General features: G+C 43.3%; 1 long non-coding RNA gene across 1 annotated transcript; it reads left to right on the plus strand.

The window, feature by feature from the left end:
- Window positions 1-5,499: 5,499 nt before the first annotated feature.
- Window positions 5,500-26,147, plus strand: LOC116780006. Its single transcript, XR_004354279.1, has 4 exons — window positions 5,500-5,577; window positions 6,967-6,968; window positions 21,851-21,859; window positions 26,138-26,147. It is a non-coding gene; the product is annotated as an uncharacterized LOC116780006 (long non-coding RNA).
- The last annotated feature ends 45,942 nt before the right edge of the window (window positions 26,148-72,089 follow it).

The raw sequence follows: 72,089 nt of genomic DNA on the forward strand, positions 1-72,089 counted from the left end.
CTGGGATCTTATTGAGTATGGTGACTATAACCTGGAATGGATCATTAGAGTAGCCATGGTCTCAACCCTATATTGGGCATCCCGGTTCTATGGGAAAAGATTTTTCAAGAAATTACAAATTGAACTAATTTGGTGTTTGTAATTTTACTAAAATAATAGGTTGTGATTTTAACTATACAATTTCAATAACTACTGAGCAATTAATTGAAAATGATTATTTGTTGTATCACGATGTACCTAAATTACAAATAGGGATAGATATAAGTCTTTTCCAGAAGATGTTTGAACACCTGGATATAGAAAAGATGGTGCAAGAGGTAAATAAAACCACCCAATGTATGCTTTGGCAAGTGAAACATGATACTGAAAGTATAAAGACCATATTGACAAAGGTAGAGCAAGTAGGAGAACATCATTGGTGGGACATCTTTACAGGGTATTCCCTCATGGCAACACAGGTGTTTCACTATTTGATACATCCAATATTGGTCCTAGTAGTAACTATCATTCTACTATCCCTCTTAAATGTTTGGCTGTGGTACAGATTGAGTACCATAGTAAAAAGGATGCAGATAACGTGGACAGTGATAAAAATCTACCAAAACTCTTTGCCCTTGAAACTTGACGAAAGAATTCGAAAGTCATAAGAAAAGGGGGGAACTGAAACAGGAGCTGAAAAACTCGGTCCGAAGAACTGCTCAGAGACTTGTCCACCCCCGCAGTAAGTCAACAAAGAGAGGAGCCCCTCTGAGTAAAACTCACCCAGGGCCTTCTAGATCTTATTCAAACATCTAGTTTACCTAATTTATTACTATGTGTGTACTACTATTCTTTCTATAATAAGGTCTTTGGTCCAGTGAGCAGAACAGAACATGATATTAACCAGTGCTCCTAAAATGTTCTTCTAGTAAAACAGGTATTGGGGTTTCTTAGCAGACCAAGATATCTCAGTTAACTCTTTTAGGCCTGACTCCTGTTTCAAGCATCTCTCAGTGCTCCCTTTGGATGGAGGTAAATCATTTATCTCCTCCTTGATAGAACTTGGTGCCCTGCAGTAACATGAAAAGAAAACCCTTGTCAATTCTGATAGCAATATGTTTTAGTCCTACATCTTAGGCCAAGTCCTATGCCTTTCCATGCCTCACTTTCTCACTTGCAAAAAAGGATAGATGTAAAACAATGCATTGGTTGTTTATAAATAGTAGTTGATAAAACCGTATATATTTTCAAATTTAAAGTCTCAGAATGAATGGGTTGGTTTTCAGAGGACCTGCACACACACATTTCCCATGAAATCAAAGGAAAGTGTCTTCTAGCAATGGCAAAACCCCAAAGCATTAATATCGTATCTAATATCTTCCTTACAAATCTTAGTGTCGGGGTTGGAGACCTCAGGAACAGAGTACCCTTTCAGCCAAGGGACTTACCCATTGCATTGCAGCAGTAGACATCTCTGTGATGTGGAACCACCACCAGTAGAGTCCTTTTCTGCTCTCTTTTGGAGTTGCTTTAAGGTGTTCAGTTTGTCTAGGAATCAATGAAGAGAGAGGTAATCCTCCAGGAAAGACTTTTTTTCTCCCGAAAGGTTTGATTTGGTTGAGATGCAAAGCACCTCTCTTTCTCCAAACACCAGTAAAGCAGAGTGGTTAGGTTAAGGAGGCTATCCCCTTCTCCACTCCTGGCAGTGGAAGTTGGAAGGGACCTGCAAGTCCACTCAGTCTGGGGCTCTTTCTAAGAACACTCTGAGAAGGAAAAATGGGCAGGTCAACCTGGTCAGAGGGGGATTCATTCAGATCAAAATGTTTGACTCCATTCAAAAGCCAGAAGTGAGGTCACTCATCTGAACTATGCAAAACCCTCAAGCCTGAGGAATAGGTGTCTGAATTGAGAATGCTCTGTCAACTCCCCTCTTCTTGGCTGATATAAAGAAAGTTTCCATCATATTTGGTCTCAGAGCCCCAGGCAGCTGTATGAATAGTGGGACACTTTCTTATGCTCTCTTTGCCCTTTCATAGATGCAGATTATCTACGCCTTTCAAATCCAAAACGGATAGGCTCTTTGCTTTTGATTCAGACCTGACTACTCTTTGAGTCACCAGCTATGGCTCTGCATTTTGTTGTCACTGTGTCAAAGGACCATCATCCATATGTACATTTACCTAACCAGATGTCAGAAAGACACAAGTGTTGACTTCCCCAAATACACAAAACCAAGGGTTCTGCCTACAAGGTTTTACCAGATGTGGTCCCTACCACCTAGACTTTTAGATTCCTCTCACCAACTTTGAGTTAAAATACAAAAGTGAGCTTCTGTCACCTTATGGTGGAAATCTTTGCCACTGGAAATATGTTAGCTGCAATTCTGCAACCACATTCTTCCTGTAGGGCCTGGAGTGGACACATGCAAAGATGATAAGTGAGGTATAAACTAATCCAGCCATCTGTTGTTGTAAGAACTGCAATGCAAAGCTCACCAGAAAGTCCCAGTGAGATAGGCAAGGTCATAGCCCTCCCAGTGAGCCTTCTGCATCTGAAGTTGTTTGTGATTGCACTACACCAACTTAGCTTGCCTGTCCCCAGTGAAGTGTTTGCCTTTGTAAACTGCTGTCTATGTTTGTAGAACCTGGAGCCCTGTGATCCTCTAAAGCATGACTGCCAAAAGAGTTTGACCACCTTTCAAAGGAAAATAGGGTATTACCTAAATCCAGTCTATATTCATTCCACATGGAGTTTGGGGAACAAATGAACCCCATAACTCAAGACAACACTTTGCTCTAAGTTTAAAACCCCCTGATGTCCAACTTGAACATAAGTTATACATTTCTAATTGCACTTGTTCCTGCACACTTTTTCATGTTCTACCTAGCACACACAAGTTTTTTTGTCTCATCTGCTAGTCCAAGACATCATTTGCTCTCAGAACTTACTGGGTTTTCTGTCCTGCAGCAAATGTTTCATATTGTTGCTATGTCCTACTCCAGAAGTATCTGCCTTTTGGTACTGGCTACAAACAGCAGTCTGCCAACTTCTGTAAGGACACTGTGAAGACAAGGTATGCAACGAGGGCAGATGTGGGTCATGAATTATTTTTGAACTCTGATTAGCAGTAAAGTGATTCCTGGGAATAAATGCTAAACTGTGGAATTCAGATGTGGTTGGCTGATTATTTCCCATCTTTTGTTGACCCTAAAATTCAATAAAGCTCCCATACTGCCCTTTCCTCTCTATAAGTGGGATGAAAATACCCTAGTTCAGGTCCAGCCTATTTGGATGTTGCCATGTACCTCTTCCCCATGGATTTCTTTGCTCTGGCTGCTGGTAATCAAGGCTTCAGCAATCTAATCAGCAGCATGATTTAAGGAACCCTCCTTTAGTGGGGAAGGGAACATTCATTTATAAAAACTGGTGTGATATCACATTTAACAGCATGACCTCTACTTTCACAAGATGATGGGAAAATATTGGTTTTGGAAACTGCAGAAGATTGCATCTTGTGATATAGAATCCAGAAAGTGACACAGAGACCACCTTTCCATTCTAGTCCATTTAATTTTCAGGTTTTGGTTTTGATATTGTGTGCAGTTTTGGTCACCACAATATAAGAAAGATATTAAGGTATTAGAGAGCGTCCAGAGGAGGGCAATGAAGATGGTGAAGGGCCTTGAGGGGAAACCATGTGTGGCAGTTTGAGCCACATTAGAAAATCCAAAATCCAATTTCCAGGCTTCCCCCCACCCCTTCCCACAATTTATCCCAACACTGGAGAGAAACTTTCAGGCCAGAGGCTTCTATAGGGGGAAGGGGAAGTATATACATTTATTTACACAAATAAATATACTGTACAAACTAAAAGCATATATATATATATATATATATTACACTTCTATCAGTCCTTTAAGCCCCTCCCTTTAACTTTAGTCCAGGAGAAGCCTTTTCAGGCTGGGAAGTAACCAGTCTCTCCCTCGTGGGAGTGTTCGGGGACCTGAACGCTGCCCCCTCACCAAGCTCCAGCTGTTTGTGGAAGTTTTTCCTCCTCACGAAGTCCAAGAAGATAGCTTTAAGTCCTTTCTCCTCGGTCTGCTGTGTGATCTCTTTTTCTCAGTCTCATACCTCAGTTCGTAGGCTGCTGCAGTGTAGTTCAGCTTATCAAGCATCCTGGAATTTCATTCCTCCTCTGGGTCTTCACCTGTCCTGCGTTTAAATCACGGCAGAGACATCCTCCGGGCCTCTCTCTTCAGTCTGTCTCCAATTTCGCCTGGGATTCTTCTCCCGAGCACCGAGCTGTTTATTATCAGCCCATCCACTTGGCTCTACTTCAAATGTTGAGCCTCTCCTCCACTTTACAGCGGAGGGAAAGAAAAATCCCCCCTCCACAGTTTAACTGCAGAAAGGAGGGGGGAGAGGGTTTGGCTGCAAAGCCTGCCTCTTACCTCAGGTGCTGTGAGTCGCGTCCCTCACAAACACTCACTCTAAATGCTGCCTCTAACTCTGGCCTAGGCAGAGTTGGGGGCCGCAGGGCTCCCCTTCCCCCCTGGAGGGGGAAAGAAGGAGCCCAGCCAACCCCTGACCTTCTCCACCTACACACAGCAGGCACCACCAACAAAAACACTGCCAGCAGCTTCCGGTGGCTGTGTATATATGATTTTTCAGCAGAAGCGAACAACATGAGTGGTGATTGGCTCTCCAGGGAACACTGCCCTGGCACCCAATCACCTCTGAGCCCCCAAACTCTCAGGGGGGGCCAATTTCAAACTATGACACCATGTGAGGATTGACTGAGGTCACTTGATCTGTTCAGCCTGGAGGAGACTGAGAGGAGACCTCACTGCAGTTACAACTTCCCCATGAGGGGAAGAGGAGGGGCAGACACTGTGGTGAACATTCCCAAGGGAATGACCTGAAGTTGTGCCGGGGAGGTTTAGGTTGGATATTGATGCCAATTTTTATGCCCCAAAAGGCACGGATGGAGAAACTGCTCAGAGACAAAGTTTTTAGCCTTTAAGCAGGAGGTATTTATTTTTGGCGCCGGGAAGCAGCCAGATCTCTCTGGACAAACTGCTTCATCCTAGCAACTCACAGCTGAACTTTTATACAATTTTTGCCAAGCAATTCCATCATACAATATGAATATTCATAATATTGCAACATACATTTTTAATATTCATAACAGGTGGAGTTTAGGCGGAATTAAGGGCGTGGTCTTCAATTTGGGGAGAATTTGAGGGGTTGTTCCTGTTCTTTGGCCTCATGAACTCTTGTCCTTTCTTCCATCATTATCATAAACTTTGTGAACTTCTCTAATCTGGCTGATTTCCTAGTGCATCTGGCAGAGGTTCCTGATATCTGGCAAGGGTACCTGGGCCTCGGTTCATCCTCTTTCCCTTATCTCCTTTTGTTTTTCCTCCATATGTCTAATATTATGTGTTTGCATTTTTAGTTCTCTCTGTTTTCCTGTGTACTTATGCTTCTGTTCTTTCCTGTCAGTGTGTTCTGCATACCTTAATGAATTATTGCCTCTGTTGTTTCTAAGACCAAGTTCTCTGTGCTTTTGCTTAGGGCTTGCTTTCTAAATTAACTGTCTAATTTGCGTATTGCCATATGACATTTGCTCTCTAGGCCTTGCCTTGTTTCAATATTAGGAAAAGGTTCTTTACCCAGAGGGTGGTTGGGCATTGGAACAGGCTCCCTGGGGAAGTGATCACAGCACCAAGTCTGACAGAGTTCAAGAAGCATTTGGATGATACTCTCAGGCACATGGTGTGACTCTTGGGGATGGTCCTGTGCAGGGCTAAGGGTTGGACTCAATGATCCTTGTGTGTCCCTTCCAACTCGGCATATTCTCTGATTCTGTTATATAGTTTGGGTCACTAGACCAGGTGCACAAATAATCAACAATGAAAGAAACCCCTCTCCCACTCCACTTCTTTACTCTGGGAAACTCTCACAGCAAATGTACTATGCTCAAAGCTAAATAAAGAAATAGAGCTTGTCCTCCATGCCACTGCAGCAATCTTTAGTGTTATTAATAATATCCTACAATATTGTTCTGCTATTGCTCTTCCCAAAAGGCAGATTTGAAGGGGCAGAATGCAGTTGTTGTCTGTGGTTCAAAGTCCTAGAGATTTTGGTGCCAAAGTAATTTTCAGGGTACTATCATGAATTCTCGAAGAAAATAGCAAAAAATAATTAATGTTTCTAACAAGTAGAGATTAACTTTGAGAGTTATTTAGAGAACTTAAAAAATACTTTCATAAGGTCATGAACATGATGCTCTAGGTTAAATAGAGTCTGACAGGCATATTTGTTCAGGATACATTCATTAGTAAGCTATCCAGGGGCATGCACAATTACTGTCAGGAGTCGTCTGATGATTAAAGAGCAGAAGGAGCAAAATGAAAGATTAAAGACACAGAACAAGGAACAATGATGTCTTTTCACTGAGAGTGCCCAAGTGACAGGAATTTTTGAACCATTCAGGAATTTGTGTGTGTGTGTGTGTGTATGCTGAAACTTGCTGTACATTTCTTAGACAGTGACTGCCTTGCTTCCATAACCTTTTACAGGTGTAACCAACCATCAAATGGCACAGATCTTATGATCTGCACCCTGTGGTGGTTTGGAAAAAAACTTTCCCCCTGGGGCTGGTGATAGTCTGCCCCAGAGGTGGTGTTTTTGATACTGGACCAATTAAAAACTTAGTGTTCCCTGCGGAAATTACATACTCTTAATTGCGTAGCTAGAAGCAGAAGCAGTCATGCCTTGAAACGTCATGTGTTAGAGGGGGGCCGGGGGACCTTTGCCCCCGGCTCCTGGCTGGGGGGGGCCAGTCACTGAGTGAAGCCGCCCCCGAAGCTGATGACCAAGGGGGACCCTGAAAGATCGGGAAGACCCCCTGGGTTGCATCTTCTTGCCCCCCTCGCAGTGGGGGGGAGAGAAAAGCAGTGGTAAAAGCAGCACAGCAGAGAGCTGTGGCCGTGAGTCAAGATGGACTCCTGGTCAAAAGACTGTGCAAAGGAATTCCAGGAGCAAGAGAAAATAGCAGACGAGCAGCAAATATGGCATGGACCAGACTGAGAGACGCAGGGACATCCAACAGAAAGAAAGAGAGAGAGAGTCGGTTGGAATCAGTTCTAGGGTAAGGACTAAACTAAAAGCCCTTTGAACTCTTTGACCCCAGGGAGGAGGGGTAGAAATCCCCAAAGAAGTCTCCCAAGAGCTCGTCCCTGGGGGTTGGAACCTTCACAGAGCAAGAGCAGGGGATAAAGACTTTAAACTTTAACCCCTTGCACTTCATTCTGCAGACATGGCGACATGGGTGTTCCCCCGAAACCCACGGTAATACCCTCAGACAAGGTGGCCGAGGAGTGAGAAGTGGGGGCAGACCCCCCACACCCCTTAGAAGAAAGAAGAATTCTAGCTACGACAAATCAAAACTGCTGCCTTAAAGATAAGAGACACTTCCAAGTGCTGCAGAAATTAATTTGGAAGAGCTGTGGCCTGAAAGTGAAAAGAAGACTTCTTCTTCTTTCTTTCTGGACTTTTTTTGAAGGAAAGGAGAGATGGTCTATGTATATATATTGTTTCACCATAGAAGAGATAGTTAAAATTGTTATATATATGTATTATAGTATTTATTGTGTAAGTAATAAATTGTAATATAATTCCCTTCCCCCATACTGAGTTGTGCCTGTCTGAAAACTTCTCTACACACATTAGAACAAATTGTAGAAAAACTTTTGAAATTAGATTTTTGAAATTTTTTTTCCAAACCACCATAACCCTTAGCTCTGTCATGCAGAATTTGAACACTAATGGGGATGTATCAGTGCTGCTCAAGTGTGTGCTTTTCTGAGGTCCTTATGTGATGCCTTGTAATCCCTAGTACCTACAAAATGCCTTTCATACTCTTTCCACTACCAGTGTTCCTGGCAGAAAACTGGAAGTGGCAGAAGTACCATTAGTCTCTACAACCTGGTCTTTCCCCAGTATTGTCTGGTTTCCAGTTTACCCTGTACAAGGTTAACCCTTTTACTGCTTTACTGGGTGAAAGCTTTTGCAGGTGTATTGCAGTAATACTCACATTACAGTGGAAGTGCAGTGACTGACCCCAGGGGTGGATGGAGAAGGAAGAACTTACGAGACCCCAAGTGAAATTAAGGGCAAAAGGTTTACCTTGTGTACCCTTGTGCCACTTATTCATTCACTCTCCCTGTCAAGTCAGACATGCCTGGACTTACTTCTCCAGGGGAACTCCCTGGAGACAACTAACAATGATAAAAGGTCATCATAATTTAAGATATAATTTGATCTAAATGTGTATAAGGGCCAGCAAGTATGCCAACCCCTATATAATCACTAGAATCCACTCTGAATATCCAAAAAGAGAGAGAAAAATAAGAAGAAATAATGTTCAGTCAGTAAACTGTGGGGGGAAAAGGGTGTCCCAAAAGTTTTACCTCTGGAAATGATGAGATGATAATAGAAGAGGGACATTTTATAGCACAGCCTGCAGCTGAGAGAATTCGGCACAGTTTCATCTATTCCTTCAGAACTTCTCTACATCAATTGAGAGGTCCACATAAATACATCCTAGGAAAAAGTGTGAGGACACTCATGAAATGGCCCATTCAGGACATAGTATATGAAGAGTCAGATTATATAATTGTCTACTAATATCTACCTATAAATTCTTCATTCCTCAGGGATATTTTCCCTTTGTCCTTACCTAGAATGAGTTTGGAGAGCACTCTGCCTGCAAATGGGATTGAAACAAACAGAAGAATAAAGAAAAACAAATATTCTTGTCCACAGAGTATCTTCACCTGCAAACACTTTCTTTGTGTGTGTACATGGCTACTGATGCCAGCTCAGTTGATGCTAAGAAAAAAAACTCAGGAGCAGTTAATTGAGGGTGAGATAAGGAAAGGGTTTAATTTGTGCCAAGGCATAGATGTTACAAGATGCGCGCGCCGGCTGTGCCTGTTACATTTTAAAATACTGCTTGACCAATCCAAGTTTTGTCCTTTACTCTGGTCCGCCCCCTTTCCCACCCTCTGGGAATTGGGTCTGTGGGCTTTTGGGACCACCTCTTCATCACCATCACCATCTTCAGAGCACAAAGGGTACATGATCACCCAGTTCTTGACTCTGTTCTGTTGTTCAGGCCAAGATATGAGTGTTCTCTAAACAGCATAGGTCTTGCCTTGACAAGAGACTAAACATTTCTACTGAATTCAGGGGTAGAATTGATAAAGGGAGCATGGAATGGGGTAGGAGGGTTGAGGAATGTGTAAACTAAAGGATGCTAAAGGGTGAGGAATACAATATAGCTACTTCTAAAATCTACTTCTACTATAATTACATATAAAGCTTATAAAAATTAGTAAAATCAAAAAACTAAAAGGGTCTTAAGGCATCAGATTCCCCCCTTAGAGGCTGGACAAAACCCAAAGGTCTTTTCCAATCTCTACTTACACCTACAACAACTATAACATCAGTGCATGCAGTGAGTTATTATACTAACGCTAAGTATGTACATCACTAAAATAAACAGTTGTCTCATCCAAGTCCAATTCAGTAACTATGAAGTGAGTTTCTGGAGGACATCTCCTAAGCCCAGGGAGACATCATCCAGAGATATTTGGTGCAAGATTTTGGTTTCGTTTCGAATTGCGGCCAAATCATTATTAATTCTACCAGTCTGGTCTATGTAAGAGCAGCAACTGGTGTTGATAACTTTACACACGTCTCCCTGTGAGGCTAGCAAGAAATTGAGGGCCATTCTATTTTGTATTGCTACATGAGACAAGCTCTGGCATTGTTCTTTTAGGGTTTCAATTGCATCTGAAGTGTGATCTTGAATGTTTTCCATGACAGTCGGAATGTTTACAATTGCTTTTTCCAATTCACTTACTCCTAGAGATGGGACCAAGGTTCTGACTATGTTGTGGAAAATTGTAGGGCGCTCAATAAGGGGATTGTTAGTTCTTTTCACTCTTTTTGGATAGGTTTTATCCCATTCTTGTTCGTCAGTTGGGTCAAGAATCATTATATTTGGGATTACTGCCCCTAGGGCACAGGTCTGATCTTTATCAAGGGGCAAAACTTTCCAGGTCTCCTTTTCACAGATCCAGTACCATCCTGAACCCTGGGGAGGAATTAGTCTCAAAGGGAACTGTGCCATCCGTGCAACAATTTCTGGGTTTACCCCTTCTTTTGAATTGTTTTTATCACAGTAGGGGGGAAGAATGATTTTTCCTGTAGCATTTACAATCATGCAGGGAACAACATTCTGATTAGAAATCACATTACTTAGGGTCACCGGATAATAAGCCTCTGTAACTGGCTTCCAGGTTCCTGGGAAATTTATCATAGACTTACCAAAGTTTGTCCCATTTAGTAAAATGCCAATTAGGGGCCAGTCACTATCCTCATCATCAATTGTTGGTACTTGCATACAAATCCAGTATTCAGTTTTCCGAAGAATTTTAGACACATTTTGGACTAGGGCCACATGCAATTTTTGATCCCAAACTCGGTTCATAGTTACCAGTTGCATGAACAGAATACACAGTAAAAACAGTCTATGCCATATGTTCTTCGTCAGTGTCCGGTTCTGATTGGCTGGTTGTTCCGGGAGCTGGTGCTCTTTTGACTCTGGAATAGTGAAACCAGGTTTCTTTGCCAGCAACTTTGATGGCGGTGAGGGAAGTCAGCAGGATTTGGTATGGTCCTCTCCACTTGGCTCGCAAGGGGTCACTGTTCCACCACTTGACGTAGCCCCAGTCTCCTGGTTGGAATGGATGAACAGGGGTGTCCAGTCCTATGGGTCTGGATAACTTGATGACCTTCTGGAGCTTCAGTAAAGTAAAGCCTAAAGCAATCAAATATTTTTGTAAATCAGCTTCTCCCTCTTATGTGTACGTCTCCTGGTATGTGTGGTGCCTGATATGGTCTTCCATACAGTATTTCATATGGACTTATATTATCCCTCTGCCTTGGTTGGATACGAATCCTTAGCAGAGCTAGTGGCAAAGCCTGAACCCACGACATAGATGTTTCTTGACAAATTTTGCCAATTTGTATTTTCAGAGTACCATTCATTCGCTCAACTTTGCCACTAGCTTGAGGTCTATAGGGGGTATGTAGGTCCCAGACAATTCCCAGGATGCAGCATACTTCTTTCACTATTGTTGCAATAAAATGTGTTCCTCTATCTGATGACATTCCTAGGGGAACCCCAAATCTTGGAATTATGTGGTTAAGCAAAGCTTTTACCGTTTCCCTCGCTGTGTTAGTACGACAGGGGTATGCTTCAGGCCATCCACTGAAAGTGTCAACAAACACAAGTATGTATTTATACACCCCCCCCATGGTGGTAACTCAACAAAATTTATTTGCCAGTAATCTCCGGGTTGGTCTCCAGCCTTTGTTACCCCTAGTACCAGTCTCTTTGTTGTATCTGGGTTGTTTCGCTTACAGAATTCACACTTACCTACTATGGACTGCACAGCTTCAGTCATACCTGTCCCTATTACTGTTTTCTTTAGATGTTTTAGAAGGTTTTCTGTTCCCCAGTGGGTAGCCTCATGTTCCTGTTGAGCTATTTCTCTAAGGAGCGGTGGTGGAACTATAACCTGTCTGGTAGGGGTAACAGCTCACCTACCTTCCTTGATCTCAGCTTTCAGTGATTTAATTAACTGATTGTCTTTCTCATCATATTTAGGGGTGTATTTTGTTAAATCAATTTCTTTTTGTGGTACTATTGCCAGGATGCCTTTTTCTGCAGCCCCTTTTGCTGCTTGATCAGCAAAATGATTTCCCAACTTGGGAGTTGTTTTCCCCTTTTGGTGGACTCAACAATGCATAATAGCTACCTCTCCCAATTTCCAGGGAGTGCATGGATTTGGTCTGCATGCTTGACTCCACTGTCTTGGGCAGTTAATAGTCCTCTCTCTTTCCAGATGGCTCCATGGGCATGTACAACACTAAATGCATATTTTGAGTCAGTCCAGATATTTACCTTCTTTCCTTCGCTCAGTTCCAAAGCTCGTCAGTGTGATTAGTTCTGCCTTTTGGGATGACACATCCGCTGGCAAGGCCTTTGCCTCAATCACTTCATCTCTGGTCGTCACTGCATACCCTGTGAAGCGTTTACTGTCTCGCATAAAGCTGCTTCCGTCTGTATACAGTTCCCAGTCTGCATTTTCCAGGGGCACATTTCTCAGGTCTGGTCTGCTGGAATAAGTTTCCTCTATAGTCTGTAAACAGTCATGCTCGAGGACACTGTCGGTTAGTGTTGAGGACAGAAACATAGTTGGGTTTACAATAGATATTGTTTTCAAAGTAACATCATCCTGTTCCAGCAACACAACCTGGTACTTAAGCATTCTGCTGGGGGACAGCCAGTGGCCTCCCTTCTGTTCAAGCATGGTTTGAACTGCATGGGGTACATACACGGTGATGTGCTGCCCAAGGGTGAGCTTCTGGGTCTCTTCAATCAGGATAACAGTCGCTGCAACAGCTCACAGGCACCCCGGCCACCCTTGGCTAACACTGTCCAGCTGTTTAGAGAAATAAGCCACAGCTCTTCGTTGGCTTCCCAGAGTTTGCGATAATACCCCAGAGCAACATTCAACTGCTCATGTGTGAACAGTTCAAAAGGTTTAGTTAAATCCGGTAATCCTAGTGCTGGAGCTGACATCAAGGATTGTTTCAGCTGTTTAAATACATCTCTGGTCTCATCTGTCCATGTTACAACTCCCTCTTTGGCTATTTTCAGGGCTTCATACACAGGTTTGACTAGCAACCCATAGTTAGCTATCCACAGACGACACTATCCTACCATTCCCAGGAAGGTCTGCATCTCTCGTACAGTGTGGGGTTCTGGGAGATGGCAAATGGTCTCTTTCCGGTCTGTACTGAGTTGTCGATGTCCACGATAGATTTCAAGCCCCAGGTAGATGACTATCTCTTTGGCTATCTGTACCTTCTCTCTTGAGACCCGATACCCACTTAGCCCCAAAAAGTTCAAGAGACTTACAGTGAGCTCGATGCATTGGTCTCGGCTTTTGGCTGCAACTAAGGTGTTGTCTGCATACTGCAGGACAACTCCTTCTTGTTGCTGTCTTCTCCAGTCCTCCAGTTCTTTTGCCAGCTGGTTCCCAAATAACGTCAGGCTGTTCTTAAAGCCTTGTGGAAGAACTCTCCAGGTTAGTTGCATTTTCCTCCCTGTCTCAGGATTTTCCCACTCAAAGGCAAAAAGCTCTTGGTTGTCTTTATGTACAGGAATGCAGAAAAAGGCATCTTTAAGATCGAGTACAGTGAATCATCCTAAATCTTCTGTCAATGTGGTTAACAGTGTATAGGGGTTGGCTACCACCGGGTAGATGTCCTCAGTTATTTTATTGATGGCCCTAAGATCTTGGACTAGCCGATAGCTTTTGCCATCAGCCTTTTTCACCGGTAGGATGGGGGTATTAAAACTGGATTCACATTCTACCAGTAAACCAAATTTAAGAAACATTTCAATTATAGGTGCTAAGCCTTTTTGGTTTTCTAGTTTCAAAGGATATTGGTTTTGCCTTACCGGGACTGCTGCTGGCCTGAGTGTGATGCTTACTGGTTCAGCTTGCTTTGACTTCCCAGGGTACTCGCTGGCTCAGACTAAAGGTATGACAGCATTTTCAACTTCTGCAGGGATCTCTCCACGATTTTCCTGTGTAAAGAAAGCAGTTGCCTCGATATATTTAGTATCTGGAATTATAACTTTTATGTCTCCCCCCTTGCAGAATTTAATTTCAACTTCTAATTTTTCCAATAAGTCTCTACCCAGTAAAGGTCTAGGAGAATATGGCATGTAAAGAAATTGATGAGTTACCCAGAGCTTGCCCAATTTGAATCTTAAAGGTTTAAAAAATGGTCTCGTTTCACTTACCCCTGTAGCACCTACCACAGTTATAGTTTCATGACTCATTTTCCCTTCCAAAGTATTTAATACAGAATATGCCACACCTGTATCAACCAAGAACTCAACATCCTCCCCCCGCAACTTAGTTGTAACCAGAGACTCTGCTGGGGAAGAAACCTCCGGTTCCCTTCATGCATTCTGACTCACAGTCAGCTGGGGGGCTGGTGGTGGGGAGGGAAGAGGGTTTCCAGTTTTCCTCAGCTCCGGGCAGTCTTTTCTCCAATGTCTCTTCTTTTTACAATAAGAACATCTGCCATCTGTTCTGTCCTGTTGACAGTTAGACCTGTAATAACCACGGTTACGTCTACGATGTTCTCGATAGCCACTTTCTATCTCCATCACCCTTGTTCTCTATTTCTGTTCTCTATTTTGATATACCGTCCAGACTATATCTAATAGCTCACCAATATCCTTCTTATCACTACCTGCCTTTTGCAGTTTTTTCCTTATGTCATCTGTAGACTGTCCTACAAATAAACACACCAGGTGTTTCTTTCCCAGATCTGACTCTATGTCACTGTCAGTATATTTCCTGATGACATTCTTTAACCTGTTCAGAAAATCTGTGGGCGATTCATTTGTATCTTGTCTCATGGCTAGGCTTCGCGAACAAAGACTTGGGAAGGCTCTATCCACATTTATTACAGGCACGCTGGTGGTTTATGAGGCCAATACGTGACAGACATATCCGATTGCAAAAGGCACAACAGAAAGACTCCTTAGGTGGTGTATTCTGCGAGACACGGTTCTTTCTGCATTGCCTTTTCTCCTCGAGAGTGATCCTGCGTGTTCTCAAAGGAGACAACTGCGTTATAGATGGCGTGTCTTCAGGTCTCCCGATTGGAGGCCAGAGTAGACCAGTTATGGTGATCAATATGGCCAAGGTTGAGATGTTATTTCAGGGAGTCCTTGAATCTTCTCTTCGGGGCTCCTCTCATGCGACAGCCAGTGGCGAGTTCACCATAAAGCAGGATCTTAGGGAGGCGGTGGTCCTTCATCCTGGAGACGTGCCCTGCCCATCGCAGCTGTGTTCTCATCAACATGGCCTCAATACTTGTGACTGCTGCTTGTTCTAGAACAGATGTATTGGTCACAAAATCTGACCAGTGGATGTTTAGGATTGTGCGGAGACAGCGCTGATGGAAGCAGGTGGTGGCGGTAGATGACCCATGATTCGGAACCATACAAGAGAGTAGACAGCACTATGGCTCTGTAAACGCTGATCTTGGTACTTTTCTTCAAGTGTTTATTACACCATACTCTTCTGTGGAGTTTTCCAAAAGCACTATATGCCTTTGCTAACCTGTTGTCTATCTCTCTGTCAATCTTACCATCCGAGGAGATGAGGCTACCAAGGTAATTAAACTGCTGGACTGATTTGAGCTCTGATTGGTCAATGGTGATGTGGGGATGATGGGGGACTTCCTGAGGTGCAGGTTGATGGAGGACCTCTGTCTTCTTTAAGCTGACTTCCAGTCCAAAGAGCTCAGCAGTGTCTGCAAAGCAGGATGTTAAACGCTGCAGAGCTGCTTCTGTGTGTGCAATAAGGGCGGCGGGCCTTCAGTCGCCTTAGATTGAATAGACTTCCATCAGTACAGTACTGAATGTAGATACCGTCCTGATCATCGAGGTCTGCTGTGGTCCTTTGGAGCATCATGCTGAAAAAGACTGTAAATAGGGTTGGAGCAAGAACACAGCCTTGTTTCACACCATTCTTAATTAAAAAGGGCTCAGAAAGTGTGTTGCCATATCTGACTTGGCCGTGCTGATCCTCATGGAGTGAGATGATCATTTTAAGGAACTTGGGGGGACAACCTAAACCTTCCAAAATCTGCCATAGACCTTTTCTGCTCACAGTATCGAAAGCCTTGGTGAGGTCAACAAAGGTTATATAGAGACCTTTGTTCTGTTCCCTACACTTCTCTTGCAGTTGTCTGAGAACAAATACCATGTCTGTGGGACTCCTGTTGGCTCTGAAACCGCACTGACTTTCAGGTAGGATTCCTTCTGCTATAGTGGGTATTAGTCTGTTCAAGAGTATTCTTGCCAGGATTTTACCAGCAATGGAGAGCAGAGTAATACCACAGTAGTTTGAGCAATCTGATTTAATTCCTTTCTTCTTATACAAAGTGATGATGACTGCATCATGAAGGTCTGATGGGAGTTCGCTGAGCTCCCAACAGCGCACCACAAACTCATGAAATTTGGTATGGAGTGCAAGGCCCCCATGTTTCCAGACTTCGGGTGGAATTCCATCAACCCCAGCTGCCTTGCCGATTTTTACCTGCTGTATGGTCTTGAGGGTTTCTCCTAAAGTGGGGGCAGTATCCAATTCATACTTTACTGGTTGTTGTGTGATGGACTGAATTGCTGAGTCTTGGACTACACGGTTGGTACTGAAAAGAGTCTGAAAGTGTTCAGACCATCGATTCAGAATGGAGGTTTTATCTGTTAGAAGCTGTATCAGGGAGGAGTTACTGTATCAGGGAAAAAGGTTCGAGAGATTCTGGAACGTGGAAAACTAGACACCGTTGCTAGTTAACAAAACAACTATTTATTATGAAAGGTGGCTAACAGTAAAAACAGGTGCCTGGGGAAAAGGGATTAGGAAGGAGAAAAGTGAACAAAGAAACCCTAGAAAGAAGGCTCGACACCCTACTCACCCAGGTGTCACCTATAAGAGAGTCTTACCCACTCTAACCAGTAATAAAGCCTCTTTGCAGCAGCTGCGTGTTCCGAAGGGCTGGCAGGTTCCCACTTCAGCAGGCGTCCCCGCTAAAAGCAACTTGGTTCTTCGTGAGGAGCCGGCCCCCCAACACAGAAAACATGTCTGCTTTTATACAGTTCATTGAGAACACCTGCCCCGGGGAGGTGTGGCCAGTACCGCCCCGTCAGGGGTTCTTAATCCCACCCCCTTGGTTATGTAAGTGCACCCCTTCTGCGCATGCATGAGTACTTTGGAAATCCCCTCACGCAGGCGCAGTGAGTCCTGGGGGTCTTTCCCAATTGAGTCTGGGGGAGAGCCTTCCTCATGTCATCGTCACTTTCTCCTCCAAATGCCCTTGACGAGCCATTGACCAATCACAAAAGACCAATTAAAACAGTTTACACAGAAGTTCTCCCTCCAAGGCCAAATTCACTGTTTTATCAGTGAACTTGACAGGGAGAACTATAAACTTCTGCAGGTGGTTAAGGCCAAACACAGACCAAAAATATCATCCCAATTTCGTCCCAATACAGAAGCAAGTCAGTTCATGGGCGATTAGGGCAGAACGATGCTCAGGACGTCCGCTATCCGCAGAATCGAGCATGGTTCTGATGTTCCAACATGCTAGAGTTAATTTAGGTACACCTTTGGAGGCAGGTGCATGCCTTTGTCTTTTGATCTTTGTGCGACCGTATTGGCAGAAGGTGCCCGTTGGCCTGCGGTTAACCAACCGGGTGAAAGTGGAGATGAGCTTTGTTTAGACCACCTTTTCTAGGTCCCTCTCCGAGTGGAGCAAGTAGTGTTGTCCTTGAAAAGGCTGCTTGGTCGTTCAGGGTGATGCCCCAAGAGACTGTCATCTCTGGTCAGTCTCAAATGACCAGTATCCTGAACTGCCTGCATGCAGGGTTGGGTCTGCGGCTCCCAGTGCACCTTTGACCTGCCCGTCGCTACAGGGCTTTTTGCATGTGGGTAAAGCCTTCAAGCCTGCGCAATGGATTTTTTAGGTGAGATGCAGTATGCGCGGAACTGAACCCACCCTTTAATCCTAAGGTTCATCTGCCAGGGCCGAGCGAGTTTGGACGGTGGCAGTGAGGTCCTCAGGACGTAGGTTTAATTAGAGTGACCTTCTCTTAGATGGATGGCCTTACAGGGCTAAGCGAGCTCCATCTACCTGGATTTGGGATTAGAGTTGACCTTCTCCTAGGATGATTGCCAGAAGGCTAATGAGCTCATCCTGCCCAAGGATGTATTGTAGCTGGCCCTACGGTTTTGACCTGTCTGGCATGGGTGACCCTACCGAAGGCATGTACCATCGCCAGCATAGCTCACAACCACATAGGGGTACACAGGTTACACTCCTATTATTAAAAAGATTAGGGTAAGTCTTACACTTCCTACTTTTCTGCCACCTGTCTATATTCAATCCCAGGGAAACACCCAGGGAAACACCCTTTGTCCTGACCACCCTTTCAGGATGTAACAAATATATCCAGAACATACCGAACCTGGGCAGTAGCCGCAGGTGAGCCAAAAACAAACAAATGAACAAAACTGTTCTGGCCATCGTACCCACCTAGGACTCGAGTACCTCTCCAGGTCCGAGCCCGGTTGAGATCCTCAACCCCAGAGGAAACCATTATCCACCCTGACCTTATCCTCCCCCCACCGTGTTACCACATTTCTTCCCACGCACCGCTTACCTGCCCAGCCTCCAGTCCGAGGACACCCACAGTCCGCCCGGTACCGTTTCCCTCCCCCGTCCCCACCCCCACCCCCCAAACCAGACCGGCAAACCTCTGTGTGCTCCGAGGCTTCCACTCTCCTCTCTCTCTCCTTTCTCACGAGGGCACAAAGCCACGCCGGCGAAGCTCCCTCTCCCCATTCCCCGCTGGGGGTGAGGGGTCTGGGGGCAGGGTGGCCCCCCGCGGGTCCAGGGGTGACCCCGGGCCGCGCGGGCTTCCGGGGGGGGTACCCAATCCCCGCGGAGCCGCGCGGGCTTCCGGGGGGGGGGGGTGCCCGACCCCCGCGGAGCCGCCTATCTTGTCTAACCTCATACATTTTAGACCAGTTTATCGCCTTCGGAACCCCATGCCGGAATCCATAAATTACCCAGTCCTGATAACATTTCAATGCTTCCAGATTTGCTGGTACGTTAGAGTCCCATTTGGGATCCTCAGGGGGGAAGATATCTTTAATATCTTCACCTGGAAACTGCCCAGAGGTTTTTAGCATCTCAATTGCAGTTCGAGCAGCTCTTTTTACCATCTCCTTCTCTGTTTGATCTAATAAAGTATCCATCATAACTTCCAGATCATACCAGTCAGGGTTCTGAGTTCTAATTGCTCTCTGGACATAGTTTGCCACTTTGTCTGGGTTATCTCTATATGCTCCTACAGAATTCTTCCATTGCTGTAATTAAACCAGTGAGAAAAGAACTTTTATTAATACTGTGCCGTGATTGGCTACAGCTTGTATTAAGGGGGCTTCTAACGGTGGTTTTGTTCTTGTCCTACTAGCTATCGGGTCGGGGGCTGCTAACACTTCACGGGTCCTCTTCCCCTTTGTTTTTGGTTTTACTATAGGTGGGTCTACTTCTCCTTCCCTCGAGCTATCACTTGATTCACCCTCTGCTTCTGTCCTTATCAAACAGTGGTAAACCTCACTTCTGCCTTCTCTCAGCAGCTGAAACCAGTTTGCCCTGTCTTTGCATCTCTGTTCCCTCTTCATGAGAGGCAGAGATTGGAAACTCTTTCGGTTCCTCTTTCCTTCCCCCTCCCGTAAAGGTGGACTGGTCCCCATCGGCAGGGGGAGGCGTGGGAAAGGGGGCGGCTTCAGCCCCACCCCCCGGTTCAGTCAGGACAGAGGCCCCGCCTGTCAGCGCCGTCCCTGCCCCTCCTGGAATTCCTAGGGTTGCTCCTGCTATCGCTCCTGGGGCCCCTCCCCCCCGCAACCGGGGTTGGCCCCAGCCCTGTTACTTCCGCAGTGCCTGCTCCTGTACTCGTTACCATGGCAGCAGATCCTGTACTAACCCTGCCCAGAGCAGCTCCCGCCTGTCCCTGAGTCAACTCCTCCAGAGGCCCCAATTTGTCCGATTCCCCCTTGTGCAACCGCACCCGCACCAGGGAGCCTCCCACCAGCCCCTGCCTGCCCAACCCCCGCCTGTGCAGCAGGAGCTGGTCCAGGGACCACCACCGCTGCAGTTCCAGGCCCCCCCCCCGCTGCCGCCGCAGCAGGGAGTCCTATATGTGGAGCTCCCGGGCTATTCTCTCTCCTATCAGGCGATATCAACATGTCTAAATCATCATCTCCAGTGTTTTTAAATAAAATTTGTGGGATAGGAGCAGCCTTAACTCGATCTTTGTTCTTCCCTTTTTCTAAATCCATTTCTGATTTTTCCGCCCTTTCTGAGCCTTTGTTTTTCTTATCTCCCCCTCCCAATCCAGGGCATTTAATAAAAACAAAACCAACTCTGCATACCGAATTTCCTGCCATCTCTGTTCTACATGAAGAAGTGAGATTAATCGAAACAGTGTGTCTAGTTCAAATGGACCCAATTCCGACCAAGTCACCCCACTCATTTGTCCAAACAAGGGCCAAGCATCTACAGACAGCCTACAAAGTTCTTCCTTTTTTAAAGTTGTCTCAGGACCAGTTAAAGTCTTCCAGTGTTTCAAAACCAAACTCAGGGGGCATCCTTTAGGAATCTTAAACTTTGAATCCACACAACCCATGATTGCAAAACATGAACAAACCACACCCTGGGATTCAAACTTGTTACTTTGGGGTTACAAAGCTGTTACTGTAGCCTCTTAACTACCAAGCCTACCTGGCTCCAGAGCCCCATCCGGTTCCTCACAGAGTCAGAGCACACTAGAAGGGCGTCCTCTTCTGTCCGAAACAAAACAACAAAACCCAGCCCTAGGTTGAAACCCTCTCTGACCTGCTACGGCGAAAAAGCCTTTTCGCCGACTGGAAAGTGACTCCCGCGACTATGTGGGTCTGTTGCAATGTGCTAAAATATTGCAGAAAGAATTTTTACATTCGAACATTCCCTTGAGTAAAATTAAAACTCATACAAGTTATCTGTTGACACCAAAACTGTTTTTATTAATTGTTAGGAGATGCAAAGAGAAAGAGGAAAAAATAAGAAAAGGCTAGAAAATGCTAAGATTACTTTTAGGAGCAGAGAAAAAAGATTACCACCAAACAAACTACCTTTTCGTCCGAGCTGATCTATGGAGTGGGGGGGAGAGAGAGAGATAAGCAGTTTTTGCCCCTTTTTTTTCTCTGGTCTCTACCGCTTTTGATGTGATGTTATCTCAATAGCTGCAGGGGGTCTGGAATGCAGCCAGGATGTGGGTCTCTCCGCAGTTCACTCCGCCGCTGACATCGGGGGGCCCCAGGCCGTGCGGAGATCTAGGTCTGCACCTCTCGACCCTCAGAAATATGGTCAGGGTGGAAAAACTCACGTGGGTAGCACGGTGGGTCCCGGTCCACTCCAAGATGGCAGAGGTCCAACCTCGGACAGGCAGTTTCCAGGCGGTAGAAGGAAAGGTGAGGGCGAGGCAGAGGGCAAGTCAGCGGTTATAGCTAACTCTCTCTTCCATTCCTCTTTCCCTGCTCTTCCCAAACTTTTCCTCATCTTTTATAGTGTTCAAAGGAGGTTGTTTGTGGTTTCTTGGCATGTAACCCTATTCAGATGTTCGCAGAGATATGATAACTATGAACAATACCAGGATCTTTTGGCAGGAAAACTCCAGTGGGAAAACTCTGGTGAGAACTTCTGGTGGAAAACTGACACAGAAGTTTTGGTAGGAAGTTTTTGACAGACAGAAACAATGGGGAAACATAATTTTTGGCATTTGTATGTTATCTGTCTGTTACAGGGCCCAACTCTTAAGTTCCCTTTTCAGTCTTCCCGTGTTCCCTATCTCCCGGAAACACAAAACTCTTCCACAGCTGCTAACCAAACAAGGTACCTTTTTCCCTTATTTTACCTTTTCTTATCTCACCTCTATGCTCCGTGCTTGCTTCCGTGGGTTCTGTGGAGCTGGTCTTCTCAGACCAGGACGGGAATTGCGTCAGGTAAAATGCCGGCTTGTTGAGGAATTCCTGCGATGAAAGTTTCCAATCTGTAGAACTCCCAGTCCAAGTTTCCCCATATGGACCACCAGCTGATGCCAGTTCAGCTGATGCTAAGAAAAAATCTCAGGAGCAGTTAATTGAGGGTGAGATAAGGAAAGGGTTTAATTTGTGCCAAGGCAATAGATGTTACAGGGTGCGCGCCTATCGACAGAGGGGGTTGGACAGAATTGCACACGAATCAATATGATTAGCAAAAATGTCCACTTTATTAGAGGAAAGGCATCTTATATGCTGCTTGTGACACAGAGGCATGTGATTCTTCCCCAGGTTACATTGGATACATAAGGGAAACATACTGTGGTGTACAGCACTAATTGGATAACAGCAGGTGTCCATAAAACTTGTTTTCTTGCCAAAATAACTCCTCCTTCACCTTGGCACAAGGCCTGCAGCCATATTAATGGCACAGTATTTTTACTGTTTCCACCCAGCCATGCCAAGGCAAAGGTCTCAGAAATGCAATAGAAATTGTTCACACAATTTCTGCCCTGTTACATTTTATAATACTATCTGTCCAATCCCACGTGTGTCCACCCCGTAGCCTTTGCTCTGGTCTGCCCCGGGCCCACCCCCTGGGAATTGGGTCTGGGGACTTTTTGGGACCACCTCTTCGTCATTCTCATCATCCTCAGAGTACAAAGGGTACATAGTCACCTAGTTCTTGACTCTGTTCTGTTTTTCAGGTCAAGATATGAGTGTTCCCTAAACAGCATAGACCTTGCCTTGACAAGACTAAACATTTCTACTGAATTCAGGGGGAGAATTGATATAGGGAGCATGGAATGGGGTAGGAGGGTTGAGGAATGTGTAAAACTAAAGGGTGCTAAAGGGTGAGGAATACAATATAACTATTTCTACTATAATTACATATAAAGCTTATAAAAATTAGCAAAGTCAAAAAAACTAAAAGGGTCTTAAGGCATCACTACATGTACTGCAACTTTATGACTGCACTGGGTTTCCCTGGGGAACTTCAAACTCTCTTAATGCTTATGGCCACCAGTCAATTTCCATCCAGAAAATCCTCCATAGAAAAGACATGAAATAGGCAAGAAGAAAACAAATATTCATTACTCCAGGAGTTAAAGTAGCATCCATTTGGATTGCACATCTGTAAAAGGTCAATACATTGAAGGTAATGTTCATAAATACATTACAGCCCTATATGAAAAAATGGTGCATTCCTCCAGAGCAATTTGCTATTGTTGGGGCTTGGAAAAATTCTCCCTTACTGCTGCTGACAAAATAAATAAATAAAAAAAGAAATAAAAAAGATACTTCTTATTTTGGGTGTTGGTGATTAAATAAAAGAACACTGAATGACAATAATCATTAGACCAGCAGAAGGAATAAATAAGGAACATTACTGGTAGTTGTAAATAACGGATGCCATTCTGAGCACAAAGCAATGCATCTGGTATTTTTTCTCAATTCCTTTTGTCATGGGTTTACTTGTTCTAAAAAACCAAGCGGGAATTTTCTTTCCCCTGCTGCAATGTGGGGGAAGGATGTTGAATGGGGAGGACAGTTTTCTGTGTTGGGTGATTGACCTACACAAAGGAGCTGGCTGACAGAACTACATTTCAGGCTGATAGCCCTCTCTAAGGTTGGGGGGGAGGGTATGTGAGGAGTTTTTCTCCCCTCCTCTCCTTAGAAAGCAGCACTTCACTTTTTGCCTTAACGAGGGCAAGGCGTGTGCTGGAAAAGCTCTGAGACCGTTTTGCTCTTGACCTGGTCATCTGGCTGTTCTCTGGCCTACCGTCTGCTCTGTCGCCAGCCGGACCTGCTCAGATTTCATCGGAGAGTTTGTGCTCGGCAAGGAAAGGGGGGAGTCCTGACCACAGCCAGCCGCAGACATGGTGAGTTTCGTGGGAAAGAAACCGTCCTCCTTTCCCCTTTTTCCCTTTCCCCTTTTTCCCTTTCCCCTTCTGGGTGTGTGGGGGAAATCTCCATTGTTGGCTTCTCCCGCACACCGGGGCCGCAAGCAGTGACCACCAGAACCCAACAGTGCCCCCTACTGACCAACACCAAACACTGCAGGTTCTGCTCTTCCAGTGATCCAACAGCGCCCCCTGCCAACCGTGATTAGAATCGCATTAGAGGACAGAGAAGTATCAAACTGTTTCCTTTTTGAAGGGGACTTTTGGGTATGGGATTATTGTTTAGTTGTTTTTGTGTTCTTTTGCTGTTTTTACCAATATACATATATCCTTTAATAAAGGGTTGTTATTTTTCTTTTTTCCATACTTCCTTGACTGGAACCTCTTAATTTTGGATTTACAATTGCTGAGAGAGAGGAGTTTGGTCTACCTCATCCTTAGCAAAACACTTCAGTCTCCTTAAACTGAGACGCCATTCCAATTGCTTTGATTTGGCAGTGTAATCTGCCACAATGAATTATACTTTTATTTATTTATTTTCAAATCAGTATTTAATTCTGAATTGTCTCAGAGGAATAAGTGGGATTTATTGCTTCTGCCTTGCACGGTGTGAAATGTTTGCCATTACTGAACAATGGATTATTTTTTAATAATCTCTACCTAACATCTTTTTTGTTTGTAATAGGATTGTTTTGGTATGGTCGGAAGTCAGTTTTGATCCTCCCCTTTCTCCCATACACTTTTTGTCTCTCTGCTTATACTTTTTTATGACTGTTCATTTGATATTAACATTACTTTTTTAATTAAAACAGAGGTCAAACAAGACGTTTCTACCAAAGTCTTGTTACATGAAAGATTCAGGGAGAAAAAAACTCCAAGGCAATTTAGATAGGAGGTAATATAAGCGAAGGTTTTAATGTAGCCTCCGGCTCTGGGAAATACAAAACCACACGTGTACCCCCTGACCCAGGCGTTAGAATTTTATAATGATACCCATCCAATCCCTGTTCGTCCATCCTTCGGCCTTTGCCCTGTTCTGCCCTCACCCTACCCCTCGGGAATTGAGTCTGGGGGCATTTTGGGACCCCCTCTTCCTCATCTTCTTCTTCTTCACAGCACATAAAGTCCTTGGAGGCTGTCCAAAATTCTGGGCTTTGAAGGTTGCTTTGGCTGGGTTATATCTAATTGTCCAGGCCAGGGTGCAAATGTTCTTAAACAGAATGAAGGTCTACCTTGAAAGAAGACTAAATATTCTACTGGAGTTTAGGGGAATTGATATGGAATTGGGGTAATAGGGTTGGGTATATGTGTAACTACTATGCTAAAGGGTAAGGGATATAATACAGCTACTTCTAAAACTTACATAACTACTTCTAAAACCTATAAAAATTAAAAAAATTAAAAAAAAATCAAAAACTCCAAGGTAACACCTCTTTATGTGACCTTCTGCCAATTACTTTTAGGTAGATATTTGGAAGGGGCATGTTTGGACCTAATCAACACACACAGCACATTAACCAAAAAAATATTATTTTTGGGGTCTTTTCTTAACCCTGTCTATTTTTCCATTATGAGTTGTGTTGTCTTTAGAAAGAATCCTTTCTATCCATTCTCGCTTTCTCCTGAAATTCAAGATAAAATCCCTCCTCTCCAAAACAAGACATAAATGAAGAAGGTAGAGCTTTTCTCTTCCTTTTCAGTGATTATTAGAAAACTTTAAAAAAAAAAGAGATTTACATCTTTAAAAATTCTCTGTCTTTGATCCATAGCATTTACAGATGTTCCTTTCCTTTGTCAAGAATTTCAATTTACTCTGTCTCAGTTTAATGAGACTGAAGTGTTTTGCTAAGGAGGATGAGTTATGAGGAAGACCAAGTTCCTCCCTCTAAGCAATTGTAAATCCGAAATTAAGAGGCTCCAATTGAGGAAGTATGGAGAAAGAAAAAAAAATAACAGTCCTTTATTAAAGGATATATGTGTATTGGCAGAACAAAAAAAGAACACAAAAATAACTAAACAATAATCCTGCGCCCAAAGCTCCCTACAAAAAAAGAAAAGAGTTTGGTACTTTCTGCCTTTTGGCGCAATTCTAACCATGATCAGCAGGGGGTGCTGTTGGATCTCTGCAGGAGCAGAGCCTGCAGATGCTCTGTGTTTGCCAACAGGGGGCACTGTTGGACTCTGGCGGTCGCCACATGGGGGCCCCAGCGTGCAGGAGAAGCCAAAATGGAGATCTCTCCCCCCCACCAAGAAGGGGAAGGGGAAAAGGGGTTCTTCCCGTGAATGCACACTGTCGGTGGCTGACTCCGACCGGGACTCTCCCAAAGGTTCCTTCACAGAAGGGTCAAGCCTCTCCAATGAAATCTGAACAAGTCTGGGTTGGGGGCAGAACAGGATGCAGGAGAACGGAGGCAAATCGGGGTCAGAAGCAACCAGATGACCCAGCTGAAAACAAAGCGAACTTGGAACCTTTCCACACACAGACGCTCCCTGAGTCAGGGCAAAAGTGAAGTGCCTGCCATTTCCCAAAGAGAGGAAACAAAACCTCACCTATTTATGTAGAAGAAGGAAAGACCCCGGAGTGGCGACCAATATCGTACCCCATGCTCAAAGACATCAAAAAAGCTATCATCGAGTACGGGCTGGGGGCACCCTTTACCATCAGGCTGCTGGAATACTTTTTTCTCGCTTACAAGTTAATTCCTTATGACATTCGTGCAGTAATAGGAGGATTGTTTACCACAGTACAGTCCTCAGTATTTGAGGCTGAATGGAAAAAACTGATTACTGTATATGTTGATGAAAAGATGGAAAGGAGGGGAATTCCTATCCAGCAAGCAATAGATATGCTTTATGGGGAAGGGAACTATTCTAGTAGGAAGGATCAAGCTAGAATTGACCCCAAATTTTTAGAAGCAATCAAAGAATTGGCATTAGAAACTGTGAAGAGAGTGGTTGATGCTTATGTTCAGACACCCTCCTTCACTCTTATTAACAAAGGCCCAAAAGAACCTTTTGTGGCATTTATAACCCGGTTAAGAGAAGCAATCAGCCAGCAGGTCCATCAAAAAGAGAGTCAGGAAATTTTGCTTAATAAATTGGTTATTGAAAAGGCTAATGAGGACTGCCAGAAAGCATTAAAAATGTTAAAAAATCCCTCCTTACTAGAAATGATAGAAGCCTGTAAGAACATAGCTTCTAATTCCCATAAGGCACGCCTATTGGCTACCGCTTTTACAGGGCCTCAGCATTGTTTTGAGTGCGGGGAAAAAGGACATTTTAAAAAACACTGTCCTAAATTAAACCCCGAACCAAATTTACCTAAAACCCTATGCCAGAGGTGTGGGAAAGGCCGTCATTGGTCCTCTAGTTGTAAGTCCATAACCAACCTGAATGGAGAGTCTCTTCCCTCCAGGAGATCCCCAGGGTCAAGGAAAAAAGTCACATTTCAATCCTTGCCTGACCTTCGCCCTTGCTCCTGTGAACATCAGGGAAACGGGGACTAGAGTGCCCGGGGGGGCTCGATGACACAAATTACCCCTGCTCTCCGCTCAATCCTATGCTCCACACCACACCCTGCTACCCTGTAAGCCCAAAGCCTCCGGCAGATCCTATTCCCCTGAATCCAACAGACCCTATTCCTGTTCCGTGTGTTTCCCCTAATTTAGCAGACCCCTAATTTAACAGACCCTGTTCCAGTTCAAAATCAATGTGTTACCCTTAATTGGACCATTCTCTCTGTTGTTCACCCCTCAACACACCTAAGCTCCTATGAACAATTAGCCAGAGTCAGGTCATCTGCCTTAGTAGATCCTGACAAAACATACCTAATGATATCACATCTCTCAGCAGTGGCTAAGGGAATCATTGTTGTACCCACCCTCCTGACAGGACTTACAAATACCAACATTGCTATATGCCTAACTGTGCATCTCCCCCCCGTGCAGCTAGAGGAACGCTTCCCCGTGGCAAAGATGGTCTCCACAGATGACCTGCTCTGCGTGAAATCCTCAGATGAGGAGCAGAGGGAGGAAGCACTGAGGGAAGTCCACTGGACGACCTCAGTGAAAACCTCCAGCCCACTTCTAACACGTCTGGTTTATTTTTCACAACCTAGGCACCCCCAGAAGGTCAAAGTGGAGGGCTTACTTGATACTGGTGCTGATATAACTATTTTTGCCTCCAAGGACGGGCCATATGGCTGGCCAGCCCAGACTACTAACATCAGAGTCAGTGGGGTAGGAGGATCACAGTATCCTGTCAGGAGCAAAGAGGTACTAAAAGTCTACGGACCGGAAGGCAAACCAGCATCACTCCAACCGTATGTCCTTAACATCCCAATCACACTATGGGGAAGGGACGCAATGGAGCAGTGGGAGCTCACTTTGGGAACCCTGTCTCCAAATGAAAATTTTTAGGAGGGATCACTGAGCATTTGCAGCTCCCCAAACTGAACTGGAAGACAGAAACGCCAGTTTGGGTAGATCAGTGACCCCTGCCCAAACAAAAGCTGCAAATTTTGAATAAATTAGTTGATCAGGAATTGGAAAAGGGGCACTTGGAGTCTTCCACCAGTCCCTGGAACACCCCAGTGTTTGCAATTCAAAAATCCACAGGTTCCTGGAGATTTCTCCAGGACCTGCGAAAAGTAAACGAGGTCCTGGAACCAAGGGGACCCCTCCAGCAGGGGATACCATCTCCATCTATGCTCCCTGTTGAATGGCCCCTGGTAGTTATTGATATCAAGGACTGCTTTTTTCACATTTTCCTAAATCCGGTTGATTCGGTCAAATTTGCTTTCTCTGTCCCTGCCATCAACGCTTGTGAACCTCATCGCAGGTTCCAGTGGTGAGTGTTTCCCCAGGGGATGAAAAATTCTCCAACTCTTTGCCAGATGTTTGTGGCTAAAGAGTTAGAACCAATCAGGAAAAAATTCCCGCGGTCAATCATCTTCCACTACATGGATGATGTATTGATCTGTGCCAAAACACAATTGACTGTAGAAAAAACCCTAAATTCAACCATTTCAGCTTTAAATTCTAAAGGATTAGAGATCTCCCCTGAAAAAGTGCAGAGGGAAGTACCCTGGAAGTATCTTGGGCTCCAAATTACAGAGAAGGCTATTAAACCTCAGTCAGTGTTAATTGACAAGCGAGTCCAAACTTTGAATGACCTCCAGAAACTGCTGGGAACCATTAATTGGATTAGGCCTGTGCTGGGGATCACAACCAGTGATCTGCACCCATTATTTGAGTTGCTGAAGGGAGATGCTGGCCTGTCCTCTCCTAGATCATTAACAACAGAAGCTGAGAAATCCCTTGCCATTGTTGAGAGAAAAATATCAGAGAGACAGTCTTTTAGGAGGATGGAGGGACTGCCATCCTCCCTTGTAATAATTAATGAACAGAGACAACCACTGGTCCTGCTGGGTCAGTTTACTACTGATAATAGAGACTTCTGCTTATAGGAGTGGGTATTCCTCCCTCATCAATTCGGCAAAACAATTACAACCCTAGCAGAAATGATTGGCAAGCTGATATTCAAAGGTCGCACCAGGTGTTTAGAACTCAGTGGGGAAGAGCCAGATTTCATCTACCTTCCACTGACCTCTGAGCACCTGGAAAAACTGATGCAGAGTTCTATTGATTTTCAAATTGGCATCGGAGGTTACCCGTGAGAAATCAAATTCCATCTCCTGGCGTGCCCGTTTTTGCAAAGATTGATTCCAATTCCTCTGAAATTAAAAATTGTCCAATCAGACTTAACAATTAAAAATGCAAAAACCCTTTTCACTGATGACTCTGGGAGAACCAGAAATGCAGTTATTGTTTGGCAGCAAAATGGCAATTGGCACCAGGATATACATAAAGTTCAAGGTTCCCCCCAAATCGTAGAACGCTCAGTAGTTGTTCGCGCCTTTCAAATTTTTAGTGAAGAATCAATTAATATCGTTTCAGATTCGGCCTATGTTGTAGGTGTAGTGAAAAGGATTGAAAATTCCTATCTAAAAAACGTGTCTAATGAAAATCTCTTTAAACTGTTAACCAAATAGTTGTTTTTAATAGAAAACAGAAAATTCAGTTTCTACATTGTCCACACCAGATCACACACTGCTTTGCCCGGTCCTGTGGCAGAGGGAAACCAAATTGCCGACCATCTGGCAGGTATAGTGGTCACCCCTAACCTTTATCAACAAGCAAAAATTTCACACGAGTTTTTCCATCAGAATGCACGATCGTTACAAAACCAATTCGGACTAAAATTATCCCCAACCAAAGAAATTTTGAAAGCGTGTCCTGATTGCCAAATGTTTACACCGATGGTTCCAGAGGGGACCAATCCCAGGGGTTTTACAACTTTAGAAATTTGGCAGTCAGATGTCACACGTGGCAGAATTTGGCAAATTAAAGTATGTACATGTGTCTATTGACACCTTTTCAAAGATGATTGTGGCCACAGCGCATTCTAGTGAGAAGAGTCGAGATGTTAAAAGGCATTTTCTGTCCGCATTTGCAAGGATGGGTGTCCCCAAACAGGTGAAAACGGATAACGGACCCTCTTATGTGTCTGCAGACACAAAAAAGTTCTTTGAAGAATGGGGGGTACACCATACCACCGGAATCTCTCACAACCCCACAGGTCATAGTAGAGCGTACTCACCAAAACATTAAAAATTTGCTCAAAAAACAAAAGAGGGGGAGTATTGACCTGCCCCCCCCCGAAAGATTAGAAAAGGTTATGTATGTTTTAAATTTTTTAAATATGATGGAGGAACAAGAAACTCACATAAACAGAAGTCAAATAGACAGACATTTCAAATTAGATTTTACTCCATCACAGCAAAAAGCGAAAGTTATATTTAAAGATCCAATTACAGAGATGTGGACGAGCCCTTTCCCCTTAATCACCTGGGGGAAGGGGTACGCATGTATTTCAGGCAACAATGGACCAAAGTAGGTCCCCACAAGAAGAGTGAAGATACACCAGAACTGAGATGAAGGATGCACACTCTCCAAGCCTACGCTATCCTGATCTGTCTTCTCAGATTTGTCACCAACGTCACTGCGTCCCCTCTGAGGGATTGGATGAACCAACCCTCCGAGAACCTCTGGGTAACCCTGGCCAAGGCCACAGACACTGACACCTTGTACCTGGCCTTGTCCAGTGCTAGTAATCCATTCAAGACCTGCCTTGTAGGGATTCCCATGACTCCGGACAAGGACTGGGACACATTCGTGGAACAAACCCGGAGTCTAGGATTCTTACAACTAAGTTCAGTCACCCTGGTACAAATGGTATCCAGGCAGGCGTTTACCACCATCCCTCCACAAGAAATAGATTTGCTCGGTTCACTACCCACTAGCTATTGCGTTATATTCCATCGGTACACAGAACCCCACCTATTTACCCCCCACAATGTCACCGTCAATAAATTAATTTACAAAAGGGCCACTTCACCGTGGTGCAACAATTCAATTGCCACCACAGTGCCAACAGAGCACGTTCCTAGGAACATGAAGCTCCCCGAAGGGTTTTTCCTCCTGTGCGGGGATGGGGTGTGGCAAGGTATTCCTGCCTACCCGGAAGGGGGTCCCTGCACAGTCAGAAAGTTGGCTCTGTATAACCCGGTGAAGTTTCAATTAGCAAATCAATCGATTGTTCCCAAAAATAAAGTCAAAAGGTCCCTCCGTATAAAAAGAGGACGGTCTCCCAACCATAAAAAAAATTTGGCCCCAAAGAACCCAATCATTCCTCCCCTTAATGCAGCACCACGTGTGGTAGGTACAATCATTACTCCGCCACCGCCCCTACCCTTCCCAGCAGACTGTGATTCCAACATTCACATTTGGTCCCGCATGAAAAACTTTTGGGCTTCCTTCCCTATCCCCGGGATAGGAACTGCCCATGCCCTTTCCTTGCTTTCCCACCTTGGTTGCTGGTTAACTAAAGAAGCGAATGCAACCACGAAAGCAATTGAGGGTCTGCTGGCAGACACTCAAAAGCTGAAAGAAATTAGTCTCCAAAATCATGCAACCATTGACTTCCTACTCCTGGTACACGGTCATGGGTGCCAGGATTTTGAAGGAATGTGTTGTATGAATTTTTCAGATCATTCACAATCAATTTATGAAAGTATACATCAATTCAAAAATCTTGTAAGAGATATCCACCAGTCCCGTGATGAAGGATTAGATGAGCTTTGTGATTGGATAAAACTCCCCTCTTTACCCAATTGGTCCCTCAAAATCATAATCATGCTAGTGATTTCCCTATTCACCCTTGTGTTCTTGTGTGCCTGTTTACCGTGTTTTGTCATTTGTGTTCGCCAGATGATCATCCACAGTGTCCCCGTGAATGTCACCACGATTAAAAACAGAAAAGGGGGAGATATGATGGATGAAAAGACAGAATGGGAGAGATATGTTACCTGGAGAAGCATTAATGGAATCTGAATGGACTTTTTACTCACTAGATAATCCACCCAGCAGACTGGCAGTTTTTCCCCAGTTTATTGTTGTGTGTTTATGAATCCTTGTGCACCCCGGTTTATTGTCAAAATTTATGAATCCTGCTGTACCTCCATATTGTCCCCATTTCTCCCTCAGACTTCCCCTTTGAAAGTTGTTTGTCTCTTCTTCTCCCCTGTTTTCCTGCGCCTCTGTTACTGATTGGCTGTAGCTATCACAGTGCAGAGAGAGTTACCATTGGCCAGTTCCCTCAGAGACCTGGGAGTTCCACCCTGTCCCCTATCACATCTTTCCCTGAACTGTCAATCTCTTGCGCCTCCCCGTTTTGGAATCTGCCCCTCAAACCGCAGTTTTTTAAACCCTTGTATCTCTTGAATAAACCAGCATTGCTGCACGAGACCTCAACTGTGTCCGAACCCTAATTGCAGTGCCTGGTCCCATCCCCCATACCCCTGCGGACCGTGGCAGCTTTCTCCAGATGATACTGTAATTATCACATTAATTTATATAACAACCTTCATTCCTCCGGTTGAGACAGTCCTTCTCCTAAACCACACTTATTCCTGTACTGGACTGATACATCCTCTCTCCTTAGGACAGGACTCAGTTTGGTTGAATCTGAGATGCTTTTCTTGGAAAAACAGCAGGGTGAAAAAATGTTTTTATCTATGGGGAACCAGAACCCAGGTGCTTGCAGGGACAAAATTCCAGACTGGAGTGCAGCTCCCCAGACTCCAGTGGAGACCAGTAAACCCCAGGAACAGTCCCAGAAAACCAGAGGGAAGGAGAGGAACTTTCTATTTGCCAGCCATAAAGACTCTTCTCCCCTGGGGATGACTAAAAAGCTGCCTCCTTAAAAGCCACTCTTCCACAGAACAGCAAAATCTCTGGATCTGAGCACAAAGTCCCCTCTCTCTTCCTCTGGTGACAATCACTGCACATTTAGCTCTGCTGTGTCACTGAGCAGGCAAACTAATTAACACAATAAGTCATAAAGAGATGATGTCAGTGGGGAAAATGGATTTGTGTAAGCTATGTTTGTACCCTGCACAATCCTCTGTCATGAGACCTTAACTGTATGAGTAAGAATGGCAAGTGTTAACGCCTCCGGTCCAGGGGTCTCTCATCTCTCCTGCTACCTCACCCTATTTTCTTTCTCAGAATTACAGCAATTAGCAACAGAAAAGACTTATTAGTTCATCTATCCCACACACTCGCTGTGGATGGAGTGAAATTAATCCCTATATTCATGCAGTTCATTTTTAAATGACTCCAACAATGAGGATTTCTTCAGAAAGCTATTTCATCGACTGATGTCTCTCTCTTGGACTGATTAACTCCCATACATGAAAAAATAAAATTTATTTGGGGAAGAGGTGAAACTGAAATGTTCCCCTTGTAGAGCATTCACCAGATGGTTCCCTCAGGCATGTGTTAACCCTCTAGTCAGCAATCATATATGGACCAGCAATCTATATTTTGCCTGTGGATTCTGTTTTGTGTCCAGTCGACACTTCCAGATCTGGTTTGCAACTTCTGATGAACCAACCACTCTGTCCCCAACCTGTAGTGCTGCATGGGGTTGTTGTGGTCAAAGTGCAGGACCCAGCACTTGGTATTGTTGAACCTCATACCGTTGGATTTAGCCCATCTATCCATCCTGTCCAGGTCTCTCTGAAGAGCCCTCCTACACTCCAGCAGATCAACACTCCCCCCCAACTTGGTGTCATCTGCAAATTTGCTAATGGTAGACTTGGTCCCCTCATCCAGATCATCAATAAAGATATTAAACAGGACTGCAGCATATCCAAGAACAAGAACTGTTTTAACATCAGTTGCTTGTAATGGTGATTTTCCCTTGTGTTGGATGCGCTGTTAGATGGCAAAGGCTTTAATCCAATCCTGCTTTGGCTGGGATATTGCTCTGGGGTCATTATCTCTCCAGTGAGGCTAAGATAAGAGGAATAATCATAAGGTTTAGTTAACTAGAAGTAACTCTTCAAACCTCTGTCTTCCTCCTGACTTGTTTCTTCAGTCAGGAAGCACTGGAGATACTTGAGACAGATATTATTCATTTAGTTCCTAGACTGATGTTTTATGTGAGGAAAATGAGATTCTTTGGATCAAATAATCTAATTGTGAGGGTGAGAGTGAATGATGGACATAGAAAGTGGCCTACCTTCAGCAAATAAACCTCGGTTTCTGCAAAAGACCATGTTGGCAACACCTCCTGTTGCCAAGCTGCCCTCTCTTGTCTGAACAATGCATGTGTACACACAGCCCACATAGTACCAATTTATGTGCAATACACATATTCAAATTAGTGTGATTTTCTTTGAAAGGAGAAATTAAACTGACTTTTATTTTATCCAGAATGCTACAATGAGAACAAATAATGTAAGCATACACTTAAAAAAACCCCTTTGATCTAAAGAAATAATGGGACGGAGTATTTTCTGATGCTCGTGAAAAGCAGTAACTCTGACATGACATTAATTTCAAGGAACCTTTCTTTAAAATACTGGTTACCATATGACTGGTTGTTATGGTTACAAGCCAGGGAAGAGAGTTATAGCAATGAATATTCATACCATTATGTCATCTTAAAGGGGCTGCCTCGCCCTCCCAGTGCAGGGAGTTGGAGGGAAGGGGGGATTTTGCCATGACTAAAAGTTGTTTCTAGGGTCTCAGTTGCAACCAGAAACCATCCCTGCCTGGTCGGGACAGCAGAAAAGTCGTGTTGGGAACCAGAAGTGCGTCATCTTGCCTTGGTTGCTGAAGTGGTGTGGACTGTCCCCAAAGAACCCTGCTGCCTACCACTTCTCCTTGATGCCTTAAAATACATATTATATAGATTTTAGTATAACTTTTTAGCACTTTTAGATTAGAACTTTTAGCTAAGTACCTTTTGTACTAGATTCCTGAAATGTTGTTTAATACTTCTTGTCAAGGATTCCAATGGATAAAGACTTTTAGAGCATTTTATCAGTAGAAAATGTACTCGGAAAAAAAACATAACAGGCACATTGCTTGATATAACCAAATCAAAACTACTCAGAAACCTTGAAACTGTTCCAAGAAGGACAAAAAATGATAATGAAAAGGAAGATGAGGAGGAAGGAGTGGTCTTTTGTGACCACTGACGCAATTCCAGGAGGCGTGTCTGAGGAAGGTCCGATGGGATGGACAGTTTTGGGCTGGGTGTAACCAATGATGTAATGTTCAATTATTATAATTAGATAGAGTTATAAAAATGTTAAGGTCTATGCTGTCATGTGTGCAATATGTGTTTTGTGCACCTAAAACGCTTTAATTAAAGAACTGCTTTTTATCTTTCTATAGTCAAAATTATCCAGAGAATGATTTCTCCTATTTTAGGTAGCATCCTCCTCCCATTTCTCCTCCAGGAGGCTAGTATGGAGTTGCGGTGCTGAAGCAGACAGTTCTGAGGTACAACTGAGCCAGCTGGGAGTTGCTCCACTTTGCTTACTGCTCACCCAGCGTGGGATGGCAGCACCCATCTCTCCATTTTGCTCGCCACTTGAGTGCTGTTGCTGCTGCTGCTTGAGTGCCTCTGCCACTGCAGGTCCACCACCTGCCGCCACCTGTTCACTGCATGACAATGCTGCCGGAGTCCCTGCCGTAGCTCGGCAACCAGGAAACAAAAAGACTTCAAACTGGTAGCACTGCTGCAGTTAAGACCTAAAGGAGGTGGTTGGCAGGGAAAAAACCCTCCATAATTTTGTTTCCCCTTTGTTCCCGGGGGACCACATGGGTGGTGGATTCCCCTCTTTGTGGGTAAACCATTTCCTCTGTATCTTCGTAGTTACTGCTATTTCCTTTTAGTAAACTTGTTATTATTTTCACTTATAACCTCACATTTTTTGGTCCCTCTATAAAAGGGGAGAGAGTTCATCTTATTGGAGTTCCCACCTCCAAATATTTGTCTTAAAACCAAGACACTCGTACCAACTGGGGGGTATATTCTAGTAGACGTTTGATACTGTCCTTGCAATAAAAAAATTTTATATATATATGTATATTTCTTTTATTATTTTTTTTTAAATTTCACTGATTCCTTACACTTTGTAGCCAAGGTATATCAAATCTACGTCAAAAACCTTTGTTAGAGAGCTTCACCTACAGGTTGTCTGTAGTATATTACACTGTATACTGTGAACACCTCCATCCACATACTTGTGTCCAGAGGTATGCTTGGGTAATGACCAGAGATTTACCTTCCATCCAGGAAAGCACAGGGATTTCAAAACTAAAAGTGAAGTCCTGTCTCTCCTGTGGCTAACTATACTGTCACACATCTGAGGTTTTGGAGGTCTGCTTCAAAGCATACTTTCCTGCACCTTGTGATGAAATTAGATGCTTTGAGTAACAGTTGAGATTTCTTTATTCCCATATGACAAACAGACAAAATTCAACACTACTAATGCAAAAGGGTTTGGAAGAAGAACTGATACAGTCTGGACTATGTTAAAAGAAATGAGGATTTGTTCACACACCTTTCTTAATCCTGAAGTCTGTCTAGACAACATGAAGATGTGATTGAATAACAGATACCAGTTTATGTTTTTATGTTGATATACTAGAACAATTTAATAAGCCTGTGATGTTTTTCTTGTTACCTTCAGGTACTCCTCACTGAAAAGCAGCCACCTCTGATGTTGTGCTACTTGTTAAACAATGTGCAGGAACTCTCCCCAGTGACTTTGGTTGGGGAGGGGAGGGAAACGCAACAAGCAGGTTACCTTTCTGCCATGTGAAGCATTGTTGAAATCAGGAAAAAGGAGCTAAGAAATTTGTCTGACATCCAGTTAAAATGAAGAAACTCCTACAGGAGGCCTCTTGACAGGGTATAAGAGTGTACATGCTGAAATAATTTGCTTCATGGGCAGCCGAATGTGTAAACTCTCTTACAATGTCCCTACCCCCATGAGTTCATTGATGTTTAATAAAAAATGGTCTTATGAGCACTAATGAGAACTCTACTCTATTTGGCTACCTATTTTAATGAAATTTATGGGAACACAATAGCTTTGGGACTTTTTCCACCCCATCAACAATAGGTTAAATTACCTAGTGGGTTCAAAGCTCAAAGGAGGAATCCTTGACAGATTGACTGATAGATGGGTCCAGGCACACACTTAAAAACAGTTTGACTGTACAAGTCTGACTTCCTTTGGAAAGGAGAAGGGGTTTTATTTGTCCTAGCCAATAGGATGGGATAACTTATAGCAAATTGCCTCCTATTGCCTTCTTAAGATGTTACTTTAATGACAACTCAATGACAAAACACCTTCTGGAGTTTGAAGATGTCTCTTTAATGCCTCCCTGGGTCAAGTGTCCTTGCTAAACTTGAGAAGCTATGATACCATCACTAGTGAATGTGGTATAGCTGCAAGCGTGCTGAAAGCAGAGGTCTGGAAGAGAAGAAGAGCTTTTCAGAAGCATGCTTTTCATTTTAAAGGTCAAGGTTGTGGCTTTGAGAAGTCAAACAATTTCTCTGAAGCATGATTTTGTTTGTACTGCAGGGATATTTACTGTTCTAAGATTTCTTGTCATTTGGGTGGTGTAGGTAGAACAACTTTGTGTAAAAAGGGTGAAAAAAAATCAAACCTTCAAAGGAGTTTTAAAAGGACGATATCCCAACCCACTGTCTGTTTGGGGAATTTTATTTGGACAGAGCTGTTTCTGAGCCTTTTGTGATAAGACATTTGCATATGTTTTACTGAATGTTTGCATGGCTGCATGCAGGAACCATAACTGACAGGCAAGTGATGATGGATTCCTACAGCACAGAGGATGCAGGGAGGTCAACAATGGGGTTACATACTCTCCAACATGATAGCACCATCTTTTCTTCCTGCAATGACAGCAGCAAGATGTTCCCCATCCACAGGGAATATACTGTATGGGGGGTGATAAGGTCCTGAAAAGCTGGGCCCAGAGGGAACTCCCCTCCAAACTCCTCACAGATGCACTCCTATGTCCTCTGATTTACTTTCTAGCACATTTACAAAAGCCATAAGACTCATGCAAGACTGAGGTGAGGAAAGAGGACAAAATGAATGCAGAAGGCAGCCAAATTTAAGCAAGGTACTGAATAAGATTTAGAAGACGTGACTTCTGCTTCAAACTGTGTAATGATGTGCTGCTCCCAAACCACATTATTCACTGTTCCTCAGTTCCCTTGTCTATACACTGAACAAGGCAAAGAGGTTGCTTTCATCTGAAAGAGAATTTGAGAACCACTGACAGAGTTGCAGAAGGGCTAAGTATTATCTACATCATCCAGCAGAGCAGTACCCATTTTAAAGCCATCTTTCTGCCCTTCTTCACTTTGTGGGTAAAGATGAGGTGCTTTACATTGCTGGTACAGCAATGGGGACAGGAAGGAACTGCAGTTTCACAATATTTCTATGCCAGTTTCTACAAATCTCAACTTATTCTTTTTAACACCAACTTGCCAAAATAAATGATAGTTTGCATTTTCAGTGGTTGTTTTTTTGGCTGTAATTTTTTCTATGTTCACATCTCAGCTTTAAATACATTTGCAGGAGGGGAAACCAATGTGTGCCTTTCCTGGTAGTGAATCCACTAACTGTCTCTGCACTTCATCAGGCTGTGAAAGGCAGACTTCACACCATGAGAAACAGTTAAATCAACCTATTCACTCTTCATTCATCTTTTGAATGTCCTTTGAATGTATTCAGATTGTATCATGGTGTAGAAAATACCAAAAGACAATTAAGCTTTTAATTACTGGTTGTTACAATGCTTAGTTTTCAGAGAGGGAATGTGATTGGTGAAAAAAATCCAAAAAAGCAAACATCAAAATGATGGTAAGAGGATGTTTAACGCTCATGTACCTGTACTGTTATCAAGGAAACCTTTCACTGAGGCCTTGGTCCAAAGGCTTCTGGAGTCTGAGTAGGCTTTGGATCAAATCCTAAATAGCATCATGAATACACGCTGGTTTCTTTATACCTCTGAAGAATTATGAATTTTCACAGATTAGAGAGAAAACCTTACTCTCATTCAGGACCAGACTTCCTGCCCTTGCTGCAGAAAGTCATGCTGACAGTGAAAACAATTGCTTACATGGAGAAGATATTGTTAAGAGACTAGTTCATGCATTTTACCCATCCTTTAATGTGTGGAAAACATTTTCTACTGGAATTCAGGGGTAGAATTGATATGGGGAACATAGAATGGGGTGATGGGGGAGAGGAATGTATAAACTATTGTGCTGAAGGGTGAGGGAGTAATATAGATACTTCTAAAATCTACTTCTACTATAATTACATATAAAGTTTGTAAAATTAGGAAAATAAAAAAAACTAAAACGGTCTTTAAGGTATCAATGGTCAAGGTAACCCAGGCTATCAGAACACTTGAACAAAAAGTTCAGGTTGACCCTTTAAGTTCTGGGCCATCCTTTTCTGCTCATAACAGAAGGAAGTGACAGAAGGAGCCCAGCAACATTCATCAGCTTAATAACAGTCATTACTATGTGTTGTGGTTTTAGATTTTCTTGTTGAATTTCCCCATGACACCATGCGGTGTTAAAGGAAGGTGCGACATGTGCTGGGGTGCCTGCCACCACGGAGTGGGGGGGTGAACCCTGAGGGAAGCTTCCACTCCTGGCGCCAAGTGCACGGCACGCGGTGACAGCGGCACATGGCATTCGCCACTTGGATACCAGCTGTGGGCATGTGGCAGGGGAGACGGGACCCCTGAAGTTAAGTCCTGGGAACAAGGGGTCCCACAAGAACTGAGATGAAAAAAAGATCCCAGCACTTCCGCTTTCACTCTCTCGCTCTCTGACTTGTGGTCCTGTCGCTGCTCCAGTGGCAACCATCACTTCTGACATTTTTCAACTGCCTCACTCACTACTAGAATGGGACCCAGGATTGCCGCAGGCACTGCCCCTGTGCCCTTTGCTGCCGACCACCCGAGGCAAGGTACCTGTCCCATGTGTCCAGCGCCAGGATGGCACTGCATACAAGTACTTCTCCTACTGCTACCGCCTCCTTCCAATCCACCGCCTGTCCCTGCCTGCCGCCGCCCGCATGCTGCCCAGGGACTGAACCACCAGTGCCCAAGCCAAGGCACCATCTGGCGCCGCTCCATATACCGGTGCTCCACCTGCCGCTGCAACCACTGCCTTTGCCGACTTCCCGCCACCATTTTGGTCATTTCTGCATGGTAGATGCTGCTACCAGGATCACGTAACCATGCCAGGACTGCATTGTCGCCTTGGTGGTGCAGAGGTGAAAGAGTGATTTTTGGATGACATCTTCTCTGTTATTGTTTAGTTGTTATTTTGTCCTGTTTTGTCCTCCCTTTTTTGTAAAAACTGTTATTCATTTCTAAACTTTGCTTGAAAAGTCTCATAATTTTAAAATTTACAATATTTGGAGTGAGAGGTTTCTATTTCATCAGAGGTCCCACCTCCTAACACATACACTGTCTTAAAACCAAGACACTATGCTAGAAGACCAGATGGATAATGCAGTCCCAAAGCATAGACATGAACTAATATCATCAGCATTGGTATAAATAGGGTGTCTGCATTTAATTAATAAATAATAAGCTACAATGCTAATCTCTTTCTGCTAATTCTTTTCTAAAGATACAATCTATTAATCACATGTCACTGCCAGTTTGGTCACTTCTTTTTTAAGATTCAAGACAGAAAAAATAAAATAAATAAATGGATCCTAAATACAGCAGGGCAATTGAATAGCACAGCTAGCATTATGGTCCACTGCTGATTTCAGTCCTTAGCTACAATTTTTTTCCACCTAAGGATGGATATAATACTTTAAAGAGAGAATGAAGGATTGCGATATTGTTAAACGTCAGCATATTACTAATGTCTGCAAAATGGAGGATTTTTTCCCCTGGAAATTTCCCATGGAAATTTTTTCACTCTATAATATCTGCTGACATGCAATAAGACCCATTTATGTAGTCACTGGCTAAGGCAGGTGAGATATTGCTTTTTAGATGGGAATGCCATAAGGAGGTTGAGCTGCATTTACAAAGGTGAATTTTTTATAGGATTACATTTTTCATTTTCTCTGCTCTCCTTCTCCCACCACTTCTTCCATTTTTGCCCTGTTACTGAAAAACCTGCAAACATCACTGTGTACTGTGAGGGCCCTTGATCATCTGTGACAGAATGACACACGGACCTCTGGTTTGATGGACAGAAATCACTTTATTGCTCATGATCCAGGGTTTTTATACCATTCACTTTCAACTGGGAGTGGTTAAGCAAATCAAGGCAGAACACAGTTGCAAGCCACACGTCAACCACACTCACAGGCCAACTGACCACACAGACATCACACACACAGACCTTGGAGTTTCAAGGTACCCTTATTCGCCCCCCCCCGCATGGTGAATTGCAAACCTAGAGCTTAGCTCCGTTCCCTGGACGGTAAATCAAGGGTTTAGGTAAAACAATACAAGTTCGTCTAGAGATTTCCCATGCCTTTCTGATTTTCTCCTTTCTTGTTCTCATGTTGGCTTGCTACATCTCCCTCCTTTCTGTATTTAGTACGATGGAGGAAGACACTCGGCACTCGATGATTCCAGCTCGATGGGAAATTTGATGTAGTCACTGCAAAACTTAGCAAAAATTACAATTTGCACCACAACTTATTTCTGGTTTACAAGGCATGTCGTCTATTGTCCAACCACATGATAGCAAATTCTAAGGCATCTAAACAAACCATAAGGGTTTAATCAACTTTGCTTAAATTTATAGGTTTTGCAAGATGTTATCAAAGGCAGTGCAATCTACACAGATTTCCGTTAATAAGGTGACTGCGACAGAAGCAGTAACTAAAATGACTACTGTTGATATGATACAGAATAACTAAGCAATACAGACCTTAGATGCAGAAAAGATCAAGGCCAAATAAGCTAAAAAGATGTTGCCAGGGGTTTATACTGCACCCACTGTTGTCATGATACATTATACTTGCTCATCTAGGTGTTTGAGTTGACCCCAGATAATGTTGGTGTCACTGGTCATCTGTTCTCTCTTCCTGGCTCTGTTGTTCCATGGTATCACCTCCAGGTCCTGGATTTCTGGAAGTGGATTCTGCAGTTCGTCGTTCCAGCTCGTGATAAGGCCGTATATATTTAGCTGGCAACCACCTAGGTCCTGCAGGAAGAAGAACACATGCATACCCTCTTCCCCAAGTAATTAGCTCAACAGGTCCTTCCCACTGATGTGTCTCAGGATCTTTATACCATACCTTTGATTTAGATGCTGAAAAGGGTTTTGCTGAAAAATGTCATTGTACTGCAGTAGTTGGAGAGATATCGTCCTGCATATTCAAAAAATTTAAAACATACAGAGCTTTTTGTACTCGATCATGCACTGAGGTTAGGGTATTCCCCCTTTTTTCTTTTTCCAACATTGCTTTCAGAGTGTGATGAGTACGTTCCACAATAGTTTGGTCCATGGGAACATGAGGGATACCAGTAACAAGTGACTACCCAGTCTTGCAAAAAGTGCAGCATCAAAGCAGCAGTGTAGGCAGACCCATTGTCTGTTTTGATGGATTTTGGCACACCCATGACTGCAAAAGCAGAGAGTCAGTGGCTTTGAGCGTGTCTAGCCTTTTCACCTGTTCTAGTAGATGCATGAATGTAACCAGAAAAAGTGTCAACTGTAACATGTAAGTATTTAAGGGTCCCAAAGGAGGGCACATGTGTAACATCAGTTTGCCACAGTTCGTTGCTTGAAAGGCCTCGGGGATTAACTCCTCCTGCTGTGGGTAATGAGGCAAATACTTGACAGTCAGGGCACGCGCAAATGATATCCTGTGCCTGCATTCTTGTTAAATGAAAAACTTTCTGTAAAGACAAGGCGTTTTGATGATAAAAGGAATGAGACAGATGTGCCTGTTCAAAAAGATTCGGTACCACAGTTGGCATGGTTAACTTATCTGCCACTGAATTACCTTCTACTATTGGTCCTGGCAAGTTGGTATGAGAACGAATATGACAAACAAAATAAGCATGGTGACAAGAACGTACCAAGTGAGACAGGTGCATAAAGCATTCAAAACACAGCTTGTTAGAGGATTCTCTGATGAAGGAATCTCCAATCCGGGTTATGATACCTACAACATACTGAGAGGCACAAAAAATATTTGAAGTTTGGTCACTGAATAACTCAAATGCTTTTATAGCCACAGAAAGTTCGACAATCTGCATTGATGCAGAAATCGTAATTACTGCTGACTGCCAAGAAGAGTGATTATCAGGCTTCCATACCACAGCACCTTTTCCAGTTTTACCTGAACCATCAATAAAAGCAGTGATAGCATTAGCTATTGGAGTCCTGGAACAGAGATCTTGTGGTTGAAAGGGTAATTCGGATAACGACTTGTGCTGGTTTAAAGGTAAACCAGCAGGGGAAATGAACTCAACTCAAAAGAGAGATTATAAGTCAGAATAACAATTTAATAAAATAACACAATAAGTACAATTATACAGACAAACAATTGGTTTTAACCCACAAAACCCAAATATATAACCCAACACCCTGGGGCATGAACAGAGTGGTGTTCTTTGGGTCCCCCTGAGTCCAAAGTAAAAGGAGAGGGAAAAACCTGTTGGTGAGAGTGCTGTTGCAGTCTGGTCAAGAGTGGTGGTTGCAGTCTGGTTGAAAAGTGGTGGTTGCAGTCCAGTCGAGAGCGGTGGTCTGCAGTCTGGTTGAGAGCGGTGGCCTGCAGTCCTCCTCTGGATCCCACGAGTGGTGAAAAGGTTCCGAAACTCCAAGTTTATATATTCTCCAGTTCAGGCAGGAATGCTCAGTCCTTCCCTCAGAGCGGGGAATTCCATAAAAGGGTATGAGGACAGGAACATCTTCCTATTTTGCAGGCCTCTACTGATAACAGTTTCTGGGAAATGGCATGGAAGGCTATAGAATACACAGTTTTGGGCTACACCCATCCAGTGATGAATCGGTCCCAGTTGTTCTAACTAGGACATGACTGTAGAAACCTGTGTCTTGGCAACTGAAAGACGATTTCTCCTAAAAAGTCAGTAAAGGCAGTCTGCAAAGATAAAGATTGCAAAATTAAATGATGAACATCTTTCTTGAAAGGCAGATAAATTACAGCTGGGTCCATGCCAACCAGAACCTGGCATCACTGACGTGCTTTGTGTACCAGAGAATTTAGCATATCCACAGTTGTAGTTAATGTTTTAGGAAACACGTGTGACAAAAAAAAAACTCTAAAATTATGACTTGTTGATCTTCTGTAACCCATTGTCCTATTAGAGCACAAGGTTGAAAAGAACTATAAATCATGAACAAAGCAATCAGAACATTCAGTTACCAACAACCTGCAAAGACCATGTGAATTTTTCGGATGACCAGTTGCAGAGTTTGCTTGCTTGTTTCAGTGAATTGATGCAGAGATGATAAATCAGGGTCACCCTTCAGCAGATCAAAAAGAGGGGATAATTCTTCTGTAGTAATACCAAGCATTGGCTGAATCCAGTTAATGGTCCCTAGCAATTTCTGTAAATCATTGAGTGTTTTGACATTAGCCTGCAATTTTATAGAAGAGGGAAATACTGTAGTTTCAAAAACTTTCCAGCCTAAATACTTCCATGGAGCTTCCCTCTGTACCTTTTCGGGTGCAATTTGTAACTCATAAATTTGCAGGTATTGTTGTACCACCACAAAAATTTGCTCAACTGTCACTGAATTAGCTGCTGCTATTAAGATATCATCCATGTAGTGATATATGTGAGCTTTCGGGAACTGCTGTCTGTAATGCAGAATCAACGACTAACTGGCAAATCATAGGGCTATTCATCATCCCTTGAGGTAAGACAATCCACTGATATCGTCGCATGGGGGTGCTGTGATTAATACTGGGAACAGAAAAAACAAATCTTTCACTAGCTTTCTATAACAACGGCATCATCCTTTATGTTTATTCCTGTGACAAGGGCCAAATCCAGTCCGGTGCTTCCTGAGGTGGCAGGTTGGAGGTTGCATATACCACATTTGTCTGAGGACTGTGTCAGAGACTGAAACAGTAATGATTTATGCATTCTAGGACTGCCAAGGGACTTTTGCAGGCTTCTGCAGGATTTTTGCATTATACCTCTGATGGCCCATCAAAGCCCATCCCCCCCCGCCAATCTTGAAAGGCGGGAAAAACCCTTTGGCCAGGCCTCTCACGGACAAAGTTACCTTTGGCAGGGATGCCTGCCAGTTTGTGAACTTACTGACTCTCCAAGGATGCAGCTTCTGCTATGTGTAATTATAAGTATGCTAGGTCGGTAAAATAACTTTATGGGCAACAGTTGGGTAACTGGGGAGGTCATGCTGGGGACTTATTTCTCTCCTCCTTCCTCCCTTTTGGGTTTGTTCATTTTGTTGGCCACCTCTTGGTAATAAATATCAGTTTTGTTGAGCTTGCAACAGTGTCATGGCTTTCAAGCCTCAGTATGTTCGAACCCCTCCCTAATACAGCCCTGTTAAACAGTTGCATATGACAGTTCTCTGTTTCTGGTGTCTGGGACTTTTCTAAGGGCTTTCATGGTCAGATCAGTAGCTTGAGTGAAAACAAGTTGTGGCAGCCTGACCTGTGTCGCTGCAGTGAGATATTGCCCATCACCCAGTAACTCATCGTTACCTATAGTCGTCCCGCTTGCTGCATTGTCCCTAACTTAAGCATTGACCAGTTCACGATATTCAACAATCCACACTGTAAACTGTGCGGCGGACAAGATTCAACGTAAGAAGCCTTTCCAGTCAGACAGGGTCATAACGTAAGAATCTCCGATAACTAAATCAGTCTTTGTTCAAAGTTCCTCACCAATCTCAACCCATAAAGCAGAGTCATGAGAACCATGTTTAGGAAACCAGGGACAAGAATCTCTAACCCATACAAGCAATTTGACCACATCGGCCATTTTAACAGTAGACCCCTGTTCTTTTAAAATGCAATGGAAAATTTCTGCATATAACTTATGTTTCTTTTACATCGATTGACCCATAATGTTCTGCAACCACTCACCTCTGTCACGACTATGGGTGATGATCCCGATGATGCCGTGGAGATGTTGGTGCTAAAAAAATCTCCAGAGCAGTTAATTAGGGGTGAGATAAGGAAAGGGTTTAATGTGCCGAGGCAAAAGATGGTTTCAGATGGTTTTACCCGCTGCTTTACAGGAGTTGCGATGGTGTCCAGGCAAAGGGTCACTCTGTGCTTTCTCGACTCTGTTGCCTTTCACTACAGCATTGATGCCACTTTCTTATCCATCCTTGGTCTTAGTGTAGGACTTCTTATGCAAATTCAGGTTCACATACATTCCTAGATGACACTAGATAAAAAGCATCTTAAAAACATAAATAGATAAACACAATTCCACAATTACATGAAAATTCTATGGACCTTTCATCAAACTGCTTTTAGGAGAAATTCTTCCATAAACTGCAGTAGTCAGAGACACAGATGTTTACAAATTGTTGCTGGAACAAGATATGTGCAAGTATAAACATTGCAAGCTTTAAAGCAATTCATGTATTAAAAGAAATATAAACTTTCAATTTTTAGCAATTAAACTAACAATAAGAGAAGTTTAAAATAATATAAAATAGAAAGTACCAAAATAAATGCAATAATTACAATATATGCATATGTTTCTGTACCACCTTTAGTGCAAGTTGATTTTCAATTGTGTCAGAAGGCTTTTATCTACTCACTCTTGGTCTGGTGTATTTCATTTGCAGTTAAGACATTTGTCTACTTCTGCATAAAAGTTGTTCCCATGGCTTCTCAGCTTGAATTTTAGTGGTACAGCTTCAGGTCTACTTGCTGGAACAAACTGTCTATAAACAGTTAGCTTCTGACACATTGTTAGTTTATATTTAAAACAAAACAGTATTCCCCCCTTACTGAGTTAGGGTAGGAATATTCTTTCACAGGTTATGAGCCTGTGACAGTTTTAAAAGACAGGGGATGCAAGGGTCAATAGACAGTTTCTTTTTCTAGTTTCGTTTGTTGGGGACAAATCAGTTTCTTTCAGATCTATATAGCTCCCATAGTTTTCAAAGCATCACCTTATTACATATATTGCACCGGTGGGTTTTAGTTTTTGTGTTCGTTGGAATTGTACACTGACTTTGTCTCCCCCCTTTCGGTCTGATGGGAGGGTATGGATTATGCAGACTTGGGAGGGCTGAAGGGGGAGCGACAGCTCTGTCTCTGCCCCTAATGGTGGAGTCAGAGGGTCCCGTGTTAGGTTGGGCTGGGACTCCAGCCACAGACACCGTTCTAGGCTTTCTTGCAGCCTCTGCACCCCCAGCCAATCTCTTGCACGCAGCCGCTAAGGTGTCATGAGTTGCTCCGCCCGTGTTGGTCACAGCCAGGAAATAATTTGCCTGTGCGCTCGCTGCACCCTCACTCTGTCTGCAGAGGCGTCAGCAGCTCCGTTCTTACAGTTCTCATGTTGCTATCGCCACCGATAAAATCAACTGCCTGAGCACCCATCTGTGGTGCTGGGCTACTCAGTCTCACAAATACCCCTACATTTGGGGCCGTCCCCCCCCCTGGGGCCGACGCCTTCACTGTATTACCACTGTCTAAATCAGCGACTCCTACGCCTGCCGTCGTTCCTACACTGGCCAATTCCGGTGGCGCTTTCACTGTGACCTCTAAAATCTCCCTTGTTTCTACAACAGATGCCGCATCTATAACAACTTTCTCTGGTGTTACTACGTCAAAAGCAACCTTAGTAAAAGCTGACTTTTCAGCCTTTACAGTTCTGTTACAATCTGCTAAAATATTGCAGAAAGAATTTTTATATTCGAATGTTCCCTTGAACAAAATTAAAACTCATACAAGTTAACTGTTGATGCCAAAACCTGTTTTTATTAATTGCTAAGAGATGCGAAGAGAAAGAGGAAAAAATAAGAAAAGGTTAGAAAATGCTAAGATTACTTTTTAGAAGCATAGAAAAAAGATTACCACCAAGAACTACCTATTCGTCCAAACCGACTTGTGGAGTAGGGGGGGGGGGAGAGGGAGAGAAAGAAGTAGTTTTCACCTTTTTTTTCTCTCTGGTTCTGCCACTTTTCGGTGTGATGTTATCTCTTTAGCTGCAGGGGGTCTGGAATGCAGCCAGGATGAGCGCATGCCTCACATCGGGCGAGGATCTCGGTATATGGTCGGGGCGGGGGGGAAACTCACGTAGGTAACATGGAGGGTCCCGGTCCAATTCCAGACGGCAGAGGTTCAGTCTCTGGTGACGGGCAGGTAGTTTTCGGTGGCAGGAGAAAAAAGGTGAGGGTGAGGCGGGGAGAAATTCTTAGTTGGTAAAGCCAATTGTCTTTCCCACTCCTCTTTCCCTGATCTTCCCAAATTTCTCTTCAGTTTTTATAGTGTTCAAAGGAGACAGTCTGTGGTGTTTTGGCACGTAACCCTGTTCAGATGTTCGCAGAGATATGATAACGACGAACAATACCAGGATCTTTTGGCAGGAAAACTCCAGTGGGAAACTTTGGTGAGAACTTCTGGTGGAAAACTGACACAGAAGTTTTGGTAGGAAGTTTTTGACAGGCGGGAACAATGGCAAAACATAATTTTTGGCATTTGTATGTTATCTGTCTGTTACACTCCACCCCATGATTCGACATTGTTTCTCGGTACATCGAGGTAGTTTTCTTCAGTGGTGGTAATACGAATATAGAGAACAGAGGGGGAGAAAGAAACAAGCAAGCGGTTTATCATGCATTTAACCAGACCAATGCCGGTAATCAGGAACAAAATTCCAATTACAATTGTTATTCCCATTTGTGCTATCCATTTTCCCCATCCCGTAAAGTCCAAAAGACTCTAGGATGTTGGTAACCCATGTTCCATCTAACACTTCTTGCGGTTGCATTGCATAAAACAAATTACTAGTGTGATTGCTTATTTCTCTCATTGTTGTTCGTACCTCCTCAATGGAGGTTGAAGCATTATAAATTGTTACACAGCATTCGGTTTCTGATAAATTTAACATTCCACAAACACCTTGTTCTTTTAACAGTAACATATCTAATGTTAATCTGTTTTGCAATGTCATCTTAGTAGTTTACTGGACTTGAGTGTTTTATTCTCCAAATGCATGTTGTGTCCAATTGCTTAAAACACTTAATTGCCAGGTAATATCTTCTAATACAAATTGGTGTCTTTTTAAGGTGACGTAGGGGGTAAAGAAATTCTCAAGAAAAAGGGATGCTTTTTGCCCGGTGGTGTAATAATCTGGAAAATCAACTCCTTTAATTGCCCATTTTGGCCTTTGTGTTGCTTTTGGAGAGGGAATAACACTGTGATGCTGACGTTCTTTAGACACTTTAGTGAAAGACACGTCTGGGGCAGAGAGAGGGAATTCCAGGGGCACACCTAAGTCCAACATACTGCTCTAATGACAAATGTGAATAAAATTTTCCATCAGAGCATCCCCAAGCCATTCTCAGAGGGGCTATATATTTTGCAGTTTTACAGTCAGTATTGTCTGCATGGTCAAGGATGGTGATTTTTGGTTTAGTATTTATTGGAGCACCATGGATTGGGTAGTGGGTGTACGGAACTCCACAGTGATTAAGAAGATATTTGTAGGTGGAGTTACAGGATTCATCCTGATTTCTCCAGTCTTTTGAAGGGTATCTCCAACAAGTACACATATCTCTTATTAAAGTTCTAATTCTGAGTGAAAACCACCTTTCTGGGGGATTTCCTGGTCCTTCTTTACATGTTATAACCTTTGAGCTATTGAATAAAGGACTTTCTTCTACCTGAGGTATGGCAAATTTGAGTTCTGTAAATTTGGATTTAAAAAATGCTTGTACAGACCATGTCCATATTAAGTTTTTCCGGTTAATTGGAGTTATATTGGTTACATTAGGAAGTTGTACACACCAGGAAGGACTAAAAACTGTGGCATATTTACTTTCGTATACATCTGGTGAGTACAATGGGTCAAAGAGTGGATCCCATGTGTAAATAAGGCAGGGTTGTCTAGCATTATATTCCTCGAAGGTTATTATTCCAGGTTTAAATTCACCTTTACTTGATGCAATAGATGGGTGAGGGGATTCAATTTGAGATAAGATGGTTACATTTACCTTTGGAAGTATTGTTTTACAATATTTAGTGCGTGACATCCAGTCTTGAGTTATATTAAGAGGTGGGGTGTAAGTTTGGTAAAGACCATGCACTATAGAGGTACCTTTCCAGAGTAGTTGGGCTCCGTTGGTCTTGCTGGTCCATTTGTCGGGTAGGAGAAATGGGGTTGTCACACTAGCCATGTTAAAAACAAAAGATAAATTCAAAGGTATCATAAAAAATTGCAATCCTTGTTCAGCAGACTCGGGTAAAGATACACATATACCTTGATCGGTATGATTCCATATTTTTGCAAACCCTTTGACTAGTTCCCAGGCAAGGTTCCCTTGTTTTTCATTTTTAACAGTCTGTTCTGCTGAGCACATGTACAAGGTAAGTAACCATACAAACATAACTAACAAATTATAACTACAGTTACCAGTAGACTGAACCATAGTCCAAATCTGAGATTATTCATTCACAGTTCTGAATACTTTTCTCCATTGGGCAGTTACCTGTAAAAGAAAAGAAAAAGGTCTGTCTGGTCCCTTTTAGGGCCCAATATTAAAATGTAGGAACAATCCACCGAGAGCTTATTTTGTGTTCTTTGCCATAAGCATCTTTTGCTTTCCAGGTGTATATGTTCAAGGGAGTGGTCAGTATCATTGGTACAGCTCCTACAGTAGGTAGTTCCACTAATACAGGTTGTCCAGGAAGGTGAGAGGGTTTCTGATTATTCTCAGGTTTTGATGTTGCTGGTATCAGGGAGGGAGGCTGTGGATAAAAAGCTGTGAGTCTGGGACAACCATTCACTCCCCATCTGTCATTTACCATTTTTACAGCATCCCCATAGTCGTGTAGTCCAGTTGGATTTCTGAGGTTTTAGAAATCGTTTAAGCAGGCCATTTGTTCTTTCCACTATGCCATTTGCCTGTGGATAATATGGTGTGTGAAATATCCACTGGATTCCTTCTTCCTTGGTCCACTCCTGGACGATGGCGGCTGTGAAGTGTGACCTGTTATCTGATTGAATAGATACAGGTCTTGAGAAAAACCGGAACCACATTTTAAGAGCTTCTAGAGTGTTTGTACTGGTTACTTGCGGGAAAGCTTCTGCTTGCACTAATCCTGACCTGACTTCCACTCCCACTAACACATACTGTTTCCCTTCAGACTTTCGAAAGGGTCCAATATAGTCTATCTGCCATGTGTCCCACAACCCTTTTCTGTCTCTGATATGTAATGGCGGTTGTTCTAAAGGGTGACGTTAGAGTCGGGTTCTGCACTGTTCACATGAGGATATGCAGGTGCGGCACATCTCTCGAGTTACTGGCCATCCCCTGCTTCCTGCTTCTCTGTATAGGTCTTGTGTTCCTGTGTGCTGTCTCTTTAAATGCAACCACTCTATCAGTCTGTCCCAGTTCTCTGTGGGAGATTTTACACTTAGAGGGGCTAATCTGGCCAGTTCATCTACTTTGTTGTTCCAGCAGCTAACTGGAGTTTCGTTTTCTTGATGAGAGGCTATGAGAGGCGTATCTAAAGGCACAAAGGATGTGCCCAGGTACAGAGCCAAGAGAGCATGCCCCAGAGTTAGTAAACTGGTTGGTTAAGAAAGTCACGTGATATGTAAGGATAAAAGAGAGTGCGAGTTTGAAATAAATCCTCTTTGTCCACACCACCGCAGGAGGAGCGTACTTATTCCTTGTTATACAAGGTCCCCGTCGTTACACATGGTGACCCGAATGGGACCTTTTTAGCTTATATTAAGCCAGATATTTATCCTGGATCAGGAAATCAGCTGGTAGTTCCGTTATCGTCTCGATTTTTCGGAGACGGGAGCTTTTACCACAAAAAACTTTGACGTCAGTAAAACCGTGGTCTCAGTGGCGTCTGAGAAACGGAAAGTTAGTTTAACGAGCTCAAAAATATTAGAAATAGTGCACAAGAGAAGAAGAGAAGAAAGAAGTTAGAGAAGAAGCCGAGAGGTCAGAGCAGGCAACCGGAGAGAGCGGAGAGGGTCCAACGCATCACCAAAGCGGTGAGTCCAGCTGAAAGGCATTCCGCACGACTAGACTGCTCCCTGGGCAATAGTGTGCCTGCAGCTCGGAGACCCGGGTCACGGAGTACCTTAGGATAGTCAGGGAAAAACCTGTTGGTCCCCCGTGCATCGGTCACATGGTAAAAGCGGTTTGCCGCTGCCGAGAGCTACAGCCGGACCACGTGCGCAAAAGCGGTTCTGCCGCTACTGCCTGTACCATCCCAGCCCCACCGCACGACCCCCCGCATTGCCTTTCTGCCCAGTGGAAAGCGCAGAACTCCGTGCCGCTCCACTGCCGGACCAGCACCTAGTGCCTGTTGCCTAGCAACTACTAAAGCAGTAGTTTGAAAGTACCGGGGAAACGGTCGAGCCACACATGTACGCTGGCCACCCCGCGCGCCGCCGCAGCGCCGGAGACCCCAGAGCTACCCCGCGATCTGCCAAAACCTCGGAACCGTACGCCGAGCTGCCTGCGCAGAGCCGCTGCAGCCCACCCTGCACCGGAGGCTGCACCACACTGTTGGAGTAGCGCTGCACCCCCCTGCGTCACAGCCGAAACAGACCCGGACCCCCGTAGAGATGCCGGAAAAAAAACCGCAGAGAAAAGACTGCCAGTTTACCCAAACTACTACACAAAGGACTCAGAACACGTGTGCTCCCAACCGCTAGTAGATAAGGTAAACACAGACACTTGTTTCCATAGAAACCTCATGATACATTGAAACGAAACACAGACACAAGCGATTGCCGGTTTTTGCAACATAAAGCAGTTTACTCGGTGATAAACTCTGCCTGCACAAGGCACACAGGGAAGAACAAAAAACCCACACCCCACCCCCCTGTACACACTGCTAATAGCAGCACAGCACACCATGGTAATACAAACTCAGGGAACATACCGGGAGACACAGGAGCCGGGAGAACACAGTTACTGGGAAGAGACAGGCATTGCCATGCAAGCTCCTGGCCCATGGGACCACAGCAAGCAATTCTGTTACAGCGATGGGGGGGGTTATTCAGCGTACCTACCCCATTTCGCTGCGGATGACCAGCGACCACGTGACCCGGTGTGGTCGCAACCATGTTCCCCACCACACGGCCCAGGTCCCAACCTTTCTCTTCCGACCCAGGCGCAGCCCCGCCCCACCCACAGACACGAGGAGGGAGGCAACACCGCCCCCTACTCGCCCCTTGCACTGCCCACCATCCCCCCACAGGGAACCGGTTACACCGGGGCTACAAAGGGGGAGAAATGGGAGGGATGGGGGGAGGGGGAGAAAGAACAAAACATAGTTCCAACGGGAGGGAACAAAGGGGCAAATGGAGATAAATCAGTTAACATGTGGGAACAATGTCTAGACAAGGCAATTCGAATTGAAAGCCTGAATGTTAATCAGGCATGCCCAGACGATATTAGCCAAAGCCAACCCCCTCAGAGTCAAACCCTGTATAGGACCACAGAGAACCTGAGGCATTTGATAAGAGGTTCTGTTCTGTCTTTAGCCCATACTTTTAAGTATTTGGAGGCACTGAGTTACATCTATCTTTTCACCACATATGACTGGGAAGAATTGGTAAAATTAGTTCTCAGTGACACCCAATATACAGTTTGGTTAACTGATTTTCAGAAAAATTGCTCTGTTCATATTAAATACGCCCAGGCAGGTATCACGGCACACCAGTTAAGCGGGAATACAAATTATAATTTAGATTCACAATCAAGGTACCATAGAGAGATAGCCAGGCAAGCCCTAAAAGCTATGGGAAACATTCTCACTGCAGATCAAGATGATTATCTGTCCCCCATTAAAGGGTCACAAAGTTATACTGAGTTAAATTTAAGATGTGTAGACCAACTGCAGTCAACCTTAAACAAGGAAATTGAATACAATGAAACCAGAGAGATGCTGAACCAACATTTGGCTTTTGAAAGAGAAAATGCAAACAGTGAAAGAGCTTTGCAGAGCCCTCCTGCAGGGGAGAACTGTGACTTTATTGAGCTGGTACAACCCTATCTAAGAGCTAACTCTGAGAAGCAGCTACCTGCCTCTTTAGCTGCAGCTTTAGATGCCCAGATAAGAGTACTGAAGGAAGTCAGACACACAGTTAGTTGTATTAGTTGTGGAGAAATAGATCACTCTCAAGAAGATTGTCCCTGGAAGCCCCTAATAGCAACATTCCATAAACACCCTAGCAACAGAGAAATGACTGAGTTATACCAAAGGTGCCATAAGCAAGGCAAAAGATATGCTGCAAGCATTATACTGTTTGTAGGAGCCCTGCTTACTGTAATCCTTTGTGGTACTACTTTTCGTGTGCAAGAGAAAAAACAGATTAAGGCAAGCCACAATATACCAAAAACCAGCCCCCAAAGTACCCATGTACCCTGTACCCCAAAGAAAGGTGACAAGTAGAAAACACTGCCAATGTTAACAACAGAACACGCAGTCAAAAAACATGCAGAAGCCTTGCAGATCGGACTGCCTCTACCTATAAGGTTTCTAGTAAATTGGTCACGAGTGGTAACTGATTCAAAAAATCATTCCTTTACCATACTCCTTCACCCTGAGGATGCCCAGAAACCTTTCTTTCCCATCATGATTTTAAACAGTGCACAATCTATGTAAAGTCACTGCTGGGCTGCCCTTCCTCAGGGGATGCAAAATACCTCGATAAAGTATCAAACAACCATAATACATCATTATGCAGAAGACACATTAATAACCACGACCATAAGAAATGAGCTGCTATTTGTTCCTGTTGCTTTAACCAAAACTGCCCAAGGTGCAGATCTTCAGGTTGTTTCAGGAAGAATCCAACAACCACAACTCTGGACTTGCCCGAGACGAGAGAACACAGCAAAAAAGTTCTACACAGGTGACACAGCTCTAGGTAAAAAACATTTATATTTACACGAGTTGCAGAAACCTCTGAGAGTTACTAGTTGCTTAAAACCTGTTTTAACCATAACCATAGGGGACCTATACCCTCTCTTTGTGTTGCTAAGGGAGAACTCCAACTTAAAGTCTGACAAATTACTAGTTGCAGAGGTAAACCAAATGTTAGAAAATTATACCAAGGTAATAAAGGGCAGACAAAACAGGAGAGATCCTGAAAGGCAAATCTACCTAGTTTTTGTTTCCAGCAGGTATGAAGCTGTAGTGGTTTGGATTTTGTTTTCCCCCAGAAGCTAAGAAAAGTGGTAGACCCCAAGGGGTGGAAACCCCTGGAAGTTTTGAAATTCTGCCCAATGGGCTCTCCTGCAAAAATGCCAACATCCCACAACCACACCGGAAGAGACGAGTTGTAGTTTGGTGGTTAGGAGAAGTAGTCATGTTGTAGAACCATGAGGAAGGGGGTTCTGAGCCCCTCGGGGCCTTTTGCCCCCCAGCCCCCGGGCTGGGGGAGCTTCAGGGACCTGGAACAGCATAAAGCTGGGCTAGGTGCCTGTAGTTATGCCGGGAGATGTTTTCTCTCCATCGTGGGCAGGAGTAGCGGCAGACGCAGCGTCCAGAGACTCTGGCTAAGAACCAGGACAGATAAGAACTGAACCGGAGTAGCAGCAGAAACTAGCAACAGAACTACAGAGTTCTTGGGGGTAAGAACTGATTCCAGACCCCCCAAAACTCCTTTGAGACCTCCGAGAAGGAGGAATAGATGGACTCCTATTTGAGAGGAGCCCTGGAGTACATGCAGCAGCAGAGAGAGAGAGGAGCTGAGAAGCTCAGTCATCCTGAGAACTGAACCAGGACGGTGTGGGAGGTTGGCTTTGGGGACCCTCCCTTGCTGCAAGCTACAAAGAAGCTCGCAACCTGAGACAGGGCACAGAGGCCCTGCAAGGAGCTTGAATCTCCTGGAGATACCAGACCGTCACGAAGACCCCCTGTGTCTCGTGATATGACGTGGTGAAACGACCTTGTCTGGGGTGACCGAAGCCCACGGAAGACCCCTCGGTTGGTGGTGATGGGGCAGAGGGAGCTTGGATACCTCCCTCGTGAGTACTGGTAGAGATCCAGCAACAGCTGCATGCATGAGAGAGAGATAGACTGCTACTCTGAAGAAGCTGCTACCCTGAGACACTGGAAGGGATCTGTCCTTCTTTCCCTCCTGGACTTTTATTTGGAGGGGAGAAGAGATCTGATCCATTGTAAATACTATATGTCATGGTAGAGATAGTTGTGATCGTGTGTATAATGTGTTATAGTATTTATTTGTACAGTCATTGTAATATATTCCCTTTCCCCCATTCCGAGTCTGGTTGTGTTTTGTCTGGAAAAAAACCACCTCACATTGGGTTGAGATGTGGGAGGGTGAATGGAGCTAGGGAATTAGGATTTTGGGGCTATCTCAAACCATGACAGTAGCATTGCAGTTTTGTTTCAGTGGGATCAAACTGAGAGAAACCCACTGTTGGTTCTAAAACAGCCTTTTCTGTCATACCACACCACCTAAAATCTGTGTGAATTGCTATTAAGAGATTTGCAAGCTTGTTATTTAAGGCAGAGCACGAGTGAGAGAACTGAACTGAAGAGATCCTGCCTTTACCAACATTCCAGCTTTGAAAGACAATTTGGATAGGATGACAGCTGAGGACGCCGGATCTTAAGATGCCCTGGCAAGTTTTAGTGGTAATATTTTAATTCATCTCCTTAAGCACAGATTGTGGCAGAAATCAGCAATTTACCTTTAAAAACCACACCAGATGCAAAACTGAGCCAATGAAAGACCTCAGGGCCTTCACACATGCATCTAGAAAAACACAAAATGCTGCAATGACTTGAATAATTCCTGCCACAGATCAATAAGAAAACTACAGCCATGAACCAAACTTCTGTATAGTTTTGGAACTGATTACCATTCATATTACCTTGGGAAAACTTTTAAACAATCTTCTGATGTTATGGTTGTGCTTATTATGCTATGAGGTTGATAACCTGTCTTGAAAGTTAATTTCCTTGAAATATTGTTAACCCTTACCTGTTGTTTGAAATGCGTTCTGTTTGGTTCCTGTGAGTTACAGAAGGTATGATTTCTATATATATGTACACAAATCACATCCTGACATGCTACAGACAATAACTGACAGAAACTAAGAAGCTGCTAAAGCAGCAATGTTTAACACTATACCCAGAGTTTTAAGGAAAGCAAATTGCCTCCTTCATTTTCCACCAGAATACAGGTTCTCTAAGAGACCATTCAAAATAACAATTAATAAAAACTACATTATCAGGGTATGCCCACACTGTACATGCAAATAGATACACATCCACAAAACATAACTGCTACTATATCCACTAGACAAAACACAAAAGTGTAAAACACGAGTTAGTTGCTTAGTAACCCTTCGGTACTCTAAAATAGATTAACATTAATAATAACCAGCTAATTCCTATCAGATAGGAAAATTCTCACGTCACGAGCATTTCACACTAATCCATAAAACAGTAAAATCACATTTTGAAACACATGCTAAGTTTAAACAAAAGGGGGGAGAACCGGTGTAACCTGTAAGAACATCTGTAAAAAGCTATGTATGTTATCAATTTTTGAGTTGTGACAGTGCTGAAAGAAGCAGGTCTGAAAAGTAGCACACACCTCAGGCGTTTGTTTCTCCCAAACTACTAATCATGGTAAGATTTGATTTCAGGACAATGGACGAGATCCCTAGATTTTGTGACTCAAACAGAATTCTTTCAAGTGTGTAAAACCCTATTCAAATATGTGACCACAACAGCAGGAACCAGAGCAACGCAGAAGTTTGAAAAGAGTTATGTTATGTTTCAAGTTTACATTAGAAAATGACCAACGTGGTGAAAAGTAGTCTCTGAAATGTGCGTGTGTGTGTTCGTGTGTGTGTTCAGTGTGCGGTGGCCACCGATGTACGAGATGTGTGAATGAATGAAAATAGTTGTTTGACTGGTCAAATAATGAAAAACAAAACACCTCACAAAATAACATTACCTCAGCCACAGGTCACTTTTAAGAAATTGTAGTTTGCTAAGATTACCCTGTTTCTTAAATAAAGTTAAATCTCCCAGTTATAAAAACCCTCAGATTAAAAAGGTTATAGTTTATACACAGTTAAGATAAGACCCCTAAGTTAATAAAGTTATCTCTCCAAGTTGCACTACCCTATAGGAATATAAGAAAGTTTTAAAAAGGTTTACATTAGAGTTAAGAAACTGAGTAAAGCAATGTGCGGGATCACTGCGAAGCTCAGTAGTTTTATAATGTTCTGGTTGTTAAAATTGTTGTTTGCATTATTGTTTGCATCTTTGTTCATACTGTTTTGGTGACTTCTTAATATAATTAAAAGAGGGGATATATGGGAGGCGTATCTAAAGGCACAAAGGATGCGCCCAGGTACAGAACCAAGAGAGCATGCCCCAGAGTTAGTAAACTGGTTGGTTAAGAAAGTCACATGATATGTAAGGATAAAAGAGAGCGCGAGTGTAAACATATACAGAGTCAGAGGTCTCGACTTCATGATTAAATACACTCCAAACTGCTACTAATTCTCCCACCTGTGCACTGCCTTCTCCTTCAGTTATTATTTTGTCTCCTGTGGGTACTTGTAAAGCTACAGCATGATATTTCCAAACTTTACCTTCTCGTTTAGCTGAGGCATCAGTAAACCACACATTCTGCAATTGTTCTGAGTATGGGGGTGCTGCTTCAATCACAGAAGGTGGAGAATCAGCTGTGCTATTTAAAGTTACCTCATCTTGTAAGGGAAGATTTTTGCAAGTTCCCTCTGTTACCTGAAAAATGGTGTAATAATGTTCAATTTGAGCATACCATTTCCTAACAGTAGCTGGTTGGGCCACCCCATCAGGGGGTGGGGTTCCTGCCAAAACAGGCTTGATGACTTTAAAGGGTCCCCTTAAAATTAGAGGTTGTTGACGGACAATTTTTTCTCTTTCACGAAAAGCAATACTCACCACAAATAAACCTTTTTCCCAGATAGAATATCGTTTTTCAGCATCTTTGAAACTGCGTGAATAAAACCCTGTAGGTCTGGTGGGGCCATCAGGTCCTTTCTGCCATAAGTGTATGGACAGTCCGGAGCTTGCAAATCCCCACTCAATTTGTACTGGATCGGTAGGGTGTATGGGGCCTAATGAGTGGTATGTGTTAGCCTCAAAAATCAGGAGTTGTAGGGCTTCATCGTGAAGGGTGGTCCAATCCCACTTTACTTTTTTCAGCAATAAATCATGTAAGGACCGTGCAATTATTGAAAAATTAGGGATGTGTTTTCTCCAAAAAATCAGCAGACCTAAAGCATGTTGCAAATCTTTTTTATTCTCTGGTGTTTTAAGTTGGTCTAGGCAGGTAAGTGTGTCTGGGGGAATACAAACCATTCCTCCTTTCCACCAAATGCCCAGGAATTTTACTTTTTGTGAAGGAGGTTGTATCTTTTCAGGAGGGATATGTAAGTCCAGGGACTCAAGATGCCTGATAATGTCTGTTTGGGTTGTTTGCACAGGTGTAATCTCATTTCCTGCTACTAAAATGTCATCAATATATTGGTACACTTTTACGCCTGGTGCAGGAGGAATGAGTGACAGTTCCTGTGCCAGTGCATGATGTGCTAGAGTGGGTGAGTGTTTAAATCCTTGTGGGAGACAGGTAAAAGTGTATTGCTGGACCTCCCATGTTAAAGCAAAGCGTTCTTGATCTTGTTCCTGCAGGGGAACCATAAAAAACATATCTTTGACGTCAATAGTGGTCATGATTTGATGGGTTTGTTCTTGGATGGTTGCTATTAACTCAGCTATATTTGGGACTGCTGCAGTAAGGGGTCCCGTATTTGCATTGAGGCAGCGGTAGTCTACCGTTAGCCTCCAATTGCCATTTGGCTTACGAACAGGCCACAGAGGCGAGTTATAAGGAGAATGTGTTGCAATCACTATTCCCTTTTCTTTTAAATCTCCAATAACTGAAGTGATCCCTTCCCTTGCTCCCTCCCTTGGTTACTAGGGAGGGAGGAAGAGCAGGGGCAGGACTTAGTAAACACAGATGTGAGATTTCTTTTCCAAAAACCCATATGTTTCCTTCCTCATCAGTCCAAGACCTTCCCTTCAGGAGGTCTAGTCCCAGTAAATTGGTAGGAAGTTTACCCAAAATCATTAAGGTTTCAACTGCTTTCTCCTCCCCTGGTAACCAGCATCTTACCTTTGCTGTTTTCTGGGGTTGTATGTTCCCGAAAGCATCTGCAACAAATATGCCTTTACGTGAGGGAGTGATTCCACATGCAGATGCATCTTCAATTTTCAGGGCAGATACCTGAGCACCAGTGTCTATCAAAAAAGTTACAGGAGTTCTGCGGGGACCAATAGGAAAGGTTATTAACAAATCTCCTTTAGAATTTTTGGTAAACCATCTAATGTAAAACCAACCTTCGTCCCCCGGCTTACCTACTGAGGACGAAGAGAAGAGTTTCCTGTCACCTCCCCTTACTGTGATCCCTCCCCTTTCTGTGACTCTTCCAGGGCAGGGGTTGTAACAGGGACAGCTTTCAGAGATTCCTCTTTTACTGGTCATTCTTGAATTAATATCTCTAATTTATCTGTGGGTTGGCCATCCATTAGGGATTTTGGGATTCCCTTTTGCAAACCCACAATCCACAGGGTATTCCTTTTTTCCCTGTATCCCCCAGTGTTAGTGGGTCCTCCTTGTCCGGGGAGAATGTTACCTTTCTGAGGTTTGCTGGAGTACTCTTGCATTCTGTGCGGCGAATTGATTTAGTATCAGTAGTAATTGAGGGTACTGGACCATATTTTCTTCCATAATTAATTAATTCTTGTACCACTTCTCCCCAGGTCCAAATCTTATTTTCTTTAAGGTAACGACTGGGGGTTAAAGTTGCTTCTAAAGCGGCTGCAGTTCTTTCCCCTTTGGTGAGGCTTTCTATTTGTCCTTTTAGCTGAATGCCAATAGGTTTCATAGCCTCAGGGAGTCCTCTGATGAGGGGAATCATTCTTTCAGGATCTACAGGTAGCATCATAGGAGATTCACATCTTGGTGTTAATTCTCTATCATATATCATTTGTAAACAAGCAACCTTTTGAACACTTTCTACAATCTGATTAACATTTCCCACTATGGCTAGTTCCCCGTTCCAAGGGGTTGAGACCTCTAGCCCAGTAGGCTGCTCTTTGGGTAAGGGACCAGGGTGCCCGATTATCTCCTGTAGTCAGGAAAACTCCAGCTCCCCAAAACCCTTCAACCTCTTTTTCTGATAACAAAATTTGATCACCCCCAGTAAGAGAAACTCTCCAAACATACTCAGTCTCAGATTCTTTAGGGGTTCTGCTATATTCCTTTTTTAACTTAGCTAATTCAGTTGCTTATAAGGGACTTCTTTTGTAGTTATTTGAGGTGTATCGTCATCCGAACCCTCATATGTGTATTCTGTTTTAATTAGGGGACGGAGAGACACCGACAGTTTTTCAACTTGATCAAGCAAAGGTTTTAAGTCAGAGAGAGGGTATATTTCTTTAGATGATTCCAGTTCTGACTCTTTTTTAGCTTCTCTCATTAATCTTTCGTACAGCTCCTCTCGAAGGACACGGACTGTAGCCCTTTCATTCCTTATCTCTTCCTGGAGGACAGTGGCAGTAACCTTTTGTTCCTCCAACTGCATCTGCAAAGACTTAATCCGTTCTTGCAGTGAGTTAACCACTTTCATGTGAACTTTTTGCTGCTGTTCTTTGTTGTTAATTGCAGTTATCACAGCTGCACCTAATATTGAGCAAACGATAGGTTTTCCTTTACCTTTTCTCGTCCCTGCCCTCAGGGTAGAGATTCGATCAACAATTACTTGAATATTACACCAATTATCCTGTGCCCATTCCATTCCCGGAGGAGATGGCCTGGCACCAAATTCATCTAGCAAATTAGTAAGAGTTTGCACATTATGTTCCATGTTACCACAAATTCGGAGCGAATACGTCTCCAGGGGGTTCCTCTTAAAAGTTACAGTAAATTTCCAAAGTTCTTCACTCCTCTTCCTGGAAAGGTCCCTCTTAAAAAAGTTACCTTACAAATTCGGAGCGATCTCTGGAGAGCCCCTCTTAAAAGTTACAGTAAATTTTCCAAAGTCTCGCTCCTTCCTCCAGAGAGTTACCTCTTAAAAAAGTTACGTTACAACCAAAACCGGGGTGAGTTTATCTGGGGGGCCCCTCTTAAAAGTTACTTTCCAAAATTTCACCCCTTTCTCCCCAGAAAGCACTAAATAACAATGTACACATTAACTTCAAAAAACAAAACAAAAAGCAAACAAACAAACAAATAATTTGTAAAGTCAAAGTCCTTAAGTCACACAGTCATAAAGTCAAAAAAAAGGAAGGAAGGGAAAAGAAGGTAAGGGAGGTAGGTAAGGAAGGAGGAAAGGTAGGTAAGGTAAGGAGGTAAAGTAAGGAGGTATGTCGGGGTTGACAGAGAACCTGTCAGCAGCCTGGCAATTAGTGATGAAGAATTTAAACAACTTTTAGGAAATATTTACTGTAATGCCGGACGGAACAAACGTAATGCAGCCCAGACCAAAGGTCACCAATCAAAGTGTGTATAGTGTCACCAATAGCATGTCACAGCATGGACAGTGTCTTCAGTGTCACCAATAAGAGTGTGTGCAGTGTTTTATGCTTGAGACTTTTGACCAATTGTGTTGTGGCACGATAGTGTACAAAGAGTATAAAAGAAACACTTGAGAGCAATAAACAGCTTTCTGATCACCTTGCACCTGGACTATGTCTGACTCTGATATCTGTGTCGCTTTGGTTGTTCCGACATTATCAGCAACATATGGAGACGCCGACGTGATTACAACATTGAAGAAGGATTTATCTCCAACTCCGAGAAAGAGTTTGGAGGGATTCCTCTCCGAGAGAGAGGGGCTGCTGTGACTTCCCTCCTAGAGGGGGAAAGAGCAGAGATTTTCTCTCCTAGAGAGAGATTGGACCTGTGGGATGAAGTACAGGGGGAACGGAGCCCGGTGTAGCTTGAGAGTGGGGATGGTTCCCGCAAAAAGGTCCGGACCCGAACTTTTTTGAACCGTCATTATGTAAGCTAACGGGGGTGCCACCGGGGACAATATTTTAACGACGGGTCAGCATATAACCAAGGAGGAAAGTGTAGTTCTATTTACGTGGAAAGTCCTCCTTAACTGAAAGAATGTCAAGGTTGCTGAATTTAATTTACGACGTGTGCTGTTATAGTACTGAAAATAAGGTTTTGAAGCTACTACGTTAAGTTGCATTTTGTGTGTTTGCCTGACACTTGCTCCGTGAGACTCTGAAAGATTTAGAAGCATACGGGAGGCAACAATCTATGCAATAATTCATATAAGAACTAAAACTCTGAGACACAGTTGCCCAGAAAGATAAGCAGGTTGCCGATGTAACAAATTGTCCTTGAACTACACCTCCAAGCAAAAAAATGCAGAAAAATTTAATAATTCACTCCCGGAGACAGAAAAGAAGTAAGGACCCCCCCTCTCCATTGCCACCGCTGCAGAAAAAGCAGGTTTTCCACCAGATAACTCCACTGAGAAAGCAACTAAGAAAAGAAATTCAAGTCAAGATATTTAAGCGAATGGAGAGGGACAGAGATAAATTAGAACAGTGGGGGTTGGGCAGAAAACAAGACAGCAAGGTCCATCCCTGTATAAGCCTTTGAACCTGAGTTACCTATTTTTTTGTTCATGTACTAATTGGCTGTTTCAGTCTCACAATGTGTGTAAGATAAAACACAGAAAAATATGCAACAGATCAAGTTTGGTGTCATGGAAGCCTGAAGAAGACGATCTCTGCCGCGGGGGGAAGAAAAAGGGGGGTAAAAACTGCCTTCTGATATTTCTGTTAATTCTTGTGTTAACTCTAGAGTCTGTGGAATGTGTTTTTGTGAGCTCACAATATTATTGTTACTGTGTGTGTGTATGTGAAGAAACAAAGTTCTTTGCCAGGACAAAAAGGAAAAAAGAAAAGTAAAAAGCCCTCCCTTGAAAAGATTCAGCCTTGCCAGGGAGAAAAAACAGTGTGTATTTCTCATGATAGAGACAGTCTGTTGCTTGGTAACTAAGCAGGAGTGAAACTCTCCTACTTTGTAAAAATTGCAACTTCGTAACCTTCTGATTGGAGAAAGAAATTGTCTTACAATTTCATAACATAGTCTTACTAACTGTTTTCTGAAGTTGTTCATTAAAATAACCAAAATTGTTTTAAAATACATACATAAATGTAATGGAGAAATAGAGTTTTGAAAGTAACTGCTGACAACTGCCTGTGATAAGAAAATTCCAAAGCGTGTGGGGGGAACGATTCTCAGGCAGAGCTGTTAAGCGCAACTGCTCTACCTTCCCTCCTCCCCCCCCTGCTCAAACAGCTCTGTAAACATTCTTTTGTTGCTTCTGTATTTTACAGATAGGTTTTTTGAGATTGTTGCGGAAGCTTTAAGATAGACTTATTTGGTGGAACACCTAGTTCAAAAATATCTTATTTGACAGGGGCAGTTTTTGCCAGAGAAAAAAGGGAAAAATAAATAAACTGTTTCTAGCTGGAAGTTTCCACCTTTGTGGAAAGAGAGATAAAATCTAAAGATATAATACAGGAAACAGACAACAGACAGCGTTTCAAGTTTAAACTGCATCTGTCCTAGTCTCTGTGCTAAGCAGCAGAGGTGTGTCCCTGTTATCAGGTGACAAGCTTAAGCCAGAACTGTTGCTGCTTTGCAGGTGTGCATTTTGGATCCCCTGGTATACTCTTATGAGCAAAACCCTAGTTTAAAGCACCCTGAGTGAGTTTTACTGTGGCTTTATGTAAATTGCTAAAGTTGAAAGCTGCTTTACAAGTGTTAACTTCTTAAATACATTGATGTAAGTTAAACTGTTACATCTATTTTGTTTAAATAAGATGTTTAAAGTTTTCATGCATATCCCAGAAAAATATATAAATATCAACAAAAATTCAGAATTGGCTGCTTATAAATCCTAGCTGATCATATCGTTTCAGAGGCTGGGTGAGACTGCTTAAGTTTTAAAAGGACATGACTGTTTTCCAGTTTTGTTTTTTACATTCGGAGAGGCAGGAATCTGCCCTATGAATTTGTGAATCCTGTTAAAATCCCAAGCCATGTGTGGCTTGATAAAAGAAAAGTAAAAGATACAAAACTATATTTAATCCAATTATGCAACTAAGACCCTTATCAAAATCAGTAATCCCATCCTCTGAAAGATTTCCATATGCTGAGATTTTGAACAGCCAATTGTTTCTTCATAATGAAAGCTGCTATTTGCTTTTATTGAAGTTACAGTGACCTTCCTGAAATTCAGTGTGTTTTACTTTACAATAGGAGAGAATTTTTCTGCAGTACAACATGAAAAAATGCTGCTTAAAATGATAAAAGCAAAGTAAAAGGAAATACAGAAGTTAGAGACCTAAAAAGATGAGTTAAAACTAAATGTGATTGTTCTAACCAATGTTATTTGAGAAGCAGGATTGAAGAATGCTCCAGGAAAAATTCAAAGAACCAAGTCATGGAACCTATCTCCAACAGGGAGGATTACACTGCAAAGAATCATCACTAGGCCTTCAGCTTCAAAGATAAACTGCAAAATTACCCACGATACCCACTTAAAACTGATTGAAGTATTAATAACAAATTTGCGAGTTTTGTATTAAAGGTGAAGAACAACTAAAAGAAACAGATGAACAAGAGCCGAGAGTTAATTACGTCCCAGACATCAGAGACAACTTGGACTGACTTCTCACAGAAGACACTGAATTTCAAGCTGTATTAGGAGACTGTAATAGTGATTTATCTATTCATTTTTCTAGGTACCGACTATAGACAGAAATCATGTGTTGCTGCCAATCACACATTACTCACGTAACTCAGACATTGGTTTAACTTCTCCACAATTTAAGAAGTTTTGAAAAACTGTAAGGACAAGTAATGTTGTAATTTTCTGGTTTTCCAGAGTTAAAACAATTCTTGCAGGTTGGAGTGCATGTCACGCTGCAGACATCCAGTATAAATCTCTAAAAGTTACATTATGCTCAGTGTGAGGGGGCATGAACCTCTTTAACAGAATTATTTGCAATGTACTGCCTGAATTCTAATAACTGTTGTTTTCCTTTAGTGACTACTGCTGTGAAGCTTCTCTTAATGTAAACGTTCAGAAATTCTCTTTCAGTATTAACACTGTTGAGTAGATGATCCCATGATAACGTATTGTACAGGTTAATTTAATCCATATTTGATACAATATTCCTTCTGTTCAATCAAGATGCGAATTATGAGTAACTAAATTCAAGAAGTGAAATACCATTTGTATTAATTTACAACTCTTACAGCATTATTGCTAAAGGATGAACAAAAATATAGAATTAGATGATGTGTTAATAGAATAACATAACCCTGAATTTTACACATCAAATGAACATTTTAAAATATAAAAAGGGGGGAAAGAGACTATGCAGGCGCATAAACAGATGCTAAATCAGAATAGATCTATTTTAAATTTGTTAGGCCTTATATTCCTTGTATGTATTCCTTTTCAAGCCAGGTACAGTTGTTAGACATGACGACCAAAGATGACAAACTGAGAAGTACACAGCCAATAACCACTTAAAATGTAAATTGTATAATTAAAATGTAAAAGTATAATAGAAATTCCAGCTATGTGTGAGTGAAGAGTGACTGAGGTGGCCACCAATAAATGACTGGAGAGACTGTGTGAGAGAGAGAGGTTGTGTAGATATATATGTGTGACAATATCTGTGTGTGTGAACTTAACAATGCTCTTGTATTGGAGTGTTGAGACTTTGGGGGAATGTATTACATGGATCTCTCGGACTGTAGTGAATCCTTGTTTTGAATGGTAGACGAGCTCTCTGGATTCTTTCTTGGTGGGGTGTTGTTGCTGTGTTTCTTTTTAGCTTTGGATCAGGGGTTGCCAATGCCGGTGCCTTGTTTGATCAGCCTGTTGCAAAGGGCCCTGCAACAGACTGTCAAAGCCATCTTTGCGGCATAAAATAAAAAAAGAGGGGGAATTGTCGGGGTTGACAGAGAACCAGTCAACAGCCTGGCAATTAGTGATGAAGAATTTAAACAACTTTTAGGAAATATTTACTGTAGTGCCAGACGGAACAAACGTAATGCAACCCAGACCAAAGGTCACCAATCAAAGTGTGTATAGTGTCACCAATAGCATGTCACAGCATGGACAGTGTCTTCAGTGTCACCAGTAAGAGTGTGTGCAGTGTTTTATGCTTGAGACTTTTGACCAATTGTGTTGTGGCACGATAGTGTACAAAGAGTATAAAAGAAACACTTGAGAGCAATAAACAGTTTTCTGATCACCTTGCACCTGGACTATGTCTGACTGATATCTGTGTCGCATTGGCCGTTCCGACATTATCAGCAACAGAGGTAAGGTAAGGAGGTAAGGTAGGGAGAAAAGTAGGTAAGGTACCTTACTCTGATTTTCCTATCACAGAATGATCAATCATAAAAATTAGCAATTATCAGGTTTTGGAATAAACAGTTTTACTTAAGGGTTACCCTGCTCGCTGCGCCAAAAGAAATGTTACAATCCGCTAAAATATTGCAGAAAGAATTTTTATATTCGAATGTTCCCTTCAGCAAAATTAAAACTCATACAAATTAACTGTTGATGTCAAAAACTGTTTTTATTAATTGCTAAGAGATGCGAAGAGAAAGAAGAAAAAATAAGAAAAGGTTAGAAAATGCTAAGATTACTTTTTAGAAGCATAGAAAAAAGATTACCACCAAGAACTACCTATTCGTCCAAGCCGACTTGTGGAGTGGGGGGGGGGGGGAGAGGGAAAGAAAGAAGTAGCTTTCACCTTTTTTTTCTCTCTGGTTCTACCACTTTTCGGTGTGATGTTATCTCTTTAGCTGCAGGGGGTCTGGAATGCAGCCAGGATGTGAGCTTCTCCGCAGCTCAGGCCTCACATCGGGCGACCCCAGGTCGGGCGAGGATCTCGGTATATGGTCGGGGCGGGGGGGAAACTCACGTAGGTAGCACGGAGGGTCCCGGTCCAATTCCAGACGGCAGAGGTTCAGTCTCTGGTGACGGGCAGGCAGTTTTCGGTGGCAGGAGAAAAAAGGTGAGGGTGAGGCGGGGAGAAACTCTTAGTTGGTAAAGTCAATTGTCTTTCCCACTCCTCTTTCCCTGATCTTCCCAAATTTCTCTTCAGCTTTTATAGTGTTCAAAGGAGGTAGTCTGTGGTGTTTTGGTACGTAGCCCTGTTCAGATGTTCGCAGAGATATGATAACGACGAACAATACCAGGATCTTTTGGCAGGAAAACTCCAGTGGGAAACTTTGGTGAGAACTTCTGGTGGAAAACTGACACAGAAGTTTTGGTAGGAAGTTTTTGACAGGTAGAAACAATGGCGAAACATAATTTTTGGCATTTGTATGTTATCTGTCTGTTACAAGTTCCTGTCCCGTCACTGGTAGTGAATCCGAAAAGTCGGTCCCAGAAACTGCTCAGAGACTTTTTTATCTTTAAGTAGCAAGGTATTTGTTTATTCAATGTTGGGAGCTAGCCAGCTCGCGTTGGACAAACTTGCTCGAAGGCTTCACACAAAATCAGCATTTTTATACAATCTTCAGATGTGATTAAATGCATATTCAAGTGATTACAACATCTATCTATGCATATTAATAATAGGCGGAGTATAGGTGGAGCTCAGGCGAGGCTTGGGGCGGTGCTTCTCTTGGCCCTCAATTTTGGTGGGTCTGGGGGCTTCAACTCATCTTCCTCAACTTGACCTTCCTTCTCTTCTATTGTTCTTGATCCGCTCACTGAAGCTTGGAAGAAGCCCTGGCTCCAGACCTATTTCTCCTATTCAAATGTCTACCTGATCCTGTTATATTTCTAATTTATTGCCTCTAGGCCATTACATGTTCTTGTACTATTCTCTGAAGCTTTGGTCCAGTAAGTAGAACAGAACAAGCACAGATCGTTTTGGATGTTGGTAGCTTGTTTGCAGGCCCAAAGTTCTTAGTTAACTCTTTTGGACCTAGCCTCCTGTTTCAGTAGAACTATCAACTTCAGCCCTTACTCGTTCCACTACTCCCGCACTCACCTCTGCTGTTACCATGACAACTTTATCTGCTCCGGCAAAGTTGCCAGCAGCTGCAGCACTATGGGCTGCTTTCTCTAGCTCGTTGGAACAGGCAGGGTAGACCCCACTTCCATTACCCCCCTGGGGCCAGGAGTCTCTCCTCCTGTTACTCTTGTTGCAACTAAACTAGATGTTATTTCTGAGCTAGCTAGCTCCGCAGCGTCTGCATAACTCCCGCTTTGCTCTGCCGCGCTAAAAGCAGCTTCAACAAAAGCCGATCTTACAGATCTTATCTGCACCTCTGTGCTTACTCCAGCCAAACCGACAGGACTCGCTCCCGCTGGACTCGAGCTAACTCCTCCGGAGGTCTTAATTTTCCTAATCCCTCCCGGTGTGGCCAGATCCACACCAGGGAGTCCTTCAGTGGTTCCTTCCTGCTCAGCAGGAGCCGGTCCAGGGGTCACTCCTGCAGCTCCGGCCTCTCCCAGGTTGTTTTCTCTTTCATTAGATGATATTAACACACTTAAATCAGCGTTTCCCGTGTTTTTAAATAAAACTCGTGGGATAGGGGCAGTTTTAACTCGATCTTTTCCCCCTTTTTCTAACTCTACTTCTGATTTTTCTGCCCTTCCTGAGCTTTTGTTTCTCTTATCGCCTCTCAATCCAGGGTGTGTTAGTAGAAACATGAACAATTCTGCACACCTGATCTCTTCCCATTTCTGTTCTGCATTGAGGAGTGAAGTTAATTTCAACACCGTGTCTAACTCAAAAGAACCAAATTCTGGCCAAGTTACTCCTCTCATCTGTCCAAATAATGACCATGCACTTACAGATAGTCTGCAAAGTTCTTCCTTTCTTAAAATTGTATTGGGACCGGTTAAAATCTTCCAATACTTCAAAACCATTCTCAGGGGGGATTCTTTAGGGATCTCAACTTTTGAACCCACACAACCCATGATTACAAAACAAAAACAGACCACAACCACACACTGGGATTTGAACTTGCTACCTTAGGGTATCCAAGCTGTTCCTGTAACCTCTCAGCTATTCTACCAAGTCACACTGACCCTGGAGCTCTACCGGTTCCCCCACAGCATCAGAGCACACCGGAAGGCGTCCCTTCCAAAAACAAAACAGCCCTAGGCTGCAACCTGCCCTGACCTGGGTTGGCGAATCACCCGTTCGCCGACTGGAAAGTGACTTTCGCTACTATAAGGGGCCCAAGTCTTCAAGTTAACTTTCCAGTAACCCATGTTCCCTATCTCCCAGAACACAAACTTTCCCACAGCTACTAACTAACCAGGTACCTTTTTCCCTTATTCACTCTTTTCTTATCTCACCTCTATGCTCCGTGCTTGCTTCTGTGGGTTCTGTGGAACTGGACTTCTCAGACTGGGGTGGGAATTATCTCAGATAAAAACTGGTTTGATGAGGAATTCCTGCATCATGAAAGTTTCCAGTCTGAAGAAGTCCCGGTCCAGGTTTCCCCGTTCAGGTCAACAGCTGATGCTGTGGAGATGTTGGTGCTAAAAAAATCTCTGGAGCAGTTAATTAGGGGTGAGATAAGGAAAGGGTTTAATGTGCCGAGGCAAAAGATGTTACAAGATGCCCGAGATGTTACATTTTAAAATACCATCTATCCAATCCCAAATGTGTCCACCCTGTGACCTTTGCTCTGTCCACCCCCTGAGAAATGGATCTGGGGGCTTTTTGAGACCCTCTCTTCATCTATCTTCATCTTCTTCAGAGCACAAAGGGTACATAGTCACCTAATTCTTGACTCCGTTTTGTTATTCAGGCCCTGATATGCTGTTCCCTAAACAGTCTAGGCCTTGCCTTGACAAAAGACTAAACATTGCCACTGAATTCAGGGGTAGGTTTGATACGGGGAGCATAGAATGGGGTAAGAGGGTTAAGGAATGTGTAAACTAAGGGTACTACAGGGAAAGGGATGTGAGGGTTGTTGCTTTTAAAGTCTACTTCCACTACTTATAAAACTTATAAGGTTTACAAATATTAGAAAAATAAAAAACCATTAGGGGCTTAAGGCATCACTGACACAGGACGATTGCGCGCAAAGTGACCGACCCCGTTCTGTTGCAGCTTCTGTCAAGGAGCACTCTTGTGCAATGATTCAGCCTCGTTCAGGTGCCATTTGAGAACGGAATGAAGATTACGGACTCCTGACTTGATGGACAGAAATCACTTTATTCCCCCATGACTCAGGGTTTTTATATCATTCACTTTTAGCTGGGAGTGGTTAAGCAAATTAAGACAGAACATAGTTGCAAGTCACACAGCCATCACTCTCTCAGGTTGACCTGTTCACACACACAGCACATACATAGACCTTGGAGTTTCAAGGAACTCCTTTTCACGCCCACATATGGTAAGAATGCAAACAGAATAACTGAGTTCATTTCTGAGCAGTAAATCACAGCCTAGAGAAAACACAAGGTCATCTTAGACTTTTCTCAGGCCTTTCACTTCTTGTTTCTCATGCTGGTTGCTACAGTGCGCCATCATTGTACTCCAACTCATTGGCAGTGATGTAATGGAAGGAGAACAAAGAGTGGATAATTTGATTACCAAACTCCGGCTATATGAAGAAAGTATCTCTCCCCG

The sequence above is a fragment of the Chiroxiphia lanceolata genome, chromosome W, assembly GCF_009829145.1.
Source record: "Chiroxiphia lanceolata isolate bChiLan1 chromosome W, bChiLan1.pri, whole genome shotgun sequence".
Taxonomy (NCBI): Eukaryota; Metazoa; Chordata; class Aves; order Passeriformes; family Pipridae; genus Chiroxiphia; species Chiroxiphia lanceolata.